A 60756-nucleotide genomic window follows, 5' to 3' on the forward strand; every position below is an offset into this window, starting at 1 on the left:
TCCATCCGATGTTAAAAGTGCCACTACACCAGTCACCGAGAAAAGCTTTTCGAAGAGGTGAGGAGACCTGGAAGGGGACGAAGAGCTGCACAGCTAAATGTGGCCATGGCTGACGGTCACCTGGGTACCAGTCTTACAATAGAGGGTATGCGTGGTATGCTTCTTGGTGCAAATATCTGCAAATTTTGACCCGTACTCGGCACTCAGGGCCATTGAGCAGTGAGGGATCTTTTTTGTGCCAGCAGCTACTGCGACATGGGACCTCGGTTTATACGGTCTCATCCATAGGACAAGTCTCCAAGTCCCACAGTGGGATAGTAAACAAATTAGAAAATGACGACAACCGCTTTATTTGAGACATTTAATTTTTATATTGATTGATTGATTGTTTGTTGTTTTCCGTCCCGTTTGAGATTTTCCACTCATATAGAGAAGTCACCATATACCCCACTATCTACGAGCTTTAAAGACCTCGACTTTTACAAACAACCAATACCACACTATTTTGACTTTGATATCCTTAACGAACATTTTGCTGGACAATAAGTAAAGGACCACTCACTTTTATAGAACGTCATTGTCCACGAATTTAATGGGCAACCCTTGTATCTTTCACATTAAAAAAAAACTCTGATTTCTTTAGTTTAAAACATTTTAGAGTAGAAATGGGTTTACCAAGACAAATAAAAAATATTACCCAATCGTAATCAATCAACGAAGACTACAATCAAGGTATATGGGGACAAAGGAATTCTAAAAATAAAATTCAAGTATTAAGAATATAAATAATTGTTCGGCGGAAAAATGTCTTTAATTATTTTGAATAGAATAAGTATTGAAACCATTTTTTAATACATAAATTTTAATTAATATGGAAGTTTATTGATTTGAATGAGGGAATTGCTTCAAGGACACACAGGCCATTAATATGGACACATTGTGCTCTTACATACTGATCATGATAAATGAATTTTTTTCTCTTAGTGTACTGATTATACAACCCATAAATATCTACTTTGTATTTAATTTTATTGAATCTGTGGTGTGGAATATCTTCAAACTACGCTCGCTTTACGTACATTATGGCACGCGTGCAATATTGACCATGATTCATTACTTAAACTGTCCTCTTGATCCCCTAACATTTAAAAATACAAAAACAAACTATGATTTACAAAATAATCAGGGTATTTATGATAGTAATTCAATTCTTTTTACTATAGTAATGAATTGTGAAAATAACGAACAATAATCATGCTTAAAGGTAATTATAAAAACTAACCCTAACCCCACTATCCCTAACTCTAACCCCCACTAACCCTGACCCTAACCCAAACTATTCCCGACTTTAACCCCTACCAATACTGACTCTTCGTTATTTGCTCCTACCTTTTGACAGACTACTCCGATTTCACCGTTCTTGGTGTCGTTGGAAAGGTCTTGAAAAGATCTATGCTGTCATATTATAATATTATATACGTGTCGTCTCAGAAAGAGGGAATTACAAGCAATTTCGTCATTATGTTGGTAAACAAGCTTTTTCATGTTCGTGGACTCGGGAGAAGGTCTTAATGTATTGCGCAACAACATATTCAAGAAAAAGTGTAAATCAAATGTGGATTCTATAAAACTCAAATGATATCAATAGGACATTTTTATTCTTTATACAACCATCTCTCACGATTTATTACAAATTTAAGATAAGGACGCCCATAGATAAATTGATTTATTGCATGTTGTTTTACATCCGATTCAAGAATTTTTCACTTATATAAAGATGTCACAATACCGGTGAAAGGCTTCATATTTTGGCCTATACTCGGCACTCAGGGCCATTGAGCAGTAAGGGATCTTTCTCCTGCTAACGCCTACTGTGACACGGGACCTCGATTTTTAAGGTCTCATCCGAAGGACACCTGAATTTCACTTCTCATGCCAGGCGCTTGGTGAAGGAACAGTCACTACATATATGATTCGTCTTAGTTTTGACGAGGCGTGGAGGACGAGAATCGAACCCGGGTTTCCCGATCATAGAAAGTTGACCTCAAGATATTACATAAAAATGTATACAATATCAAAAACTTTTTAAACAATATAATTTTTGATAAATGGGAATATTGGTATCTGTAATATATATATATATATATATATATATATATATATATATATATATATATATATATATATATATATATATATATATATATATATATATATATATATATATCCGGTCTCTGCTGAGTTCGACCAAAGCGATGTCATCTTTATCAGCTGTTTCTCAAATATATTTTCCGGAAACGCGAATAAAAAAGCACCCGCTATGAATTAAAAATTGATCAACATGTATATTTTAGGATTAAAAAAACTATAGAGTACCTAGGCTTTTGTATGTTTTTTAAACGGTATTTTAGTTCTTGCATTTATTTTAGTTGTTATATAATACATAGTGTTAAAAGCTTGTGCAATTATTGCAAGAAATCACAGTTAATTTCTAATTTCATACCATGGGAACAAATGTCAACTTTTTATACGACCATTTCTAAGACTTCAAAGAACTTTGAATAATATTGAAATGCATGAAATGAAAATTGATGCGCGAAAAGATTTCTATTTCAAGCTTCATTTTGAGACTTTCTTAATTAAATGATAATTTTAAGAGTTACTGTTCCTGGCTGAGGAGGGGATATCCTAAAAAGACACTACAGAGTCTGCCACATCTGTTCCATGTTTTTGATGTTTTGTTGACTATAAACAATAATGACCAACTAATAATTAAACTGTATTACAAACGAGATGACTTCAGTTTTTATTTATGAATCAATATTCCAACATTACCTTGAGATGGTGTTTATGTTTCCCCACGGATTCAAAACGCAAAACCATGCTCTGAATATGATCCATTTTTAAACCGAGCCAAGCTACTGACAGATAAGTTGATGTTACAAGTATTTCAACAACCCCGTTTAATGACAGCATTTTGAAAATTCTACGGTCGTTATAACATGTATAATGAATTGTTTGTAACAACAACCTATCATTCGGTCGTATTTTATCTGACATGTTTCATACCATTTGTTAGGTATTCACTTTTATAATAAATATGAACACTTCCTGCTAGATAGATGTGGTTTTACTGGAAAGCATTATTTTATGAGACATCTACAAAGATCAATAACCTACAAATATAAAAACATTAAAAACGTATGCCGTCTAAAAAGCAAAAAATAAATAAATAAATAAATAAATAAATAAATAAATAAATAAAATAAAATAAAATTTAAGAAATAATTTAAACATAAATTGTGGTCATAAACCAAATTCAAAGATATTTTAACAATTCAACAACAGTGCAAAGAAATAATGAACTTTTAAATAGTAGACTATGGCCATTGACATAAATGGCTTTTTATGATTATTGTGATTATTTTCAGTCCATGGGTCTTTTGTTAACTAAATAATATGTTGACGGTGCGACCGTTAGAGCGAGCGCAGATACCTTTCAGTTTTAATTTAGATCGGGCTCGTCAAACTGCACGTCATATTTCTATGGAGGGTAATCGTGTTCAAAAATCCAGACTTGTAAGTTTGTAAATCCAAACTTGTAAGTTTGTAAATCCAAACTTGTAATCGTATCAGTTTCATAGTCTACGTATGTAAGTAGGTAATTCCAACATCCTAGCATGTAGTTCCGAACATACAACTGTGTTGACTTTGAATTTATACTATGAATGTGTGTGTTTTTGATGTTGTAAACTTGGTTTTCCGGAATTTATATTTTCGCGCTCTGCATAAAACACAAAGACAATTGACAGGTCTACAAATGTAAAGTCTAAACGATAATGAGAAACTATGGAGGGACGTCAGTACCACAATTATTTTTAAATGTTCTTATTTTCTCTTTTTTATTCTAACTTTTTGTTATCCAAATTAAATTTTTCATTTTTTTTAATTTATTTTAATTCTTACTTCTTGAAGGCGCGGATCTAGAAGGGGGTCCGGAACCCCCCCCCCCCCCTTCTGAAATTTGCAGACTTATTAAATGTTTATATTAAACGAACTAAAAGTGACCTTGGAACTCCTCGAAAACGCTGATCTGTGTTAAGTTGACGACTACCCCCACCCCCTCCCCAAAACACAAACACACGCGCGAAATAGGGTTTTCATGCTTGGGAAAGGAGTTTACTTTTTTTTTTTTGCTTGTCAAGAAATTTCTGGGTTGTTTTTTTTTTTGGACTGGGATGGAACCCCCCCCCCCCGAAAAAATCCTAGATCCGCGTCTGTTCTTGTTTATATTTTCCAGTTTTATTTTATTTTATTATGGCAATTTTGATTCCTTTCGTATTTTGATTCTATCTTAAAATTTCAATTATGTTTTACTTTACCTAACTTAATAATTTTTTTTGGTAACAACTATAAGCAAAATCGAAAGTTTGTTTAAGAAAGTAGAACTTACAGAGTTAAACTAAGAAATCCGAATAAAATTTAAACGAAAAGGGGCGCTACGGCCTTTTATGTACAGGTAGACAGAGATCCTGGCGAACAGTCTAGCTACGAAACGTAGAAACATTTCCCTGGAACATATTTTTTTTATTTTAAAAACAATATGCTATCATTCTTGCATGCGTGCTTTCTCTCGTTTTCTGGCACGTAGGAAACATTTTCATTGGGTGGGGAGTGGGGGTGGAGCAGTGGGCACAAAACAAAAATTTCTTGATAAGCCCCCCCCCCCCCCCAAATGAGACATTCCTGTTGAGGGGGCACAGCGATAAATTAGCCTTATTTTTTTTCTTATGTATTTACCGACAAAATTATTGAGGGGGCACAATTAGAAATTGCTTCTTTTTATTGGTATAGTATATACTGTCACCCTCACCCAGCTCGCTGCATACGGACCTGGTTCGGGGCAATAAAACTTAGATGAGCTCACTTTTGATCCCAGTCTCTCTTTTCTACATACTATTAACTCCTTTGGTAAACGTGAGACTGTGATCAAAATTGAGCCCGTCTAAGTTTTATAGCCCTAGTGCAAGATATTTCAGATATGATAAACATGACCGCCATTTTTGATTGCCCGCTTATGGTACACAAATATCAGGTATTTTTAAATTGATATTGTCATCACATTATTTTTTTAAAGTAGGACAGAGAAATTTTTTCACTAACAAATCTCAGGGCCGAAGTAGGAGGGAGCGAAGGGTTGGGCTCCCAACGTTTTTGTGTGGAGAATAATCTTGCTGTTTTAATATGAAAATTCATTTATAGGCTGCACCCTCCCCACTTTTTTTTGCAGTATCATCAAACTCTGGCAAATTCTTGCGTTGAAAAAAAAGTTACTGAAAAGTTAAAGAAAGATATCCTAAACATTGCCTCCCACGAAGGAGCAGTTTTGGCAGTTTATTCATTTATTTTTTCATCGTCAATTTTTTTGGAACCCTCCCCCCTTCGATAAACATTGATACGATCTGCATCTACTGAGTGGTTGTTTTTTTTATATGATATCATTGCAGTTGCATAAGTTCTTAATAAACTGGGGCACTGATCACAGTAGCCTAGTGGTTAGGCGCTAGCTTCGTAGGCCATGGGAGGGTAAGAGTTTGTTTGTCCTAAGTTCCTAGTGCCTGCCTTCAAAATGTAAGACGTTTAACATGCGTGTTGGTAATGACTATTCCTTCGGCATTGAAAGTCAGATTGAATGATTTTTCAGTTAAGACCTTAAAAAACGAAGCCCCTTTAGATCCGCGCAAGCCGTGAATAAGCGGGTAATGATCCATATGTCACATCGTCAAATAAAATAATATAAAATTAAGAAGATAAAATAAAATTGGAACATATAAACAAAAAGTTAGAATTAAAATTAAATAAGAAATTCAATTGAAAATATTAATATAAAATTGGAAGTCAGAATTAAAAAGAAATAAATCTAAATAATTTATTTCAGTTGGAAAAAGAAGTTAGATAAACAAAAAAAGGGAAAAAATGTGGCACTGATGCCCCTCCATAGTTTCTCATAATCATGTAGACTTGACATTTGTAGACTTGTCAATTGTGTTTTATTCAGAGCGCGAAAATATAAATTCCGGAAAACCAAGTTTACAACATCAAAAATACACACATTCATAGTATAAACTCAAAGTCAACACAGTTGTATGTTCGGAACTACATGCTAGGATGTCGGAATTACCAACTTACATATGTAGACTATGAAACTGATACGATTACAAGTTTGGATTTACAAACTTACATGTTTAGATTTACAAACTTACAAGTCTGGATTTTTGAACACGATTACCCTCCATATTTTTGCTACGTCTAGACTCTGACGTCATATGACGTCGTATGTTTGCTGCATTATCAAAACGAAGTCTGAACAGTGCTAATTTTAATCAAGAACGTTAGATCTACTATTTGTCTGCTATATATATTCATTAAATCAAGGTGAGTTTATTTTTTGTCGAATTGTTGTTGCTACCGCGAGAACGTAGTTTGCGGCGAGATGCAATTCGCTAAGCATTATGGGACCACAGGTAACTGCGGAAAAAAATTCATTTGGATCAATGTGTAAAGTCCGAATTTTCTCTTCGCCCAGGCGTTGCTTTAAGAGCTCGCAGTGACGAGCGGCGCTTCGCGCCGCTCGCTGCGCTCGCTATTAAGTCTCTGAGAATATATCGGATTCTGATTTTAAAATGAGCAGCTTTAACATTCTTAAAAACCAAAGTATTAGATGCATATCTCAATTTCAAACAGCAACTGGATATCATTTTCACAGAATTTTAACGCTGTTGTTTGTTGCTTTAATACACTGTACCTTGTTTTTTTGGAGGGGGGAATGGAGAGTGATGACACCAAGATTACAAGAATAAAAATTAAATAAAGCAATCACTTTATGAAATGGGCTGGAATATATGTGTCCAAGTATACTAAGTATGCTAAGATTTTTCAGAGAGCAAAAAAAAAAAAAAAAAAAAAAAAGAAAGGGGGGTCATATTAAAACTAAAATGCACATGTTACTAGTATTAAATGAATCAAACTACTGAAGTCGAATTGAGGAAGAGTTAAAAAAAATATTTCAAAATGTTTTTTTATATTCGATTTGTAGACTATGTAGACTAGCTATGGACTGTTTGCTTTGAAGACATATGAATAGACATGTTACACGCAACTTTAGGTATAAAAATTATTTGTTCCTCAGTATTTTTTAAGTAACCGAAGATTCATAATACTTCCAAAAATGTCATAATGAATAAATTAGTCAGTAAGTTTAATATACCAGTCTATGCAAAACAATTTAATTAAAACATTAAAATTTTTACATAAATTGTTGAATGGTTTTACCCTGTTGACCACAGATTTCCATTTTTAAATGTATAAAACTTGTTCCTGCACGGGTCTTTTTGAATGAGAAGTAATAAATCATTGTATTGATAAATGTATAGTTTGTAACCCTTCACCTAGTTATATTTTTTACAAATCAAATATTGACATCCGATACCTTATCCCAAACCGTCGAAAACTGCTAAATCATTTTTTATTAATTTTATTCGATTATAATAGCCACGAAGTTCACCTTATTCTATTGAATTAAATGATTAGACACGATATCTACACGATAAGTAAATGTCCTAGATTAAAAAAAAAACCCTAATCCCAAAGACTTTTATCTGCATACGGTTTGTAACAAACGAGATTTGACACGATGTTAAACATATTGCTTTCAACTTAAAAACCCATGTCCTTTTTGCATTCTTTTTGGATTCTTAGGGTGTGTTTACATCTTTGAGAAATTTCCTGGCAACTAATTTCCTTTCAAGTAAATTGATTTTAGTCTCATTAGTTATGAGAAATACACTAGATCGATAATCTATCAGATATTTCAAAATATATAAAGAGTGTACCAAAAGCTCTTCGTCATATTGTAAGTTGTATCAATATACATGCATATTTACTAAATTACATGAATTCTATCATTTATATACCTTAATTAATAACATGCAATATATATATATAATATTTCTACAGTAAATAGAAAAAGAAGACATCCCCCTTGGAAACAGACGAGTACAGTGTAATCACGCATTTTCGTGGGGTCAAATTTTCGAGGTTTGAGGAAAAACAATATTGGTTTTCGGGGTGGGATTTGATTATATGGTAGGAGAAGTGTTATAAATATATATGACATTTTACATTTCGTGGTGGACATAAATTTGTGGGTCTCTTTATACCTCGAATACAACGAAAATTAAACCCCCACGAAAAATAGTGATATCACAGTATATGTTGACAGAAAATCAGACATACTAAAAAAAATGACAATGAAATATCAAAGTAAACATTAATAGCAACCTAAGGTACTTATCGTGAAACATGGTACTAAAATGACTTTGAAAATGATTTTTCTTATTTCTATGTAATAAATTTTCACATCTATCATTCACAAGTTCTACTTGTTAAGCGACCTATATCAAAAATTATAAGAACATATGTAACTCAACACATTCCAAGGAACTTCAGATATTTTAGCGTAAGACCTGAATTGATACCTTGATTGTTGAATATATTGTTCAAGAGAGATTATTTTCATGATTTTTAGAATCAGGAATATCTTACCTTTAAAAGTTTTTTTTTTAGCGTTTGACTGACTCTTTAACCTCCTCTTTAGTTTAAGTAACAAAATATGTTTGTGAAAGACTGATGCCCCCGTATGGCAACTTATAGCGAAGGTTAAAATTTCTCAAATGCAAATCAAATATGTTGGTACCCAAATTAAGTCCATGTCCCGAGGAATATACATGTGAAAAATGAAAGCCCTGGCAGCAACCATTAAAAAGATATGGAAAAGGTTAAAAATTTACAAAGGTAAGTCAAACATTAAGGTCAAGGTCAAATAGTCAAAATAAATGGCCCCCAATGAAAGGCCTTCTCACAAGAAATACACATGTGAAGTATGACAGCCATAGCACCAACTGTTCAAAAGATATGGCCAAGGTTAAAGTTTATCAAAAGTAGGTCAAGGTCAAAGCTGTTGGTATCCAAAGGAAGGTCTTGTCACAAGGATTACATATGTGAAGTATGAAAGCCCTAGCACCAAACGTTCCAAAATTATGGCCAAGGTTAAAGTTTTTCAAATGTAGGTCAAACTCCTAGGTCAAGGTAAAAGGATCTAAGTTGTTGGTATCCAAAGGAAGGTCTTGTCACAAGGATTACACATGTGAAGTATGAAAGCCCTGGTACCAACTGTTCAAAAGTTATGGCAAGGTTAAAGTTTGGTAAAATTTTGTAAAACTGGGTCAAACTCCCAGGCCAAGGTCAAAAGGTCAAATTTGATGGTACCTACAGTAAGGTCTTAACACAAGGAATACACATGTGAAATATGAAAGCCATAAATCTAACCAATCAAAAGTTATGGGCAATGTTAAAATTTTTGCGGACAAGCAGACAAACAGACGAATAGACAGACAGACGGACAGACAGGGTAAAAACTATATACCCCCGAATCTTCGATACTGGGGCATAAAAAGATGTCTTTAAGGTTGTACATTTTTATTTAAATTTGAACTTAACGTGTCAAGGAACAATACCTGCACCTTGCATAAAGAGGGAGAAAAATTAATTTCAAGTAAGTTATTGTCATATCAAAAGGTATTGCTCTTAGCCAAAATCTAACATATGATAAAAGTAATTTTTCTCTAATTTGAAAAATAGAAAATATGTAATTCAGGAGAAAGAGCAAAGCTCTGTTAAAAAGTGCAGATAACAAACAGTGTTTAATTGCACAAATCTGGAAAAGGAAAACACAGACCCCTGGGAAAATTATGGGTAGGATTAAATGCCTAGGAAGAGTACGCATCCCTGTGTAACGGTCACATCTGCGGTGAGCCTTTTGTATTGATGAGGTAAACATCGTAATCTGTCAAATTTATTATGAAAACAACGGCCGATAAATTAATATGCATTCAAAGATTTCTTGTGTTGCAATCAGTAATTTTAACGACCACACTTTTTGCGAAATGCCGACTTAAAGCGAGATTATTGATTGACCTGTAACATCAATAAATTTATCAGCAGGCTACCTCGGTTTGAGAATAGATTGAAGGTAGAACACGCTCTTGCCTACCGATTCCGTTGCAAAACATAAGCAGATGATGATGGTATATTATTATATAAAAAGGGAACTCAACAATAGTAATTCTGATGTTGGAATGTTTGTCGCATTGTTAAGTTATTTTGCAATGAACCTTTATATTCTGAAAGACATCCAATTTGAAACAAAGCAGATTGGTAGACTCTGCGATGTCTGTTGGATAAACTGCAGTTGATATATGAATAAAAATCAATATGCTATTTGATGAAACATCGATAAATTTAAGAGTTGAATTGAAAAAATTAGCAAGAGATTCTTTTTGCATAGGTTTTTTTTTTCAAAAAATAAATTCTGTTTCATAAGAATACATGAACAAGTTGACTAATAAAGAAGCATAATTAGTGCCCATAAAATTTAAATATTTTGTTAGAGGACTTCAAAGAGTAAATATTGCAAAAAAGTATCTCCAACTTATTTTTAATGAAACAACAAAGTACTGTTTGTAGAAAAAGAATGATTTTCAAGAAAAGGATTCTGTGGATAACTAGTCACAAGATATGATCAACATTTCCGAGTTAAAGAAACAGTTGTCGATGATGTCAAAAAACTTCGTATTCGGGGAAATGGGGAAAAATGTCTAACCAAATTACGTGCTGATATAGTGTTTATTTCTATAATGTGTTGAACGTTATACTTTATTGATAATACTTTCAAGCGTGCATCAGGTAATACGTTAATTCTATAATTTTTTCAATATGAAAAAGAAAAGCCAATTCAAAACTGTTTACAAATGTAATCCAACATTTCAGAATTCTACAATGTAAATTACAGGCAATTTAATTTTTACTTAATTTTCTGGTGGTCTTCTTCATTCACTTTCCTTTGAACAGAAACTCCCAATTTTTTTTTTTTTTTTTTTTTTTTTTTGTTTCAAATAAATAAATAAAAATAAATAAATAAATAAAAAAATTTAAAAAATTTAAAAAAAAGAATGAAAACTGAAAATAAAAAATAAAAGAAAAAAATGCTTGTGAGTAAAATTAAATTATAATACGTACAATTCTACCTTACTCATTGGTTTTTATATAATTTACATTAAAGGTATGCCACATAATTAGGCCTACATTAATCATAAATGTTATGAGCCCATATTTCATTGAGTGCTGGAAAACGTGATCCACTCCTTTTTGAAGAGGTGACGTCATATCGACAAAAGTGACGCTGTAAATAAACTCTCCTCTCATGACAGTATGCAGTTATATGTACTCATTATAGCCTATTTATCGTCAATTTATATACATGTAATAATTTATTTTCTTTTTTGATTTTATTCATTAAATTATTTAACAGTATTGAGACACAAATGATAATAAATAAAAGTTGCCCTGAACACAGCGTGTGTTAACCCCACCCCGAAGCCTCTGTCTTTCCCCGTTTCTGTATTTGTGCAGATTTTTACTCTTTTGTAATTACAGTGTCTTACTTTTACTTTTTATTATTATTTTTGCTTGACAAATTTTTTTGGAAGTAAAAAGTTACAATAGTGAGGCGAATCCTTTAATGAAAAGGCGAAGATAACGAACAGTAAAAGAAATATACAAACGATGCAAATCTGTGAACAGGAATAAAATTCAAGATATGGAATCGGGTGCCTAAGAGGAATAAGCATCTCTTGCTGTCCGTCACATCCGCCGTGAACTCTATTTACTGTGCAGGAAACGGAACATTCTGCAGTCACATTCTGTATAAAAAAAGGCCTAACAATTAGTATGAAACACGTATGTCAAAATACAACCAAATGATAGGTTATAGTTGAATGCTAACAAGGTCACTATAACGACCATAGACTTTACGAACTGCTTACTTTAGACAAAGTTGTTAAAATCTCTGTTACATCAACTTAGCTTTCAGTTGCCTGCCTCGGTTTAAAAACTGATCGTACTCAGAGCATGCTCTTGAGTATCGAATAAATTGGGAGACGTAAAACACCATATGCAGGTGATAGCGGAATATTATCACATAAATAAGGAAAGTGTTGATGATAGAAACCTAAAGTCAACTCGTTTGTCATACAATTCACTTATTAGTTAGCCCTTATCCTCTATAGTCAATGAAACATCCAGATATGAAACAGATGTAACAGAATCTGTGGTGCTTTTTTTCAGGTTCACACGGGTACATCGAGTCAACATTTGAATGGAAGTAATTATTGTTAAGTGATAAAACTTTATTTTCTTTCTCTCATTTAGAGGTCTTTGAATAAATTCTGCTTCATAGGAATATGCAAACAGGTCGGCTAATAAAGGAGCACAATTAGTGCCCATCGAAATTCCAACAGTTTGTTGGAAGATATGGTGTCCAAAGACTTCATAAACATTGTCAATGTGGAACTCCAGCATCATTTTAATATCAAGTTCAGAGTAAATTGTGTGTAGAATCAGAGTGATTTTTAACAAAGTAATAAGTTGATAACAAAATATATAAATTTTCGAGTTCTTTTTTTTTTTTTTATTGAAGAAGCAGTTGTTTATGACATCAAAAAGCCTACATTTTAACTTATTGTGAGGAATGGTTGTATAAAGTGCAGAAAAGTTAAACGTTTTGATGTTATTGACTTTTAATATTTTCTAAAAATTCTTTGGAGTTTTTGAGAATCCACATCTGATTTACATCACTTCTAGAATAAACTGTTGCACAGTACATGTACGTCGGAAGCTTCTCCTTTACAGAAGTTTATGTTTTTTCTTACAGTAAAGGTAGGGGTTCGGTAGAGCACTGAGAAGATATTTAGAATTCTAATGCATTTTCACTACAGGTGACTCTCAACCTCTCAAAGTTCAACGGACCTTCAAAATTTCCAAAAGATGGAGGGGTACGAGAGATCGAAAGAGGAATGAAATCCGGAAGTATTTGTTGAAACATTCTGAGAAGTAATCATTTGTATTTTATTGGTAATTCACTTAATTTCAACAAAACAAATTGTATCCAAAATAAATAAAAATCTTTGAGTTTCAATACTTCTTTGTTCTCAATTCCTTCAATTAAATTCTGAATAGCACGCCTGATCCCCCAGGTTGACTAGCTTCTTCTCCAGATTACTCGGTATTGCTTTTCAGTTCATAGGAGACAGGAAATTTTTGCAATGATTGCCATACTGGGATTGCGAAGAAATCGAATAGAGAATTGTTCTTTTTTACGAAAAATATTGTCGTGCCTCGTCGTTAGTCAAATCAAAAACAGTCGTATTTGGCTATCAAAACACCCATTTACACATCCACGCTACCTCCGGGCGTTCGCCGTTATCCAGGTAAGACTAAGCTGAATTAATCAATCGCTTTACTAGTGTGTCTGCATAATCAACACTTTGAGAGGTACAGAATAAAAAAAACCCAATGAAATCTGCGGGACCCAGGTCTCTGTTCAAGAGATAGAGAACTCAGAGAAATCGCAAAATGGGGGTAATTTGGTCTAATTATATAGAAAAAAAATGTTTTTTTTTTTTTTTTTTTTTTTTTTTTTTGAAATTAGAGATTAAGAACCTTGAGAGATCGGAGTTGACAGACGTGTTTCATACTAAGTATTAGGCCTTTGTTTTTATACTAAATGTGAATGCAGAATATTCTGTTAACCTGGTCAATACATAGGGCTCAAGGCGGGTGTGACCGGTCAACAGGTGTAGCTTACTCCACAATGGCACATAATCCCACCAGTGATGCTTTTAAAGTCCGTGTTTGCTATGCTCCCGATTTGTATTGTTTCAATTGACTTTTGAGATTGATTACTGTTCGTTATCTCCATATTTCGTGATCAATAGACCCTAAATGCAGAACCCCTGACCCTTGGGCAATGAATTTTAAAATTTTTGGTAGAGGGCTTTAAACTTATACAATAATTATGCCAACAACTTGACTGCTTGATGACCAGAAGTACAGAAGATTTTTAAAGGCTGCATTCATTTTTATGGTTTTATCCCCGATCCTCAGGCCAAAGACTGCGAGGAAGGACCATGAAATTCACAATTCTCCTTTCACTTTACCCATATATGTTATATGCTAATACTGGTTGAAATTGGAACAGCGGTTCCAGAGAAGACGCTGAAAAAGTTCAAATCTTAAGACTCGACGAAGGAGGCGGACGAAGATTGCAATATAGGTTACCTGAGTGACTCATGTGGCCTAACCAGAAAGTCGCTGATTTTCGTTGCTTCTAAACGTTTTCTAAATCCACTATATTCATCCACTATGTCACCTTAAGTAATGTAATACTCCAGATGCAGTCAGTGTACCATTTTGACGTACTTCCTAGAAGTTTTTTTTCTATTGGAGAGACATAGCAATGTTAAAATTATTCAACAGCAGAGGAGAGTGCTTGTTGCAGAATCCTCCAATAGAAGAATTTGTTATGACTGTATCCTGGTTACTCTTCTGCTGCTAGAGCTCAACTTCATAGATGGAAAACAGAAGAAGGTGAGTGTCTCTTCTCTCAGAAATTCATCTGGTAATTTCTAAAGATATTTCAAACAAGTTTTCTTTTCCGAAAATTGAGGTTATTTTCTAATTCCTTGGTTTTCCTTTCCACTATATTGTTACTTTTAATTTAAGGTTTATCTTGTTTTATAATAAGTATATGGGTCTGTTAACAATATTGTCCCTAAAATGTTAAAAAAATAGATCTGTACAAAATACATACATGAAGTAGAATAAGGATCAGATGCATGAAACCTAATAAAAAGGTAAATAAATAATTATAAGGAAATTAAAAATGGTAATTTTAATTTTGTATAGTACATGATGTTGTTATTTTTTAAATTAATGATACTTTATTTTATTATGACTGAAAGGCAGAGCGGGCTAAATCACTGAGGAGCATTGCCTTACGTGTAAATTTCCAACCATGAAATAGTGTGAACATGTACAGAGTTAAATTTCTAAGAACCTCGTTGATGTCGTATGTCAATTCTATGTTACAAATCGAAAGTTTAAAAACTGTATTATTTTATTATTATACATTATTTTTTGCTATCTCCGTGCGAAAGATAACAACTGAATCTGCTGTTGGAATTTCAAGTGATTTGGGGTTGAATTAGAATTATTCTTATGCAGCGTTCAGTTGTTGAAGTAAGTTAAACAGGGTATCGAAAAGAAGCTAAAAGAGAAGTTGAAAACAAACATAAAGACTAAAAAACAAAACAATATTTCTGTTTTACTATTCTAATGTTATATCAATTCCAATGTATAATCAATTATTTTAATATTCCAATGCACGATGTCGCAATGTATCTACATATAGGCAGGTTTAAAAATGCATATAATCATTAGTGACAAATCTTTGCAAGATTTTTTAATAGCTGTTTTAGTTTCTTACAGTTATCAAACATTCGTCCAGCTTTTCTTGTTTTTAATAAAATAATAAAAAAAAAGTCATGCATCGTGTTGCAATTTTATTAAATCATACCCTATACAATATTCATTCTGAGCAGGTAGTACTTTATTCTGTTCACTCAATTGTAAAATTGACAAAGTCAGTGGATAAATAACCAAACTCATTGGATACATTGACAAAGTCAGCGGATACATTGACAAAGTCAGCGGATACATTGACAAAGTCAGTGAATAAATTGACAAAGTCAGTGGATAAATTGACAAAGTCAGTGGATACCTTTTACAAAGTCAGTGAATAAATTGACAGTCAGTGGATACATTGGCAGTATCGGTGGATACTTTGACAAAGTCAGCAGATACATTGACATAGTCAGTGGATAAACTGACATAGTCAGTGGATACTTTTTACAAAGTCTGACAGTGGATACTTTTTACAAAGTCAGTGGATAAATTGACAAAGTCAGTGGATGAAATGGAGAAGGCTGGTACTTTAAGTTAGCTAGCCAGAGATAGTTTGAGGTGATTATTAAAGGCCTAGGGGACATAAATATCTCAAAACAATAGTCAACATTAAAATCAGAACGTGTTTATAATCTTTAAAAAAAAATCTATCATTTCATCAATTGTTAAATAAGATTTCGAAAAAACTTGCGAATTAGATGTTATTTTAAGGGATGAAAGGGAGCATCAATTGGGGATTTTTTTTTATTTTTTTTTTTTTAAATGCAGTGATTCACAAAATTCATATATTATCACTTGCCTTTGAAGCATAAAATGTGGAGATCACATCTTTATAACTGTTGTTATCCATGTAGATTGCAATAAATGAAACTGATGAATTATGAGCATTTTAAATTCACGCTTTATTGCTTGCTTTTAAACCACGGGGCAAAATTACCCGTATGGGTCATGTTAAATTCACCATGAATATTTATCAATTTTATTTTAAGTCCTTAAAATCTATAATTGACTTATTTCTTTTTAAATATAATTAACTTTCCTTGACAGATTTTGGTTTCGCAATATAAATGATCCAGATTTAAAATATCGTAAAGTTTGTTGAAATTGTGTTCATCTGAAGTCTCCAGTGTAATGTTTGTAAAACTGATACCCTGGGAAGGAATTTTAATTCAAAATGACCACGTTCCACTGCTTCTATCCAAAACACTTTTAAAAAGCATGAGAAGTTTGTTGATTTATAAATTGCAGATGTTATATTGCTCTGTTTAATTTTCTGTGTAACTTAAGAGAAACTTAATTAAAAGAAACTTAAGAAAGAACAATTGTAAGAAATGTCATCTAAATGAGAAAATCTTATTCACCTATATTGTGCAAACCACATGAAGAACATTATTATTTAATGGATTGATTGTTTGTTGTTTTACGTCCCACTCGAGAATTTTCCAGCTATATAGAGACGTCACCATATACCAATGAAGCGTTTTGAATTTAGACCTATACTCGGCACTCAGGGTCATTAAGCAGTGAGGGTTAATTATCGTGCTAACGCCTACCGTCACACGGGATCTCAGTTTTTAAGGTCTCGTCCGAAAGACCCGTGATTTTCACTTCTAAGGCGAAGGAACAGTCACTACCTTTAGGTTTGACGTAGCGCGGCGAACGAGAATCGAACCCCGGCCTCCCGATCACGAAGCGACCGCCATACCACTAGGTTACCGTGACCGTTTATCATTGTTTAAATTGTGAATATTAAAGATAACTCTCTCTCTCTCTCTCTCTCTCTCTCTCTCTCTCTCTCTCTCTCTCTCTCAGTATTTAAAGTTGACATCTGATCCGTAAGCGCATGAAATATTGAAATCTATCCCGTATTTTGTGAATCTAATTTTACAATACCGGAAAAACTTATAACACTTAAGAAATTAAAAAGTGTTAAATAAGTTTGTGAGCAATATTATCAGTACATAAATAGCCCGGTTTTAGTAAATTGTAAACCTACCCATGACAAATTGCTTGTGGTATACACTGTTATGGCAAATTTATTTCAAGCAACATATTACATAATAACCATTATAAACATTAAATAATAAACAATAAACATTATAAACATTAAATAATAAACAATAAACATTATAAACATTAAATAATAAACAATAAACATTATAAACATTAAATAATAAACAATAAACATTATAAACATAACATTAAATAATAAACAATAAACATTATAAACATTAACTAATAAACAATAAACATTATAAACATTAAATGATAAACAATAAACATAATAAACATTAACTAATAAACAATAAACATTATAAGCATTAAATAATGAACAATAAACATAATAAACAGTATTGACCATACAGATTGGGTACATATTACATAATATTAAAAACATGAAATACAGGATTGGGCCTCCGGAAAGAAAAGCAAACTGGCAAATAATTCTACCACAGAATAAGGATAAATAGAGATTGAAACAGAAGGTATGAAATCTGCTATTCAGCCTGGATTGAAGGCAGTCGGAGGAGACACAGTCTAAAATGTAAGTAAGGAATATGAACAAAAAATCCATTAGCGTAACCTAAATGTAAAAAAAAAATCCATTAAAATCATCAGAAAACAAACAAACAAAGCAAAACAAATGAAAACAGTCCAATTTTATTTGACACGGTATTACTCATTATTTACGGCTACGCATTTTATAGTCCATTTAAAGTCAATGTTTAATTATTTAATTGCAAAAGGTTCATAAAACTGCATACCAACCGGATTTGAAGTAGTATTCACCTGAGAGTCAGTGCGCGTACCACGGCGATTGTGACGTCAAAAGCGACACACCAAAGAACGTTGTAAACAATGGTTGCGACGGTTATAGCATACTGTGCACTAGTATCTTAAAAGGAAAAAAATGTTTTGCAACCCCATTGCTGGATTATTATCTATTATTATCTATCATCTATTAATATTATTTTGTCCATGTGTATCGCTTTATTAACAAAAACATTATATTATCGTATGGCCGTTGAATCTTGATTTTTTGTTTTCCCATACAATCATAAAAAGTATTCTGCAAACATGTTCAGAAAGGTCGTATTGTCAAACATCCGTAAATGAACGCCGTTTCAAACACGTGTGATTGGATTTCCGGTACTGGTATACACTTTCAACGAATCTTTTTTAAATGCATTAGATGTATATTCTGATGTAGGCAGATATGTAAAAATTATATATATAATAAAGACATAAGACATAGTTAACAAGCAATGAAAAAATCTATTAAAGTAAGATTTTTATCTTTGAAACTCAAACTTTAAACGTGATACATGTATAAATATTGCATAAAATACGAAGTTAACGAACATTATTCAAGCTCAGAAGTCCATTAAATCAGTACAAATTTGGAGCAGAGCAAACACGGAAAAATCATCAGAGGTGGGATCAGATGCCATGGAGAAGCATCCCCTGCCGATCGGTCACACCCGCTGTGTGTTCCTTGTCGTAATCAGGCAAAAGGAAAAATTCGTAGACAATTCAGTATAAAAATAATAGCCTAACAATTTGTATGAAAGGCCTTTGTTTTTATACTAGATGTTACTACTGAATATTCGGTCCACCTGATACAGTGATAATAATGGGCCTTACAGCCTTACAAGACGCTATTTTTACAATCCTTGCCTGCTGGATTCATAACATATTGTTCATTTCGTCTATCGAATTCCTTAATGACCTCCAAGTAGTGAGTTTGCATACTACCTTTAAACTTTATACAGTTAAACTTCGGTATCTCGAACACTGATATCTCGAATACCATGGATATGTCGAAGTGATCTGGAAGTCCCAACCCCTTATTCTTTAAGTAGTTTACCCTGGATATCTCCAATCCTCGGATAACTCGATGTTTTTCTCGGTCCATTCAGTTCGAGATAACGAGGTTTGACTATATTTCTATAACACTTAATCCATTCTGACAAAGTGTTCCGGTCTTTCCCTTCATATTTAGTCCAACATTTATCATAATCTTTGACAGAATTCATAAAAGAAATGAAGTTCTGTCGCCTATTTAAAGTTAGGGGCTCCCTGTTTTTAGAACCTTCTTAGATGATTGCTTTTAGCATTTTCAACTATATTGACATCACAAGTAATGAAGTGTCCAGCGGGGACTGTATATGAAAGAAGAAGAAGAGCAAGAAAACTTAAAAGGATTTTGTTTTAGATGTTCATTATCTAGGCACCGTAAGGTTAATTTGTTTATAATAGAAAAGTTTGGAAGCAACAGTTTGAGAATATATGTAGGACACTCAGGGTGTAGACCAAATTGAAATAGCCTGAACTTTTTTTTATTATTAACAATGTTACTAATATTCACAGCATCTATTCCTTTGTTAGCAAATTTAAGTTTAAGGAACCGACGGCTTGAATCAGAATAATTATCCTCCGAGACACGTTTTAGCTTAAAGAGCCTGTGCTGGGCAACATCCATAATCACAAACACTAGCTTGTATTCTGCAGTTGAAAAATCCAAGTATGAATTTGTTTTAGCTTCTTCAAATAGTCCATTTAAAAATTTCAAGGTAACCTGCAAAGTGTGAAATTGTAAAAAAAAAAAAAAAAATGGAAAACAAGTAACAGAAACATGTGTATTATCTTTAAATAATGAGCTTCTGACGTAAATATTTCGTGTTGGATTTAATTTCGTTGTTTTTCCCCAGGCACAAAAATAACGAAATGTAATTCAAAACGAAATCAAATACGTCTACAGTATCCAACGAAGCTCTTTCAAGAGATAATTTTATTTAAAGAAAGTTGAATGTATTTTGAAATCCTACCTTAAAAGGCCGATGTTTTCCTTTGTGCAGCTGAAGTCCTCCCGAGCTCTGTTGACTTCTGATATTGCCTAACTCGGCCTAACCATGACTGGGACAAAATACAACATCAAATTTTGCTTTATGGCTGGTGAGTGATATTGCTTCTGTTCCAGTGGATAAGTAAGTCTGTAATGTGTTAATCTAATTTCTAAAACGAGTTAAATTATAGACAAACAAGTTGATGAAACAAGAATATCAGCAGTCTCGTTTAAAGTCATCATTTCGTAAGTTCTATAATCGATACAATAACCTTGTCAGCAAATACAATTTATCATTGTGTCAAATGCTGACTGACGTTTTTCATACTAATTGTTAGACCATTATTTACACACTGAATTGTCGACGGATTTTCCCGTTATTTCCCGATCATGACAAGGAGCACACGGCGGGTGTGACTGGTCGGCAGGGGATGCTCACTCCTCCATGGCACCTGATCCCATGGAGGGATGATGTTTTGGAGGTCCGTGTTTGCTCTGCTCATATTTTGTGTTGTTTAATGGACTTTGAGCTTGAATACTGTTCGTTATCTCCATATATTTCATGTGTTAATCACATCATTTGCATGCTATATTTAACAGTTTAACAGTTTAGAAGCAACTGACATCCTCGGGTAAGGATAAAGCTATGAAAAAATGATCGGGGGAGGGGGGGGGGGGGCAATTGGTACTGGTAAATCAAAATGCATATTTGAAATATATATACATGTTACCCTTCCTGTAATTTGTTAAGTTTTATTATTGATGTTAAACGGATTATATACATGTTGAGAGTCAATTTTTGTCGGCATTAATTAACATTTTTAAAGTGATTCAGGTATGTTAAATTGTTTTGTTATTTTACAGAAGAGTATACATTACAATGATGCTTCTTCCATCCATTTGTTCCATTATTGTTTCACTCTTTGACAGTAAATGACATCAGAAATGTTGATATTTTTGCAATCCAATTAAAATGAGACAAAAAATGTGCATTTTTTTTCATGTTCATCTTATGGAAAACATTGAGCACAGCTTTAAACAAGCAAGCTTTTCTGTCAGTAATTAGTCTTGATTAGATACTTCTTTGGTGTAAATATAATGTTTGTTCTAGCTTGCGCTTAAAATTTCCTTGAACAATAATTGCTTGAGAATTAGCATTATTTTTTATTTTACAAAATATGCTAAAAAGGATGAATTTTGTGATGTCATAATTCTAAATTGAAAGTATTTAGATCAAATTGAACACCATGAAAAAAAAAACTTCACCTGTATAGCTGTGCAAAGTGAACCAATTTAGTAAAATTCAGGTGTTCATTTTAGGGGCTATTTGAGACCTTTATCACATAAAGTAATTTATTAGACATAGAAAAATAATAGATTTAATTTCTGTTTCCTTTGTGAGTATCGCTTTGTGCCGTTTTCTTCAAATCATTCATTTTTCTACAGCACAATTTAATGTATAGTAAATTTTATCAATGAAAAAGAAGTCTGAAGTTTGTTTTTTTTTCATCATCAGGAAATATTACTTCTTTTACGCGAGTCAAATTATCAATTTTAAGTGTCTTGTTCTTCCATAAGGTATCAATTTTATTCCCGTCAAAATAAAAAGTTTGCCTTTTCACAAGATACGAGGGTTGTTCCAAAAAGTCATAAACAATGGTTATGACTTTGTAATCATTCAACCAATATTTAATAATTTTTTTTGACTATCATTTATCAAATGCTCATTAAAATAGTGAATGAAAATCGTTCATAGTAATAAAATATGACTATTTAAAGGTCGATATGGTCTGTCAGACGCTCATAATCCGGGATAATTTACTTATGTTAAAATCGCAATTGCATTTCTTTTTCTGATATGTAAAACATGAAATTCAAATTAATATCAATAAAATCAGAAAAGAAATTTACATTATACATGTACCTAAAAATTTCATGTAGATGGCATCGGAGACAGATGAGTGGTGACGCAATTTTAAAATTTCTGTGTTTATCCTAATCATGGTATCAAAAACCGATAAAAACCAGGTAGTGTCCATATCACCATATAATTGCCGTCAATCTAATAAAAATATAAACTATGGCTACAGCTAGGAGGTACGAAAAATAGGGGACATCTTGCAAACACTGAACACTTTGTGTACATAAACTACAGAATGTAGGGTCAATAATAAAACAGTTTATGCAGTGTGCAGTGAGGTTTTGTAAATACGCTTTTTGATGCTTAAGGGTCAATAATAAAACAAATTTTACATTGTGTAGTGAGGTTTGGTAAGAACGATTTTGATACTTTATTTGGGGCCAATAATAGAACAATTTTTACAGTGTTTAGTGAGGTGTTGTTATATCGATTTTGATACCTTATTTGGGGCCAATAATAGAACAATTTTAACACTCTTCATCTCTGTCTTGTGAGAGGGACTGCAATGCCATGTATATGTCAATAAAATCAATTTCTAATGAAAAAAATATGTGTCATTGCATTTTTCAATTAACATTTACTTTATATGATTTATATAGCTTCAAAAGAAAAATGATTTTTATTACACAAACGCCATTCATTATCAAGGGAACTAACTGTCTAAAGTCTTGTTTATAACATACTGTGGAATCATCATTGTTCGTGGGGGACCAATGTTCATGGATTTCGTCATCCCTACCCACGAATTAACATCCCCACGAATGTTTATTTTGTAAACACATTGATTCATTGAAGTTAACTTATAAACGGGTAACCCACGAAATTACGTCCCCACGAACAAGTACAATTTTGCTTGCCCACGAACATTGACCCCCAAGAATTAAAATGATTCCACAGTACTTGTTTATGAACAGAAGAAGGAATAATGTATTTATGATTTTCAGCTCAAAAATATATGATAATTGAAAGATGTTAATTCATTAATTCGTTTATTTTTTATATGTGTTTTACCAGCTGTGTATTTTTCTGTACATCCGACTAGAGCCGGGGGTAAAAAAAAAAAGTGACGTCACAATGCACCCGACTTTGTAACCAATCAAATCTCGTGTTTCAAGTTACATAGGAAATAATAAATTTTATATGTGTTTTACCAATTGGTCTCCTTTCTTTTCAGCAGTCGCTGTAACTGTCCCGCTAGCAGTGACCTCAAGTTAGTATGTCTCTTAGTATTTTGTTCAAAGAAGCAAATTGTATTCTTTCAGTTTTGATCATTTGATATCAGGCATAAAAGACATGTATTAACAATTTAGTAAAATAATTGTAAAACACACTTGTGGCATTATTATAGCATTAATGTTATTGGGATTAGCATATCTTGAATTTATAAGTATGAATCCAAATCAGCCAGTTAAATCCAAAAAAAAAATTACATTAATGCATGCTGTAACAGGAAAAGATGCCTGAAATATAATGTTTTAAAGGTTGATACAAAAGCCGGCATCTTTAATACATTTGCATACCTGTTAATATTACTATTAAACTACATTGAAATGAATAAATTTATATGAACTTAAATAAATTACTGTAGACCTCATCCATATTACAAAAATGCACTAAAATGTCATTCAGTTGGTATTCTGGCAATGCTGATGCCATTGTTACTTTTAAACGAAATATTGAAAAAAGTTTCTGAGCTATCAAGAAAACTTAAAACCATTGAACATTAGGTTGAAATGTGATAAAACATGCTAAAATTCAATTTTTAGCCACAGAGTCGACAGTAACATCAACTCAAACAGCATTAGACACATCAACTTTAGAAAAAACAATGACTACCACTACTATGGTAGATTCTACAAAATCGACAATGACATCAACTGAAACGGCATTGAAATCATTAACCTCACCAGAATCAACCACTACTATCGTAGATTCTAGAATGTCGACGAAGACATCAACTCAAACAGCATTTGACCCATCAACTTCGAAAGCAACGGCCCCTACCACTGAATCCACCCCTCGCATCGTAGACTCTACAATGTCGACAATGAAATCGACTGAAAGAGCACTTCAATCATCAACTTCACCACAAACAAAACCTGTAACGGAATCCACCCCTACTATGGTAGCGTCTACAAAATCGACAATGACATCAACTCAAAAAGCATTTGACTTATCAACTTCCAAAGCAACGGCCCTTATCACTGAATCCACCCCTCGTATCGTAGACTTTACAATGTCGACAATGAAATCGACTGAAAGAGCAATTCAATTATCAACTTCACCACAAACAAAACCTGTCACGGAATCCACCCCTACTATGGTAGCGTCTACAAAATCGACAATGACATCAACTCAAAAAGCATTTGACCCATCAACTTCCAAAGCAACGGCCCTTATCACGGAATCCACCCCTCGCATCGTAGACTTTACAATGTCGACAATGAAATCGACTGACAGAGCACTTCAATTATCAACTTCACCACAAACAAAAACTGTCACGGAATCCACCCCTACTATGGTAGCGTCTACAAAATCGACAATGACATCAACTCAAAAAGCATTTGACTTATCAACTTCCAAAGCAACGGCCCCTACCACTGAATCCACCCCTCGTATCGTAGACTCTACAATGTCGACAATGAAGTCGACTGAAAGAGCACTTCAATCATCAACTTCACCACAAACAAAACCTGTCACGGAATCCACCCCTACTATGGTAGCGTCTACAAAATCGACAATGACATCAACTCAAAAAGCATTTGACTTATCAACTTCCAAAGCAACGGCCCTTATCACTGAATCCACCCCTCGTATCGTAGACTTTACAATGTCGACAATGAAATCGACTGAAAGAGCACTTCAATTATCAACTTCACCACAGACAAAAACTGTAACGGAATCCACCCCTACTATGGTAGCGTCTACAAAATCGACAATGACATCAACTCAAAAAGCATTTGACTTATCAACTTCCAAAGCAACAACCCCTACCACTGAATCCACCCCTCGCATCGTAGACTCTACAATGTCGACAATGAAATCGACTGAAAGAGCACTTCAATCATCAACTTCACCACAAACAAAAACTGTCACGGAATCCACCCCTACTATGGTAGCGTCTACAAAATCGACAATGACATCAACTCAAAAAGCATTTGACTTATCATCTTCCAAAGCAACAACCCTTACCCCTGAATCCACCACGCCTATGGTAGACTTTACAATGTCGACAATGAAATCGACTGACAGAGCACTTGAGTCATCAACTTCGCCAGAAACAATGACTACCACTGAATCAACCGCCACTATGGTAGATTCTACAATGTCGTCAAAGACATCAACTGAAACAGCAATGGACTCATCAACTTCACCAGAAACAACCACTACTACTGAACCCACCATTACTACGGTAGATTCTACAGCTCCAGGTCTTTCTTCCTCTATAGGAGTAGTTTTGTTCCTTTTTCTTTTAAGCATACCCAAATTTTAGACCCTACTTGTGAGACAATGCTCAATTTTTTTTCCCTCAGACTATAGTTTTTATTATTCAATTCAATGAATCCTTGACTTCACTGCAAAACTTAAATTATTTCATATTCATTTTCCAACAGAATTTGAAAAAAAAAATGAAGCAACTTGTGTTACTTACATGTTATATAGAATTTTTTTTATTGTTTGTATTGTATTTATTATTGGGATGTTGTAGATTTTTTTGTTTTGATTTGTTTTGTTTTTCGATTTTTTTTTTGTCTCTTTATGTATAGACTACACGATAAGTATGTACTGGTCCCAGAGCAGAGCAGGTAACAACATTGTCTTTGGTAAGGCTCATTATTTTAATTGTATTTAAGAAGAACTGGGATTTAATTCTACAAATGGCAATCCAATTTACACCCTAGCTCCCTTTCTAAGGAAGAAATTCTTCAAAATCATATGTCAGTTTGGAATATTTTTAATATTCCCAGCAACCAAAACGAATTTGAGTTACCATATCTATAATGGATTCCAAAACTTCATAAAAATCCTTACAAAGATAAATAGCGGGTTCTAGTTAATGTTCTACCAAGCCTCTTTCTTTCAGTAGTTCTGTGCAACAATATATTCGAGAAGTGGTGTAAATCACATGTGGATACATAAAAATTCCAAGGAACTTTTGAAAAATTTGGAATCACAAAATTTTACCAAAATCAACAACATACGACTTTTCAACTTTATATACAACCATTCCCAACGATAAATTAAAGTCCAGGTTTTTTTAAATCATTGACAGCTGCTTTTTCATTAAAAATTGAACTCGTAAATTTACTAACCTTGTCATTGGTCATTTGCAAAATTATTTTGTTAAAAACATTCTGATTGTACTCACAAGTACTCTGAAGTTGATATTAAAAAGATGCATGAGTTTCTGATTGACAATATCTATGTGGTTTTTGGAGATCAGGTTTTTCAATAATCTGTTGGAATTCCCATGGATACAATTGCACCCCGTCGTTAGCAGACCTATTTTTGTATTGATATGAAGCAGAATTTCTTCAAAATCTTATACATGAGAAAAATAAATCTCTTGCTGTGACCTTCAACTCGACATTAAGATATATCGACAACGTATTATTAATTAACAATAGATATTTCCATTCATATGTCGACACGAGATATCCCAGTGAGTTTGAAATAAAAGATACCACAGAGTCTGACACATCTGTTTCATATTTGGATATTTATCTAGAAAAAGACGTCAATTGTAATCTAACAACCAAGCTTTATGATAAATGTGATGACTTTAACTTTTCAATCGTCAACTTCCTTACTTATGCAGCAATATACTCTCACCACCTGCATATGGGGTGTATAACTCTCAGTTGATTCGATACGTAAGACCATGCTGTACGTATGAACAATTTCTGAAACGAGGTAAGTTATTGACAAACAAGTTGATGAAAGAAAAACATCAACAGTCTCCTTTAAAGTCATCATTTCATAAGTTCTATGGTCGATACAATGACCTTGTAAGCAAATACAATCTATCATTAAGTCCTATGCTGACTGACGTTTTTTCATACTAATTGTTGAGCCATTTTTTACACACTGATTTGTCTACCGATTTTCCGTTATTTACCGATCATGACAAGGAGCACACTGCAGGTGTGACCTGTTGGCAGGGGTTGCTCACTCCTCCATGGCACCTGATCCCACCTCCGTTTTTGGAGGTCCGTCTTTGCTCTGCTTCCTATTTGTATTGTTTTAATGGACTTTGAGCTTGAATACTGTTCGTCATCTCAATATTTCATGTATGTCAGTGAATTGATTGATATTACGTTACGTCAATCGTCAGTATTTCATCTATATTTCGGCTCTATGTCAGTGATAGGTCCGACCAGGTCAAGCACTATGTTAGTTTCTCTCATGTAAAAACTGTCAATATAATTCATATATCTTATTTACCAATTGGGATTTTGGTTAGTCGGTGCAAACAATTCAAATACTTTTTATTAGTAATTAGTATTATCATAATAATGATGCTAAATTTGTAAAATTATCTTGAATTCCAATATACGTCAATGTAAAAAAAAAGTAACTTAAGACTGTGGAATTTGAAATGTCAGTCAAAATTTAAACAATGAAAATTTTGAAATACTGACAACACTTTGTTATGTCACATTGGTAACTTAAAGGTTAACTAACTGACATTGTCATAGAAACAATTTTTTTTGTAGAAATTGGTCATGACAGCTTCCGTTGCAGTTTCTGAATAATAAATTCTGTATACTAAACAACTTGTTTTCCTTTAAGGTTCATATGTTTGATTATATACGAGGGTTGTTCGGAAAGTTCGTGGACAATGCCAATTTTCGTTATACTATCTTCAAGAAATTTAAATGAGCACATTATCATATGTAAAAATATTTATTTTGTTTAAGTGTGAAGTTTCATCCCATGTGTTTTAATAGAATTCCTGTTATTTAATTTTAACATCAACATGTTTTGTAACCACGGAGCAAACTAAACAACACTGTAACGTCAAAAACATACTGAGGATCTCTAAAATACTATCCCTGTACATTTCACACGGTATTGCCCAATACCAGTGCACCCATTAAAAATGTTTATCTTCCACTTTAAATCTATTTTGCTAACAATTGTTTTAGTAGCATCATTTTGTTTATTAATGTTATATTTTTTTTCACTGCACAAGTGCTTTCACAAGATCAGCATCTGTGAAGCGCCAAACTCTTAGCATGACGTTACTAGCTTTTCAATGTTTTTGATAAAATTTTTATGGATAATCCGTTTTCTCACAGATAACCATCGTCTAAGCCGAGTAGTCTATCATTCAAATACCGCTTGTACCATTTACATACACATGCATGGCTCGCTTTTGACGATTTTTTTTTTTTTTTTTTTTTTTTTTTTTTTTTTTTTTTTGAATTTTCTTGAGTACAGCACAAAATTGTATGGTTAACTGCTGCTCCAAGACGTTCAACGACGTCATCTTTTTTGCCTATTTCAATGAGGACTACCTATCTTCTGAAACTGATTTCTTTTCAACGAAACAAAATATTAAGTCATAATTTGGAATCAGAAACGATGAAACAATTCTTAATTTGAACGCATAGAATTTTTCCGTTTTTGTGTCATTTTACGTAAGATATGACTTCAGACATTATTTAGTGTCTTGATTGTAAATTACAAAATTTTGACTTGCTCCGTGGTCCAATTTTTGCATTATTTAAGTCTAAATAAGTTTGAAATAAACCACGATATTTTAAAAAATTTTCATACACATCATTTGAATTTACTGTTGAAATATTTCTTCCATATTTGGATAGAATATGACGTTAAGTAAAAAAGCTATGACGGTAGTCCACGAACTTTCCGAACAACCCTCGTATCTACGAGGGATCATCAAAAAGTTAAACAATATGTGGACTGATGTGATAATATAAATTCTATGTAGCTTGTGCTCACACAATATATAAGGAATATTAACCAACAAAAGTTTAAAAAGTGATGAACATTCTAGCTTGATATGCTCTACTTATGAGCAATTTCTAAAACGAAGTAAGCTATGACAAACAAGTTGAGGAAACAAGGATATCAACAGTCTCGTTTGAAGTCGTTATTTCGCATCTTCATGGTCGATACAATGACCTTGTCAGCAAATACATTCTATCATTAAGTCAAATGCTAACTGACATTTATCAAACTAATTGTTTGGCCATTATTTACACACTAAATTCTCTTCGGATTTTTTCCCTTTTGCCCGTTCATGACAAGGAACACACGGCGGGTGTGAACGGTCGACAGGGGATGCTCACTCCTCCATGGCACCTGATCCCACCTCTGATTTTTCCTGAGGTTCTTGTTTGCTCTGCTCCCGATTTTTATTGTTTAAATGGACTTTGAGCTTGAATACAGTTCGTTATCTACATATTTCATGTTAATAATCCGAGGATTCGAGATACTGAAATATAGTGTCCTGTACATGTGCAATAAGGTTTGGATATTCGATTTTTCACCCTGGGGCCGATGGTGGGGGTCAAAAAATGACGTTTTCTACAAAATCTGGTTCCGTGAGCTTTTCAAACATTTCTTGCAGTAACACACCCATCTTTTGGAATATGATTGGTGGTGTTCTGAAGATGTGCAATACGATTTTGGAATTTTTTATTTTCAAAAAGTGTCGTTATTTTACATAAACCTGGTTCCCTGAACTCCTCTTACATTTGTATGCAATAGCCAAATCGTCTTTTGAATGGTGATTGGTGGTGCCCTCTAAATGTGCAATAAGAATTCTGGGTTTTGAATTGCACTGTGGGTTACGAGTGCACATGAAAAAAATAAGCTGATGCTACGAAACTTGATGAAAAAATATTTCAACATTACCTCAACTAATTTTATCTGTAGATAACGAACAGTTTTCAAGTTCAAAGTCCATTCAAACAATACAAATCAGGAGCAGAGCAAACACGGACCTCTAATAATATCAGAGGTGGGATAAGGTGCCATGGAGGAGTGAGCATCCCCTGCCGAATAGTCACATCCGCAGTGTGCTCCTTGTCACGATCGGGAAATAACGGAAAAAAATCCGTCGACAATTAAGTACGTAAATAATGGCCTAACAATTAGAATGAAAAACGTCAGTAAGCATTTGACTTAATGATAGATTTATTTGCTGACAAGTTCATTGTATCGACCATAGAACTTACAAAATGATGACTTTAAAGGAAACTGTTGATGTTCTTGTTTCATCTACTTGTTTGTCAATAACTTACCTCGTTTTAGAAATTGTTCATACGTAGAGCATGGTCTTGCGTATCAAATCAACTGAGAGATATAAACCCCATATGCAGTTGATGAAGGTATATTGCTGCATAAGTAAGGGACGTTGACGATTGAAAAGTTAAAGATATAAACCCCATATGCAGCTGATGAGGGAATATTGCTGCATAAGTAAGGGAAAGTTGACGATTGAAAAGTTAAAGTCAACACGTTTATCATAAAGCTTTGTTGTTAGATTACCATTAACGTCTTTTGTTTGGTAAGATATACAAATTTGAAACAGATGTGTCAGACTATGTGGGATCAAGCTCACTGGGATATATCGTGTAGACATATGTATCGAAATAACTATTGTTAATTGATAATACACCTTCGATAGATCTAAATTTCGAGTTAAAGGCCACAGCAAGTGTTTTCTTTTTCTCCTGTATAAGATTTGGAAGAAATTCTGCTTCATATCAATACAAAAATAGATCTACTTATAACGGGGTGCAATTGGTACCCATGGAAATTCCAACACATTATTGAAAAACCTGGTCTCCAAAAACCACATAGATATTGTCAATCAGAAACTCATGCATCTTTTTAATATCAACTTCAGAGTACTTGTGAGTACAATCAGAATGTTTTTAACAAAATAATTTTGCAAATGACCAATGACAAGGTTAGTAAATTTACGAGTTCCATTTTTAATGAAAAAGCAGCTGTCAATGATGACAAAAAGCCTGGGGCCCGTTTCACAAAACTATCTTATGACTAAGATCTGTCTTAAGATTGAAAATTATCTTAAGATTGCACCATAGCCGTTTCACAAAACTGTCAAATCTTATGATAATCTTAAGATCTATCTTAATCTTAAGACAACTAGATACCTGTCTTAAGTCTAAAAGAAACTGGAGACAGTATATTTTTTGGCTAAAAACCGAAGGATATTTAAAGAAAACAGTTTTTAGAGATAGAACAATCCTTTGGACTATATCAGGCCAGTCGGAATAATGACCAGACTACCCCCCCCCCTCAAAAAAAAATTAATTTGCCAATAAATATACGATAGAAAACATAAAATAAACGTTCTTTATGTTTGTGCCACTTTATTCATTTCAAGGCATTTTCCTTTTTTTGTTGTTTTGACCCCTCCCAACTGAAATTACACCCCCCGAAATTGCTTCTTAAGGCCATGTATTATATATGTACATGTATGTATGATCCAGATATGATATACATTGTATAACTTTATTCAAAATTGTTTAATTTTGAATTCAATACCCCGCAAGAACATCACAATTTTTATGACCAAGCACTGCTAACTTATGCAATTTTTAAAATGGCTAACGTAATTCGAGATACATGCAGTCTATTTATTGATATGTTAAGTAAATATGTTTTGAATAAATAAAAATACGAAATATAAGCATTTTTATGGATTGGATAAGTCCCGCCCATGAAAGTAAAAAAAAATCGAACTTCTAAGTAGCTACCCTTCATTTTAAGACGTTTTACTTTAATTTATTTTGTTACATTGTTGTGATTTTTTTAAAGGAATTTGAAAGTAAACATTTCCTTCAATCTTACAAAATAAGATGAAAATCAAATAGTTTTAATTCTTGGGGTATCCCTCATTAATCCACCAGAATGTGTATGAAAATTCAATATAATTACTGCTGTAACATTTGATGCTGCTTGTACATGCTTTCTTAATAGCAGCTGAAACTGTAAAATTTTGATTAGAAATTGTTCTTTCGTTTCTCTTCTTCGTATGTTAGCATTGTTATTTTGTTGCAGTAGTTGAAGCGTTTCATACACACCTTCATCGAATTTTATGAACGAACTTTGAAAACGATTTGGTGTTTCAAAAGGATTCATTGCTAAAATCATTCATTACTTGCAAATTTTATTCAATGATTTTTTTGTGATGAAATTCAAATTTAGTTTTTATGACACACTATTATTTCAATATTTCAAAGAAAGTTTTAGAAAGACAACTAAACTTCGTGCAAACATATTTAAAAAAAAAATTCCCTGTAATATTGAAGAATGGAATTTGTCTTAAGACTTGTCTTAAGATTTCTTATACTTAAGATAGTTTTGTGAAACAGCAGTGACAAATCTTATGATTGTCATAAGTCATATCTTAAGATTATTGTAAGATCTATCTTAGGACAAATCTTGCGATAGTTTTGTGAAACCCGGTCCTGGACTTTAATCTATCGAGGGGAATGGAATATAGAGTTGAAAAGTCGTAAGTTTTTATGCTCTTGAATTTGGTAAAATTTTGTGATTTCAAATTTTCCAAAAGTTCCTTGGAATTTTTCAGTATCCCCATCTGATTTACACCACTTCTCGAATATATTGTTGCAGCTATGAAAATAAAACTCATAGATGTAAACGACATCATTCCAATGATGTTTTTACAGCCAAAGTACGTATTTAAGATCAATATCATCAGGAATGAATAACTTCATTGTACATGTAGGTCATATGATCAATAATGTTGGTACATCATCATTCGTATAACAGGAATTGATTTATTCTTATATTTTAAATACCATTTAATTATTAATGTGTTCATATGTATATAAGTACACTACCTCATTCCCCTTAATTGCTTGTTTATTTTTTAGATACTAGCACGTGTTATTTCCATCAAATCTCTCGGGTGATATTTAGGTTTGAGTATCTTAATACTTATTGGCTAGAAATACGGAAATTAACATTTTGGGTGTTACTAATTTCAGTAAAAGTTCATTCCTTTGGGGTGTATTCACTATAGATTTTTTCTTAAAGTTTTTTTCATTCCGAAGTATATTAACCCTTGTAATTGTTAGATACGTGGGGAAGCATTAATTTGCTGTAAGTTTTCTCAATTTAAACTAAAAAAAAAAGGTTTATTAGGTATTTAATAGGTTGCACCACTAGAAATCATGATATTAGAAATTTTGACTAAGTTGTCGTCTATTGCTCCTCTTCAATCTATTAGGCCTTAATTCTAAAAGTTTATAGGAATTAAGTTTCATGATATTCCTAAATGATAAGGGGTTTTACGAAATTAACCTAGGCCTTTTCCCACAGCTAGGTTGGACTAGCGTTTCTGAACGCTAATTTAGGGGTGATTTTTTAGCGTTAGGTAGGTTAGGATTTTTCTACAAGGCAGGAACTAACCGCTATTATATTTTATATTTTTGTCTATACAAGGTTAATTCACTTTATTTGTTGTTGAAACTGGTGTTTTCATTACAATTGATTTGAGGTGCTTAAATAAAGTAAAAATAAGCTCGGAAATAAGACCTGTGACACAGGATATCAAATCAAAATAAGAACCTGGGAAAAAATAAACATAAAAATATAGGAGAGTGTTGGAAATATTCTAAAACCACTGAAGAAAAATGGTGTTTTAAGGTTTATTCCTACTACAGTCGTCAGTAATCGCGTTTTCTGTGATTTATATATCATTAGCAAGGATAAAGATCATTATGTGATGGCGACGTTACATTGAATTATTAACCTTGTATCCATTCTTTTTATGAACATGCATTACACAAAAACATGCTCAGTGTATATTGTTGATCAAAAATGGTTCAATGCATAGTCTGTCCTGTAAGCGTAACTTACATCTATTACTTACATGTATCTTTGTAATTACATGTATCTAAACTAATACCTTTTACTTTAACCTAAACATACGTTTTTTATTTAGGTGTTGTTTGTCATAGCATCCCAAAGCAATGCAAATACGCACAAGTTGTCGGAGGTTGGTGAACATGTGAATTTTTATAGATACTATACATTAAATACCTAAAAAAAAATATCTCAATAATCATTATATTTAGAAGGTACATGTATACAAATTTGTATTCGGTGATAAAATACTAATCAGTACGATGTGATTTAACTTATTTCGGTGATAAAATACTAATCAGTACGATGTGATTTAACTTAGTTCGGTGATAAAATACTAATCAGTACGATGTGATTTAACTTAGTTTTTCTATCATCTGAGTGAAATTTTGGATTTAAGAAATTGCATCAAAATTTATCCAAGTGAAACAATACCGTCTAGAGAAGACAGTTACATGTAATTTCTTATTCATCTGGTTTGACATTATTATTGATAAGAATCTTTGATAAAACTTCCAGATTAGGCATGGTACAATTCCCAATTGCATAAAACAAATGTAAAAACAAACAAAATTCAAAGCACCTTTATGAAAAGAGATTCTAACCAATAACAGATGTATATATTAAATACCTATAAGGTTGGAGAGACATTACTTACCAGATTAGAGTACACATAGTTAAAACATAAATATACTGAAACCTTCTGTAATACAAGTTATTATATAACCACTACCACTCTCCAAAGTTTACAAACACAGCAACACCCTTTTGGAAAATATATGATTTATCTTGACCTGTTGTGTTTATATTACAGAGCTTTCATGAAGCCTTAACACTTTTGTCAAAGCAATATCATCCTTTAAAATTCAATCAAATTATTTGGAAATGAGTTATGCTTTCAAATAGTTTTTATGAAAGAAACGATTTCTAGTAATCTTCTAAAAAAAAAAAAAAAATCTTATTCTTAAAAAAAATCTAATTACAATGCACTAAGTCCACCTTGCTTATAAAACTATGAAGAAAAGAAAATTACAATGATGTGTGTGTCTGTATAATGAATTTAAAAAAAAAGCAAAACAACAAAATAAAATAAACAGTACAATCAGATCAAAACAAGGAAAGTTCATAGCATCAAATCAGTATAAGTGGTAAGGAAAATATATTACTATAATAACAATGTACTTAATTGGCAAAAGTCTATTACAGTTACAATATCAATCAATATTTTAGAGAAAATATAAAAAAAATCACAAAAATCATTTAATTTTAAAGATAAGAAAAGCTAAAAAACAAACAACAAACAAACAAACAAACAAACAAAACAAAAGTAAATAAGTAAATAAATGACTCAAAAGTATATGTGATAGTATGGAGATCTTCATGAACAATGAGCAAAAAGTAGTGATTGCATTTTTGGTTCCAGATTATTAATTGTACAGCGCCGAGCTAAAAACTGTCAAGCATCTTCACAGGTTAAAGTAATCACTGCAAAATGTTATAGATACTCTTTTGTATACATATAAAAAAAATAACCATGTAACAAAACAACATCAATACCTTGAGTGGTAAAAAATCAGTTTGCTATTATAAATGTATTCTTGGTTTAATAACAGAAGCAATGCCCAAACATTAGAAATATATAAGTTGAAAAATATATTTATTAATATAATAATATATTGTATAAAAATATTGCTATAAATATCATAATATCAAGCACCATTGTCAACAATATCTTTATAGTTTTTGGAATGTGAGATTACTTTCAACATCAGAATTCGTTTTTGTTTCACATCAATATAATCTTAAATCATAAGGGTTCTTTGCAAATATTGCTTCCGTTTACTGTTAAATCGTTTTAAATTATAGGGTAAATTTTTCACTTTCAATATTTATTTCAGTTGTTATTCGAAATCCACAAAATGTTAGACTCTTTGAATTATAATGTTTCCTCGAGTAATGTGGTTGATTTCTGCTTATAAAGGTTAGAAAAAAACATTCAGCTAAGCAGGACTTTAAAAAACCCTAAAAGCCGCAAAACACAATGCATTTGGCTTTCATAGAGAAGAGGAGCTGTAAGAATGTATAACAACGTATCCTATATTTCAATGTTAACACCACCACCAATCTACCATCTTTTATGCAACATTTGGCATATATACCACCCTCATTTTTATCCTGTATGGATTTAGATAGCTATATTTGGATTAACATATACATGTATATCCAAAGTCAGCATCAATGACATAGGTGTAACAAATAACCATTATGGTTATGAATATTTTCTCCTTATAATACAATATTATAGAATCTAATCGATTCAATATTTAGGTCAAACAAATAAAATTAGATTTACAGATTAATATGTACCTGTAATTCAATGCTGAAGACATACTTCTTTCCGCATCAGATTAAGTCTCACTATGTATGAAGTTACAAATTTTCCATTAAAATTTGTCACAGCGGACTAAAGTACATTGAAGACATACAATGGTAATCCAAGAAATCTGCGTAATTTTCTACCTGCATATTGAACAGAAATTGGGATTCTATGGAAATATGACCCCATGGAAAAAATTTTTTTTACAGCCTGGTAGGTTTCAATTTCATCAATACCTCAGCTGTCTCAAAAAATCTTACACCTCAAAATATTTGATACATAAAATTATATTTGTATCTTCTAATAATTTTTTTTCAAATTCAGATTTTCAAACATTCAATAAATACTTTTAATTTAAAAAAAAAAATTCTCATTTACTCTAAGCAGATTCTAACATCCTGTCAAAGATAATAAATAAGAATTGATAGTTATATTACATTTCCTATAAACAGATATTTAACCCCCTGTCAAAAATAATTAATAAGAACTAATAATTATCCTAATAAATTCAACATATTAATTGTTCTATAAATCAGCACCCACATGAGGTCACAATAGAAATACAGATCTGCAAAAATAATTTTTTCCTTAAATAAAGATGATCTTCATTCCAAGTTTCCAAGTAAACAGATCAACAATTGATTCTTCTCATCACTGGCAGTGGAAAAAAATGGAGTCAAGTTTGTGTGATATTGTTTGATAGCATTGGTTGAAAGCTGAGGCAGAATCTGTATGATCTTCTTGGGTTAAATTTAATTTAAATCATTGAAGGCAGTGGTTGAAATTAAGCCAGAGTGTGGAATATCTTTCTTGGTTAATTTTAATCATTGATGGCAGTGATTAAAATTAAGATAAAATTCTGGAAGAACTTTCTTGATTAACTTTGACTTTAACCATTGATGGCAGTCGTTGAAGGTGAGCTTATATCTAGATGTTGTTCCTGGGTTAGTATTCATCATTGAAGTGGAGCAAAAATCTGGAAGATCTTCCTTCAAGTGGTTAACTTTAATCATTGACCGTAGTAATTGATGTGGAGCCAAAGTCTGGAAGATCTTCCTGCAAGTCTAATCTAGTGCCAGAAACACTCTCAGAGAGCACATAGGAAGTGTCTATTGGTTTGAGGCAGGAGAAACACTGAAAAGAAAATGTTGATACTTTCTTTAAGCAGTCAGTTGTAGCAGGTGCTTGAAGCTCTTCAGAATTTATACAAATGAAATAAATATTTTGTATAGATTCAGATATTTGACAATTGTTAAATATTACCACTCATGAAGAAATTGGTTCTTTAAACTTTGATACAGGTAAAATTATCAGAAATACCGTACATGTAAAATAATGAGAAATAATTTTAATAGTTTCTATTATTTACAAGGTATTACTTCAACAACATTAAATTCATTCATGGAAATTCTGTTAATTTAACAGTCAGATCAAATGCATTCAGAAACAAGTGAGTATTAAATGCTGTCATTTAATTAAAAAATATGAAATATTTTCTCTGGGGTAGGGGTCATTTTCTATAATTAGAAGTGAATCCAAATGTTCATAACAATGGTGGTGGCAAAAGGGTGTACACAATTTTCCTCTTACTGACTCTATTTTCCTCCTGCCTACCCAATAAACAATAACAACCCTAAATCTTAAGGATTTCATCAATTATATACATTTATGTCTTCCTGGCTAAATAATAACAAAAATATTCTACAAGGTCACAGTTTGTGCAAGGTACTTTTTCTATGAGTTTCGAGGAGAATTGGTCCATGGGTGAATCTGACCAGTTTAATGAAAATTTCCTTTTGCTGTTCGGAGACATAAAACAAATGGTTGACATGTACATTCCCTTCAATGTTCTTTCCTAGATACATGTATGTAAGACTTGGGCAGAATTTTATTATTTCTTTTCATTTAGAGTAAACTTCTCATATTTATTTGTCATTTTATCCTCACCAAAACAAGAATATAGTACCTATCTTTCTACGTAACCATAGACATAACCTGGTCTCATAGCTGTGATCTTGTAAAATTGTTGTATTAGACTCCCTTAGTCCTAAGCAACCTCTGTACTAAGTGGGGGCATACGTTTTCTCCGTTTCTTAGTTTTCAGTCGGTAAACGTTCCTGACAATAAGGACAAACATAGTGCTTCATACAAATACATTGCTCTTGTTTCATATTTGAAGGGAGTTGCATATAAGTTTAAGCATACACAATAATACAACTAACTTCCTAAAGTTAAACATCTGTCATTCGTTTGTGATCGATTATGACACATCACAGTTGATTGTATCTGAAGAAACTGGCAAATGTACATGTATGAATTATAATGTTATAAATATCAGTTTGCTTTGGAAAATACTTGTTGATTTTTCAAACACGTATTAATATTCTATAGAGACGCTTCCTGTAAATGCATTTTAAATGTGTGTTATACATCTGCAAGAAGTTAGAGAGCAAATGTAAACAGTTTGGCTATTTGGTATCTTCTTTCATGTTATTGATATTAGTAAATAGAGAAACAAACCAAATTTGTATGAACCAAAATAACAAATCTCTACTGTGATTTTTTTTTTCAACTATAATCATTAAGATATTTATCCTTCTATATTCATCCATAAATGAAAAATACATGTACTTGTATATCCTATATCAATAAATCCTCAAAATTGTAAAGCTTTACTATACACAACAAACAACTGTAAGACAGAAATCGATGTTTGTGTATACTAATAGAAATACTGATGACTGCAACATGCAAAAAAGAAAAGAGAAAAGAAAAAAAAAACTTAGTAATACATGAATAAATCAAGAAATAATCCAGAAATAAAAGCATGCAAATCACAAAACAAACTAAACAAAAAGAAACCTTTGAAATCACAGAAGTGGAGTTGTTTCATCCACGGCAGAATTTCCTGTCTATCAAATAAACAAAGTTAGAGTTCAAGGACAATTAAATAGATGGAGAAAATAATATTACAGTGTCCTTTTACCCTAAAGAAACTCAAGACAGGTGTGACGGGTTGACAGGGGATGCTTAGTCCTCCTAAGCACCTGATCCCATCTATGGAATTTTAGGAAGTCCGTGTTTTATGCCCTGCTCACAGATTTGTATAATTGTATGTAGGTTTTTTGAGAACGATCACTGTTCATTATTTTCACTTTATTTTCATTCTTCGGTCATCTAAATTTTGTTACTATTAAATTAAACCTTTAAAGACAAATATGCCAACATACACAGTGTGACAACAAACTAAAACAAGAGGCCCAAGGTCCTTAACGGTCACCTGAGTATAATACAACAATTTAGAAGTTAAATACACTGACAGATGAAGCTTTGTTGCCCTAAAGCAAGAGAAGTACGAAGATCAGGATCAACAAAATAATTAGTCTAGTATTCAGTATCAACTCATAACTTAAGTTCTAATCTGTCCCCCACTTAATATTATCACCATGCAGACTATTAACAAACTATTAGTGCTTCTGTACTTTTTTTAAACCCATATTAAGACCTCTAGCATTGACCTCTCTTATGGTCTTTGAAGAACTTTTAATAAGATAAGTTATTTTTGTCTCATTTTTATTTATCTATTACTTACAGGTCTGCCTGATTATTAAAACTAAGAAAGTACTTTTTGAATTATACGATAAACATTCTTGCATAATTATCTTATTCTATTAATCTTTCAAATACATTATTTACAGTGATTAATTAACAAAGGTGAATGGAAAAGGGGAATAACTTCTCTCAGTAGAATATAAATTAATAGAGCCCTGTCCAGGACCAGAATGCTTAGACAAATTGTCCAGATGTTCAAAAATCTGGTAGAAATACGCTTACTTATATCATTTAAACTTTTACTCAGTTTGCTTTCGATATGCCCAGAAGCAGAGAAGAATTTCACAGGTACAATGCATTTTCACTACAGATTCAACAAAGCCTTACCCTAACACCAGAACCCAAGACCAAAGGTCAAGAAATTTACAAATTTGGAAGAGTTACCTTCATCATCATAACTATGGACTTCAAAGAATTAACACTTTTCCACTATATTATCAAAAGCCCCCCTCCCCTTCCTCGTTATGCCAGAACCCCTGTCCCTAGGACAACAAGATTTAAAAATTCTGTTCAAAGCTCCCATCTTCATCATAGCTAAGCAATTTATTTATCAGCTCAACACTAAGGAACAGACAGGATTAGTTAATGATTAATTAATAGAATTCATGCATTTTCACTATAATCAATAGAACCCCCCTCCCCCCCCTCCTCAAGAACCCCAAAAACTGAGGCCATATATTTAAAAATTTTGGAAGAGGCATCCTTGCCTATCATAATAATGCACTTAGTTTGTTTAAATAATCTCCAGTAGCAAAGAAGAAGATTTTCATAGAATCAATGCATTTTCACTATATAATCAATAGAGCCCCACCCTAACACCGGAACCCCTGACCCTGGGGCCATGAAATTCACAATTTTTAAAAAAGGCATCCTTATGCATCATAACCATGCACTTAGTTTGTTTAAATAATACCCAGGAGCAGAGAAGAAGATTTTCAAAGAATTAATGCATTTTCACTATATAGTCGATAGAGCCCCGCCCTAACACCAGAACCCCTGACCCTGGGGCCATGAAATTCACAATGTGGGAAGAGGCTCTCTTGCTCATCATAACTGTACTTAGTTACTTAATTTAATACCCAGGAGCAGAGAAGATTTTCAAAAAATTAATGCATTTTCACTAGATAGTCGATAGAGCCCCGCCCTAACACCAGAACCCCTGACCCTGGGGCCATGAAATTCACAATGTGGGAAGAGGCTCTCTTGCTCATCATAACTGTACTTAGTTACTTAATTTAATACCCAGGAGCAGAGAAGATTTTCAAAAAATTAATGCATTTTCACTAGATAGTTGATAGAGCCCCGCCCTAACACCAGAACCCCTGACCCTGGGGCCATGACATTCACAATTTTGGAAGAGGCACTCTTGCTCATCATAACTATGTACTTAGTTACTTTACTTAATACCCAGGGGCAGAGAAGAAGATTTTCAAAGAATTAATGCATTTTCACTATATAATCTATAGAGCCCCGCCCTAACACCAGAACCCCGACCCTGGGGCCAAGAATTTCACAATTTTGAAAGAGGCACTCTTGCTCATCATAACTACGTACTTAGTTACTTAATTTAATACCCAGGAGCAGAGAAGAAGATTTTCAAAGAATTAATGCATTTTCACTATATAATCAATAGAGCCCCGCCCTTACACCAGAACCCCTAACCCCGGGGCCATGAATTTCACAATTTTGGAAGAGGTACTCTTGCTCATCATAACTATGTACTTAGTTACCTTATTTAATACCCAGGAGCAGAGAAGAAGATTTTCAAAGAAATAATGCACTTTCACTATATGATCTATATAGCCCCACCCTGGGGCCAGAACCCCTGACCCTGGAGCCATGAATTTCACGATTTTGGAAGAGGCACTCTTGCTCATCATAACTATGTACTTAGTTACTTTATTTAATACCCAGGAGCAGAGAAGAAGATTTTCAAAGAATTAATGCATTTTCACTATATAATCAATAGAGCCCCGCCCTTACACCAGAACCCCTGACCCTGGGGCCATGAATTTCACAATTTTGGAAGAGGCACTCTTGCTCATCATAACTATGTACTTAGTTACCTTATTTAATACCCAGGAGCAGAGAAGAAGATTTTCAAAGAAATAATGCACTTTCACTATATGATCTATATAGCCCCACCCTGGGGCCAGAACCCCTGACCCTTGGGCCATGATTTTCACAATTTTGGTAGAGGGCTCAATGCTTATTACAATGATGCCAACAGTTTGACTGCTTGATGTCCAGGAGTAAAGAAGAAGATTTTTAAAGATTGCATTATTTTTGGTGGTTTTAGCCCCACCCCTCAGGCCCCAGGGGGGCAGGGACCATGAAATTCACAATTTTTGTTCCCCTTCACCCATAGATGCTATATGCCAAATTTGGTTGAAATTGGTTAAGCGGTTTCAGAGAAGAAGCTAAAAATGTTCAAATGTTAACGCACGACGCACGCCGACGGACGAGAACGGATAGCAATAGGTCACCTGAGTGAATCAGGTGACCTAACAAAGGAAATTGAAAAGGAATTACAAAAAAATCACTGTATTTCAATAAATATGGACAAACTATGAAGTATTTAGTTTAATAAAACGCAAGCTTGATTGTCGTAATGAGTTGTAAGTTACCCATTCATTATACAAGGCACTAAGATCCTGCAAATCAAATGGTAATTATATACCATTTACAATTTGTAACAGCCTACATCAACTCACATTTCCAAACATAGGGTCAAATAAAAGTCAAATGTACTTAAACTGAAATTTTTTTTTTCATTTTACGAGGGTTGTTCAATAAATAATGCAATAGGTCAGCTCACAGTACGAAAAGTGCGTAATACATAGTCTAAACATTTTCAATCCCTCAAAGCATTCCCTGTTATCCTTTACACATGTCTTAAGCCTTCGTACCTATGACCAGAAAACCTCAGCATACCCATCTTGAGGAATGTCCCAAAGACACTGATGAATATCACTTTCCATGACATATCTAATATTGTACAAACTTCCTGGATTGTTTTCATGAATTTTTAGAATAAAAAAAATCTCACAATGGCTGAGGTCTAGCAAATATATGGGGGGATGGTAAAGCTCTGTTAACTTTCTTTTCTTCAGAATTTCATTTATTTCTTTGTGCTTATTTGCAACAGCATTGCCAGGTGCAAGAAAATTACCCTGGGCACGGTATTTGAACTTCATTTGCAGGAAATTTGTTTATCTTTCCTCAGTGCAATTTGAACATAAAAGTTACCATTGATGGTCCTTCCTTTGCGTGTATCTAATGTTTTACTGGACCTCTTGAATAAAATAAAAACTAATAAACGATACTTGGAGCCCCTTGTTTCTCTTTACAATAATAAGAACAATAGCTTTTTCTTTGATTCCACATTTTATTATTATTCTTCCTTTTTTGGCTATAAAATGCGCACCCATGTTTCGTTATCCATCACGCAAATTTAACAATTCTTCTATTTTGTTAAAATATTTGTTTTTAAGTAGACCGTTGGCACATTTAATGCGTATATTTCTCTTAGACAATTTTAAAAAAGTAAGGAACATATCTGATAGAAATATTATTATATTCATTTCCGTTGTCAGAATTCTATAAAATGTTATGAGGATGAAATGCTTATGTGTTCTATCAATTTCTTTGGATGTAAATCTGACATTTTCAGATATCATGTTGCACATTGCATCGATAATTTTTGGTGTCCCTACAAATTTCAATCGACCAGTTTGACTTTTATATTTTAACTCCCCTTTTTTACTTTTGAATTTCTGAATCAATCTGAAAACTATATACCGTTCAAGACTTTTCTTTCCACATATAAAATTCATATCTTTAATATGAGTTCTTCGGCGGTTTATGTAAAGAAGCACAGTATTCACATACGCTCTAATTTTCATCTTCTTGGCGGAGATCATTTTAAACAGTTTTCAACTCAGTGTGGTGACCATGCATACTTTTAAAAGTGAATTTCTTTGCGAGGACAATAGGAAAAATCAAGGAGTTTTCTGTGATTAGAAGCCCGTTTAATTGAACGTTTTAACTGTGAAAAAATAAAATTAAATTGATCTATATTTACTATGATATACTGTTTGTTGCATTATTTATTGAACGACCCTCGTATAATCTCATCTGCTGCTTTACCTAAAGTGAAGTCAGATGAAGTAATCAAATAAACATATCAGTAACAGATATAAACATGTTTCATAGTTAGAGGTCAAAGATGACTGCAGTATCAGTAAAAAAAAAAAGACTTACTGACTGACCAATGTGTTAACATAATTTGTACATATTAACAACAATAAATTTAACCTTCTTACACCAACAAAAGGTAAATTTAAAACATTAACCTCATCTTCTCATCTATAAAATTAGAAGAGATAATCAAAACAGCAAATCATGAATAGATATAAACTTGTTTTATTTATCTATTTCAAGGACAAAGGTTAAGGTCCATCAGTTCTAATAGTGTTATTTTAAACATTTTTTTTTCTTATTTGAAAAGGTGAGGGTGATGATCAAAATGTCTTTCTCAACAGATAAACTTATATTTTATATCTATCGATGAAAGGGTGAAAGTTAAAGACCAAGTTTAGTTTGTGATTACTTAAAAAATAATCATGCTGATTTAACAAATATATGTTCTTTATGATTACGAACAGGTCTTACTTGACTGAGAGATTTCTCTTTTTTTCCATTTAACTTGTGTTTGAAATCAAATTTAATCAATTTGTCTTGATGGTTTTATCATTTGTGAAGCAAGAAGATTCTACATGGATTAGAAAAATACAACAAACCTAGATGTAACAAATAACAAGTATGTGTATGGTAGATACTATAGACATCAACAAGAGATTGAAAAGAAAAGTGGTGGTGGTGGTGGTGGTGGGTAAAAACCTTGAGTTAAATTTGATTTCACTGGGTTCCAATGGGTTCAGTACGGTTCACTACCTATCTACTTTACCTAAAGAAATATACATGTTTATCATATTTTTAACCATGAAATACTGAAAATAATTTTTTTTAATAAAAGTGATATTTTGTCACAGTGTGAAAGAATATCAAAATGATATTTTGTCACAGTGTGAAAGAATTTCAGAAGTGTAGCAATACTCTCAATTTTCCTCCCTTCACAAAAAGTTTTGTAAAGAAAAAAAACTCTAGCCTGTTATAAGAGAGAGTAAATAAACCATCCTGACAGAGAATAAAACTGTCATAGTTTCTTCAAACATGTTGAAGTCCATGTTTACATTTTTCCCATCTCACACTCACTATTAAAGCTGCGATGTCACAACCGTTCAACTATGACCTCAGCCTATGACACTGTATTACAAGAAGACAATGGCAAAGGAAAAAACAAAGAAATGTAAAGAACACAAAATTCAATGTTTTCTAGTTGAATATGGAATTTATTTTACTCAATTATAGACAGGGCTTAATTTTTTTTTATACATTTATTTTCACTCTTGCTTCGCTCTTGTTAAAATATAAAGAAAATCCTGTCTCACTTGTGAAATAAAATATCCAAATCCAAAACATTAAATATCCTCTAAATATTTATTCTATGTAATTAAGAGTTATAAGCCTTCATTCTGATCTCTTTAAATTGTTTTAATAAATAAGGTTTCATTTGTTTAATCTTTTATCAGGATGTAAATACAGGTTGGTCATGTGATCAAATCCCATAGAGCCAAATACCTTGTTGAAATAGTGTTTAACTTATTTAAAAGAAAACATTTACAAATAAATATGTAAATATAATATATTGAGACTTTTCTCAGGAGAAACCCATTCTGTTTGAGGAAAAATCTGTCTGCATATTACTCTATCACGTCATAGCCTTTTCTTTCTCTACATTAAAGACTGGAATTCATGTATATAAATTTATTACAAAAGTATCTAAGTAATCTGATATCAATTTAGGCCTTTCCAACAGACTTGGAATTGGAGGGGGGGTCTCTAATGTCCTTATATGATAGTGTTAAAAGTGAATAAAACTCTAAAAATAATTTAACATTTTTGAAAATAGACATTTCATTTCTTTCTGTTTTTCTTTTAATTTAAGTGAAAGGAGGGTAATGGATGATCTGCCAATCTTACATAGAAAATGCATTTACTCATTTTTTCCCCCTGCAGTTGAAAGGGCCCTAGATGTTGCATTTACTCTAGCAGTATTTTATACTTAAAGTTTTATCATAAAAGCAAAAGAAAAATAATTTTGATTACTTACAGGTATTCTTTGAAGGAATTGGATTCCATTGGTTATTAAACAAAACCAAATCTACAATTAAAATTAAAAAGACCACTTAGCTATATATAATTCACTTGAACTAAATTGCTCACCTAAGTGACAAGTGATTATGATTCAGAAATGTTGTTATTATGTGGCTCAAAATAACACAACAAACATAACAAAAGAAGTAAGAGTGCTTACATTTCGAGAGTTTTGCATTTTAAAATAACATTTCTTTTTATTTAATGAAGGGAAAAGGGGGTAGGGAAGAATAAAACAACATAACATTCAATCATCAAACACAGTTCTACAGTTACAAATGGATTTTCATATAGATAACAAACAAAAATCTGGTCCCTACACTGTAAATGTTCTTTTTTCACGGGGTCATAATTCATTGGAGTGACAATCTTGATTTGATCTTTGGATATAAAATAAGATTGGATTGCCAATGTATATCAGAGTTGTGGAAAACTTTTTCAGATAGCCAGTCATTTGGACTGGCAAGAAGACAAAATAAGCCGGTCCGAAGTGATTGTTGCTGGTCCGAAATAGTAGATTGCAAAATTTTAAAAAAGCATAACATTTATTTACTTCATTACACATCTATTTACTTAATAATAATATATAACATTCAGTCTCCACAAGTCCTCTTCCGTTTTCGTTTTTTTTTTAATCATGTTTATAACAATACTAGATTTCACCGCTTTGGGGCTGGTGACAATGCTAATTCAGCATAGTAAACATATTTTTTAAAACAATTATGCACTTGAGAATTATATTAACCTAGAAAAATTGAAGAAATTCTGTGCATCGATAATAAAGATATCAATACGATCGATGAAAAAACGAAATCCGGGACAGTCAGAAGTATTAGATTTACTGCTTTCCCCAACTGTGTTTGAATTCTTTCTATCGAAATTTTTCATATTTAGCTTGTCTTTATTATGTTTTCTACCTAATTCTGTCCCAGTTGTAAATTTAATAGGTCACGACACCATGCTGCTTTCGCTTTCATCAATAGCCTCGATCTCGTGTTAAGAAAAGTATTACGCAATCGCATATAAGTAATTATGCTGGGAAGTGCGCCGATAATAAATGGAAAAAAAAAATTAACCAAAAAAGGTGCCGGTCATTTGGACCAACATCGATAGCATTTTTACCGGTCATATGCATTTTTTGCCGCTTTTGCCAGCATGACGGACAGTTTTCCACAACTCTGGTATATCTTACATGCATTTTAAAATACACTGTGACAATTTTAGTGGAAATTTATTCCACAAAGAAAGAAGAAAATCAATAGCATATTTCCTACATAAATCCTGTGAAATGAAAAAAAAAATGGAAAACTTACCAGATACAGAAGAATAATAATGTAAATAAGGACTAGAATGGCCACTACTAAATAGACTGCCCAATGGTCAGGCAGGCCCTGAATGTACTCTATTATAAAGAAAAGGTTTATTCCGATCACAACAATGGCCAGCACACCAGTAAAGATGGACATAAACCTACAAAAAAGAGAAGTGGTCTTTATTTATAGTTCCATGTCTAACCCAAAAAAAGAAAAACTAAATTTACATAGTTTTTATCAAGAACCCTCCCCTCCCTAAAAACTAAATGTGAGGAATGTTGATTAAAATTGATTATCAAGTACTATCATAATAGAAAGAAACATTTTATTAATTAAATTCGAATAGCAAAAAGTCTCACATACTATATGTAATTCTTTGTGTAATTATCCATGTCAGACAATAAGATTGAACAAACTTTAGAAGTCTTCATCCTCCTCCCCCTAACTTTCTGAATTTAGTTTTTTTATCCAACATGGATCTTTTGACCCCCCCCCCCCCCCCCCCCCGCAACATTTCAAGGTCACCATTTTTTTTTTTGCACTCTGTTGCCACAAGCTATTTAAGGCCCCACTCCACTTACTCACATCTCCTTCCTTCTTTCTATCCATTCATTCACCATTCATTCTTTATTTGCTGACCTATCATTCTTGTATATTAATGATGTTTAAAGTGTTCTTAATAAATTACATTTTATAAAATAAAAATCCAGTCAATTTTAAGCATTTCTTTATATCCTATTACTCGTAAATTTTTATCTATTGAGAATCAACATTAACAATAAAATTATGGAATCTTTTCTTTATTTTACGCAGACATAAGACAAGCATACCTTCCATTCTTGAACTCCCCCATGATGTTTTCGGAACTTGTGAATGTGAGTATAGGAATAAGGGCGAAAGGCAGCTGTAGACTCATTAAAACATTCAACATGTCATTCATAACCGTTAAATCCTGAATCCCCGAGAATGTGGCCACAAAGATCGTAGGAAGTATGGCAATACTCCGCGTGAATAACACACGCATCCAGCGCTTCCATTTAAGATTCAGAAAACCCTGCGAAAAAAGAACTCAAATCATCAAGTAAACAAAATGGTTACATAAAGTAATCAAGGGATGTAAAGGTCACCTCAGCAAATATGATTTAATAAGTGAGGCTAAGTCCTATATCAAGTGAATATTCAAGAGAGTACATTAATCTAGTAATTTCATAATTATGAGAATGTTTAAATGGTCTGGGTAACCCTTATACTTTTTTGATCCTGCTCAAAAACATTTAACTCATTCCCTCATCCTGAAAACATAATTCAGATTTAGGATCTGAAGCATGATTGGAAAAAAAGCATCTATAGATGCATTATCCATGCAAGTTTGGACCATGGTCCAAGTAGGGTTTACTGTTTCCCAGAAATGGATTGGATTCAAAAACCATTTGTAAACATGTACATGGCTAAACATCTGAAAATCATAACTCACATGTTGCATACAAAGCAAGTCTGATAAAATGTATCCATTGATTACTGTATCCATGCAAGGCTGCTCAAGGTAAGGCTTCAAATGCAAATAACTAGGAAAATTTTAACCTGGCACACTGGTACTGAGTGTACACCTTCTTTATTCATCAATCAGGTTTCAAATACACGCATTATAATTTTCTTTGAAACTGAAGCTATTGAAGAATACCTCCATCACAAATTGTCCTGTGTATGTTCCAGTCATCGTTGAACTTTGACCTGCTGCCAGAATTCCAACTGCCCAAATATACATAGCTGCCAACCCAAACTGACAACCAAGGAACACACCCTGTAATTTTAAATTCATTTCATTATTAAAGTTAAAGTTCAGGTTTCTTTAGTTTGACAGAAATTTAGTTTACATAGTACAAGGTTTCTAAACTGTAACAGCTTCCTCAATATGACAAATCCCAGAGACTGAATACATGTAAGAGTCTTGCAAGTTCACTGATTGAGATTGATTCACAGTTTATTGTTTTAAATCGCTTTGACAGTATTTAAGCCATATTTTGGAAAATCACTGATCAAAATGTCAATCATTATTCCTTCTTTGATGACAATTTCAGTAACATGCTTATATTGCATGAAATGTTGATTTTTTTTAAAGTATTTAAAAATGTGATCATTTTAGTAAATGTTAATTATTACAAAGATTGACTGATTTTGTACTGCCAATTACTGGGCAGGTACAAGTATTTCAACTAATTACCACAGAGTAGAGAGCTATAAATTTTGATATAACAAAAAAAAATAACATTCAAACACTATAAAGATTCACTGACTGAATTTTAATTTCTGGCTACCCATATTCATGCATAATACTGTATACTTACCCCTCGAAAGATATCAACCTCCAGTTTAGTGGTCTGAAATTAAATTGTAAGAAAAATGTCAAAACATCATGTTACTGAAATTTTTTACATGCCCCTATCTCTTACATGCTCTGCCTCAGTTAATATATTTAGAGCAAATGACAATATCTTCAGTTCAATTTTTTTTCTTCTCTTTTTTTTTTTACTTGTAAATTTATTGTAAATTAACTAATTGGTTACTTTTAAAACAAAAAATCCAGTGCAAAACTGTAGGATTTCTCTTGTGTAACAGAAATAGAAATGCTCATCAACATTCCATAATGGATGGATGAGGATGGGGTTAGGTTCTCAAATATTTATGTTATGTTCTTAAAATGAAATTCAAATTATTATTCTTTATACATCCTCAAATTTAATCAACACAAAGGATAAGAAAACTTTTGTCCCTCTTTCTACTTGCGACAGTTTTAGAAAGTTTGAATGAAATAAAAGCAAGACAGCTGACAGATAAAATCTCAATCATTGAATCATTCAAGTTTTCATATGATAAGATTAGTAACATGGAGGACTGTCAACTTACAAAGTGATGAAGACATTCTGCAATACTTACATTGAAAATGGATGCATGAGGGTTACCAACTTTTAAACAGTTATCATACTGAAAACAAAAGTAAAATAACATTCATTAGCTGATTCTTCCATTAATTAATCAGAAAACTATACACCCAGAATCCCTCAATTGTGTAAAATAATAAATCTTTGAAATTACCACTTCTGTGACATTTTTCCCGTAGAATCCCTCGGCAAATACTGCAGTCACAAACACATTGATAAGGAATGATACAAACAAAGCAATAGCTGCCTCAATGAAGAAGTACTTATTGGCTTCCCGGACGTGATCCCTCCGAGATCGATCTACATCTCGAGACTAAAAAAAGATGAGATACTTAAGTGACATACTATTTGAAGAGAAACAGGCATAAATGACAAAAAATATAGATTTCATAATTAAGTGTTGTACACAGGGACAGGGGCCAGACTAGCTAAGCAATATATCCCTCTGCATGGTTAAAGTCACTGATGCAAAGTGGAATACTATAAATGTATTATATTAAGCGTGTACAGTATTTGACAGAAATTGCTTTTTGATTGAGTTAGCTTAGATTTGATTTAGCTCAGTTCTCAATGTTCTTATTTATGTGTAAGACATTAAACACTGTACTTGAATTAGCCGAATATGCTTTCTGCCAAAGGTGCTAAAAAAATACACAACCAAATGTAATACGTTTACACTATTGCAAAATCAAAGTGGCCCCTTATATATGCAACTGGATCATTACATTTCTATGGCTTAGCCTTGCAAAGGATAACAAATTACTGACAGATATAAAATTAAAAAAAATCTAAAATAGAAGTACATAAATTAACAAAAAAAAATGCCTGATCTTAATGTGGAAAAGTATTAATTCAAGATTTTAATGAAAGATTCACACCTTGACAAGTGCGAATTGTAGGTAGATGTTATGTGGCTTAATGTGGAAAAGTATTTATTCAAGATTTTAATGTAAAGATTCACACCTTGACAAGAGCAGAATGGAGGTAGATGTTATGTGGCATGATGATTGCTCCTATAATGCCCACAGCCTGTAGAACCTGTTCTGGGCCACAATCTTCACAGTAAGGTATAAACATCCCCTTTAGTAGGGATGGCTGGTCAGGCTTAACTATTACATACTACAAACAGACAAAAACATTTAAAGATCACAGGGAAAAATAAATACACTTTAATGTAAACAACAAACGTCACTTTGTTTTACATTAGAAAGACAAAGGATAAACTGATGAAGCTGTAGAATAAATATCTAAAGATGATGTGTGGAAAAGTGCTTTATCAAATGTTTAATATGTTAAGTTATGACTTCTTCAGTAGTGACCATAACATTTAATTCAGAGACTATAGGAACATCAGGCACTTTTATACCTTATTTCTCATCTGGAAAAAGCAAAGGTTTCATTTGGATGTACAGTAAACTTTATACATCTATTACCTAATTTCTGTATTCCATTCAGCTTAATAATCCACAAGTTTTCAAGATACTTAAAATATCACCAAAATGTGCCATTCTGTAGATTCCTTATTTTAGAATATGAATTCATGATTTAACTGTTGATCTAGAGTTTTTACATGTATTTAAGGAACATAAAATTCAAAGCGCATTATTTTATGTAATTTTTGATATTATGCAATAATTAAATATTAAGGAATACAATGTAGCAGTATTATGCATTCAGTGCACTAACATGTATTTTTCAATAATAAGTGCAAATCTTCAAAAATATTACACTAGATTTTATTCTAGTTTTACAACATCAATTATGATTAAATCATTCATATTTCATACCTCATATCCAAATGTGACAGCCATGATAAAGATAAGGAATGCAAAGAAAGCCTCCAGTTTACGTAGACCGTACTTGTCCAGGAGGAGAAAAGTAAACGTGTCTGCGATAGTAATCAGTACACCTCCGTACAGGGGTATCCTGGAGACAAAATTAACAGGGAAATTACATATATATCATATAAGTGAACCCTGTGTGGTGGGAAAATTACAAATACATGTATTTCATACAGGGAAATTCCAGTGGGATGATTACAAATATTTCATACTGAGGAATTCTGGTGGAAAGATTACAAAATTAATTAAATATTTAATACAGGGGAGTTCCAATGGAAAATTTACAAATATTGAATACAGGGAAGTCCTGGTGATAAAATACGATTTGATATCATAATGGAAGAATCCCAGGAGTAAAAATAAGTATACTACATACATAAGATTCCCCGTGGGATAGTTACATGTATATTTCAGAAGAAAAATCCTGGATAGCAAACTATAAATGTAATTATATTTCACCATGTTCACATGGGGGGGTGTCAAGGTGTCAACATTATATATAATATTTCATACTGGGGAATTCACAGGTTGGTATGCTTGAATCAGAGTTGCATTCAGTAGTATATAGGTTTGTATACATGTAATTGAAACTTACTTTCCATCTGATAACAGGTAAAATGCTATAGCTGTCCCAATCACTTCCTGCATATCTGATCCTATAAAAAAATAAATAACATGCTATACTGTCCCAATCACTTTCTGCATATCTGATTCTGTGAAAATAAATAAAATGCTAGAGCAATCCCAGTCACTTTCTGCATATCTGATCCTGTAAAAAACATTAAAAACACAATATTTCTATGACTGTCCCAATAATTTCCTGCCTATCTTAAATGTTGAGTCTAAAAATTCTTTTAATATGATTTTTCTTTCTTTTTTTGTTGTTGAAAAAATAAAAAACACCTTTGACTGCTAGTTGTAAAAGTCCAGTCACAACAAGACTGTTTTCACAACTGAAGCGGGGATACTCACTCCTCCATGGCACCTGATCCCATCTCTGATGTTTTTGGAAGTCAGTGTTTGTATTGTTTTAATGGACTTTGAGCTTGAATACAGTGTTCGTTATCTCCATATTTCAAGTATATACATGTACGGATGTACACATTTGTCTTGTTTGGTTTGTCTGTATTGGGACATGTAAAGCACAAACTATATGACAAAAAACAGCACACTGAATAATTAACTGATGCTTTCAAAATAAAATTAAAGTAAAGTAAAAAAAAAAGTTTCGCCTGCCTACCTACCTACCTACCTACCTTTTTTTTGGCATGTTACCAGAAACACACATATTTTTTTTTATTTGGCCTTATAATTTTTACAACAGACAGTTGAATTTCATGACATATCTCTTAAGTATGTAGTAAAATACTGACTATGAACCTCAGGCACTTGACATTTTAGATATTTTTCTTTATTGCTAAAAGAATTCCACAGCGTAATAATATAATAGTATGGAATTTTTTTATCAGAATAAAAGAAAAAATATCTAAAATGTCAAGTGCCTGTGTTATGAATGTACAGACATGACAGAAACTGTCCATTTGAAATAAATTAAAGTCTTTCAGAAATGCACCCTCAAAGTGACCTTGCCCCCCCCCCCATCAAAGTTATATTAACAGCACCTCACCAATGATAGCTATTTCTACCATGAACCACAGCACAAAGCGTGGAACCCTGGGATAGCTTCTGTAGCAGACCTCTGCCAGGTGCATCCCAGTCACTACCCCCAGGCGGGCCGCAAGCCTCTGCATCAGGAGGCCGAGAAATGTGGCCGACATCAGTATCCATAGCAACTATAACAGAAAATCCTGATCTTCAAAACATGTGAAGATGAAGGTAACATTCCGTCATCTATTAATTAACTATTGATAAGTCATCAATTAGTATCCCAGTATACTCTGCTATACACATGTCACTCTATCTGGGATTACTTATCATGCTTATTTTGGTGGTACTTGTGATTTACAAATATCAATCTAATAACAACATCAATAGCACTAAAAGTTGACTCCTGCTTAAGGTTCATTGATACTCTGATAAGAGAGATAACTCTTCAAGAGGTAGATGTCTTTTATTCCTTTATAAATTTATCAAGTTAAAATGTCTTTTTTGTACAATTTTGCCCTACAAACTATGCTAAAATTGTTTGGATTTTACTTATAAAATGCATTTCTTTTTGAAAATCACAAAGATTAAATCAACATTTCATATGAGTGAGCAGAGGATTTATGAACCTTAAGCATTTCCAAGACCTGGAGTTTCCCTGAAAATAACTTGATAAACCAGTTTTGAATAATCATGATTTATTAATTGCTTATAATCAATTCAATTTTAAAATATGTGTTTAATGTTAAAACATTTTTAAATCTGATTAATCCATTATAAATAAAACCAATTTAGAAGCTTGTGGATAATCAAAAGATACTTACCTTGAACTGAGCCACAGATCCAGACCGGAGATCAGACTCAATATTTCCTGGATCCAGGTATGCAATACTCATAAGGAACCCTGGCCCAGTGAAGGCCCATAGTTTTTTAAAACTGAAAACTGGATGCTGAAAATCAGATAGAATATTATCAGACTCAAATATCTCAGTGTTGATAATCCTGTCTGAGCAGGGCATGCTTATCTTTTACTTGGATTAAAAATTTGCTCATTAACATAATCTGAGATTAAAGAAAAGAATTGGAAAGATCTGTCATGGACAACTGTGGGGGGGGGGGGGGGGGGGGCACCCTTTCAATTAAAATCTGACTTTCAGGTCATTTATAAATTTATTATATACCCCAATATAATTAGCAAAATATAATAAAAGAAAACTTCTTGGATCAATTATACAACTGTTATCCATTAAACAAAACGTTTTTTAAATTAACTTTTGGAAAAAAAAAAACAAAAAAAAACATCATGCATATGGTGTATTATGTCATCATTTTCAGAGAGGGATTATATGAATTCCAAAAACCACACTCTGGTGATATGGAAAGTCGGATCACACCGTCAATTGGGTTTATACATGTAATAATGTAACTTATAGTGAAGTGCCAGGGACAAACATTTTTAATTCATTACAGACATAATAATTTTGTTAATATCCATTAAGTTTACAGTTATGTTTTAAATCTACAGGGAATAAAAATCACATTCACTGACCACTGTGTGAATTCACTATAAGTGTGTTACCTGTAGCCATGTTTTACTGTATTACATGTAAATATTGTTCCCTATAAATTGTGTCTAGAAGGTGAAGCATATGGATTACTGATGTCTGTATCTGTATGAGAAATAATTTTGTATTCTAATATATATTTATTACATCGTTTCTTTAATTTGACAAAATATAAATTAGAGAAAACATGAATCAGTATGTAATGATATAATTTACAGCAGGGCTTTTACACAGTTCTTTGGTGATGGGGTCAGGGTTGTTAAAATTGAGAAAATTAGCAACATTTTGGGGAATATCAGGAAAATTAACCCATATGTATATTAAAATGCATCATGTTTGGGATTTATGATGTTTTGTTATGTATATCTGTTTTGCAATACACAGGTATACACATGTAAATAGAAAGTTTAGTATTTATATAATTATCCAAATATATATTTTGTAATTTTGGGTGGTAATGGAGAATCAATGAATACAATCAGCTGGTAAACATGTACCTCTTATGAAATGGGACCCAGGGCCTTTCTGAGTGGGCTCCAACTATACATAATGGATTTTACAGGAGACTGAAGATATGCACACTGAATTGGGAAAAGCTCTAATAATGACAAACTGTGGCAGCAAAAATAAAATTCAAGACAATTTAGTAATTAAAACAAAACAATCATGTTGAATTTCTTATGAAGGAATCACAGACATTTCTCAATTTCAGATTTATCCCCCTTAGCAAAGGGACACACAGCCCTAATACAGGTAAAATAAATGAAGACAACAGAATTAATTAGCCTTAGAAAAGTGGAGTCAGTGTAAACATATCCTATGCTTATCAATTTAATTTCAAAACAGATTTGAATTGATGCATCTATACTATACAGTTTGTTTCATAAATTTTTAAATTAATTTACAGAGCCCTATAGTGAAGAAAGTAAGACCAAAAAAATTCCTTTATCCTGTTTATTCTGCATTTCTGTGTGACCCATACATAACAATAAAACCAGCTAGTTCTGTAAAACCATGTAAAAATAAATGGCAAAAATCCTTAAAAATCCTAAATAAACTGAAACTTGTTTAATTTAGGAAAACATACCCTAAGAGATGATGAAAAATTCTATAAAATGTTAAAATAACAGACACTGAACATGATAAATCTTCATCTCTAGCGGCTTAATACAATATGTATAGATTTTTTATACACATTCAAAACTTTTTTGTGTTCAATCTCCCTAAGCCATCCACACTGTGTGAGCCAATTTACTCAGTAATGAACCCTCATCAATCAATCTTAAACAGGTATCCACTGAGCAAATTACACATTACATATTTTTTTGTTTTAATTCAACATTTTAAATAAAAAATGTCAATAAGATAGTTGTATGTATATATGCATGTACTCTAAGTTAAAGTTTTTTTCAACTAAATGTTAATGAGCATTAATTATCAAACTGTTTTTTAAGCTAATAATAATAATACCTGATGATGCTGGGCACTGGATGGACAAGAGATCCAAATTGGGTTAAAGGTTCTGACTGGGTAACCCCCCCCCCCCCCCTTCTCAATAGAATACACTTTTAAATGTTTCAGAAACTCCAAAATATCTGTGTGTGAGCTTTATATAATATATGACTAAAATGGTGTCTATGTAGCATTGATTGGAGTAAATTTTGAACATAATGTTAACTGTATAATTTTTGTAAAGAGAGAAAGTCTCAGAGGGAGAGACAGTGGAATTTTTTTTTATAATTATTTTTTTATGTAAATGTCTGAAAACTTTGACTGCCATGTGTCTATTCTGTATATTGATTAAAGATTTCTTACTTCTACATCCTCTGGTATGTTAATCTTGTTATTGAAGTAACTAGAAGTATATGATTACTTACTTCTGGTGATCTTCTTATTGAAGTAACTAGAAGCTATATGTTACTTACTTCTGGTGATCTTGTTATTGAAGTAACTAGAAGCTATATGTTACTTACTTCTGGTGATCCTCTTATTGAAGTAACTAGAAGTATATGATTACTTACTTCTGGTGATCTTGTTATTGAAGTAACTAGAAGCTATATGATTACTTACTTCTGGTGACCTTGTTATTGAAGTAACTAGAAGCTATATGATTACTTACTTCTGGTGACCTTGTTATTGAAGTAACTAGAAGCTATATGATTACTTACTTCTGGTGATCTTGTTATTGAAGTAACTAGAAGTATATGATTACTTACTTCTGGTGATCTTCTTATTGAAGTAACTAGAAGTATATGATTACTTACTTCTGGTGATCTTGTTATTGAAGTAACTAGAAGCTATATGATTACTTACTTCTGGTGACCTTGTTATTGAAGTAACTAGAAGCTATATGATTACTTACTTCTGGTGACCTTGTTATTGAAGTAACTAGAAGCTATATGATTACTTACTTCTGGTGATCTTCTTATTGAAGTAACTAGAAGCTATATGATTACTTACTTCTAGTGACCTTGTTATTGAAGTAACTAGAAGCTATATGATTACTTACTTCTGGTGACCTTGTTATTGAAGTAACTAGAAGCTATATGATTACTTACTTCTGGTGATATTGTTATTGAAGTAACTAGAAGTATATGATTACTTACTTCTGGTGATCTTGTTATTGAAGTAACTAGAAGCTATATGATTACTTACTTCTGGTGATCTTGTTAGTGAAGTAACTAGAAGTATATGATTACTTACTTCTGGTGATCTTGTTAGTGAAGTAACTAGAAGTATATGATTACTTACTTCTGGTGATCTTGTTATTGAAGTAACTAGAAGCTATATGTTACTTACTTCTGGTGATCTTGTTATTGAAGTAACTAGAAGCTATATGTTACTTACTTCTGGTGATCTTGTTATTGAAGTAACTAGAAGTATATGATTACTTACTTCTGGTGATCTTGTTAGTGAAGTAACTAGAAGCTATATGATTACTTACTTCTGGTGATCTTGTTAGTGAAGTAACTAGAAGTATATGATTACTTACTTCTGGTGACCTTGTTATTGAAGTAACTAGAAGCTATATGATTACTTACTTCTGGTGATCTTGTTATTGAAGTAACTAGAAGTATATGATTACTTACTTCTGGTGATCTTCTTATTGAAGTAACTAGAAGTATATGATTACTTACTTCTGGTGATCTTCTTATTGAAGTAACTAGAAGCTATATGATTACTTACTTCTGGTGACCTTGTTATTGAAGTAACTAGAAGCTATATGATTACTTACTTCTGGTGACCTTGTTATTGAAGTAACTAGAAGCTATATGATTACTTACTTCTGGTGATCTTGTTATTGAAGTAACTAGAAGCTATATGATTACTTACTTCTGGTGATCTTGTTAGTGAAGTAACTAGAAGTATATGATTACTTACTTCTGGTGACCTTGTTATTGAAGTAACTAGAAGCTATATGATTACTTACTTCTGGTGATATTCTTATTGAAGTAACTAGAAGTATATGATTACTTACTTCTGGTGACCTTGTTATTGAAGTAACTAGAAGCTATATGATTACTTACTTCTGGTGATATTGTTATTGAAGTAACTAGAAGCTATATGATTACTTACTTCTGGTGACCTTGTTATTGAAGTAACTAGAAGCTATATGATTACTTACTTCTGGTGACCTTGTTATTGAAGTAACTAGAAGCTATATGATTACTTACTTCTGGTGACCTTGTTATTGAAGTAACTAGAAGCTATATGATTACTTACTTCTGGTGATCTTGTTATTGAAGTAACTAGAAGCTATATGATTACTTACTTCTGGTGATCTTCTTATTGAAGTAACTAGAAGTATATGATTACTTACTTCTGGTGATCTTCTTATTGAAGTAACTAGAAGCTATATGATTACTTACTTCTGGTGACCTTGTTATTGAAGTAACTAGAAGCTATATGATTACTTACTTCTGGTGATCTTGTTAGTGAAGTAACTAGAAGTATATGATTACTTACTTCTGGTGATCTTGTTAGTGAAGTAACTAGAAGTATATGATTACTTACTTCTGGTGATCTTGTTATTGAAGTAACTAGAAGCTATATGTTACTTACTTCTGGTGATCTTGTTATTGAAGTAACTAGAAGTATATGATTACTTACTTCTGGTGATCTTGTTATTGAAGTAACTAGAAGCTATATGATTACTTACTTCTGGTGACCTTGTTATTGAAGTAACTAGAAGCTATATGATTACTTACTTCTGGTGATCTTGTTATTGAAGTAACTAGAAGCTATATGATTACTTACTTCTGGTGACCTTGTTACTGAAGTAACTAGAAGCTATATGATATTGAAGTAACTAGAAGCTATATGATTACTTACTTCTGGTGACCTTGTTACTGAAGTAACTAGAAGCTATATGATATTGAAGTAACTAGAAGCTATATGATTACTTACTTCTGGTGACCTTGTTACTGAAGTAACTAGAAGCTATATGATATTGAAGTAACTAGAAGCTATATGATTTCTTACTTCTACATCCTCTGGTATGGTGATCTTGTTATTGAAGTAACTAGAAGCTATATAATTACTTACTTCTACATCCTCTGGTATGGTGATCTTGTTATTGAAGTAACTAGAAGCTTTATAATTACTTACTTCTCCATCCTCTGGTATGGTGATCTTGTTATTGAAGTAACTAGAAGCTATATGATATTGAAGTAACTAGAAGCTATATAATTACTTACTTCTACATCCTCTGGTATGGTAATCTTGTTATTGAAGTAACTAGAAGCTATGCTAGTACTGCTGGCACTGCTGGGTTTTATTGGCAGGACCTCTGACCCCTCAACTTCACTAGGCCTGACCTCTGACCTCTCAACTTCACTGGACCTGAAATCTCCCTCTTCATTTCTTCTCCTCTCCATTTCTCTTGCCACTTCATTCATGAATATTTTTTTCTGTGACATATATATATATATATTAGGGATGTCAACGAATTAATAGTCGACTATTCGACTATCAGTTGAATGGACCAACGATCGAATAATGAAAAGACATTCGAATATTATTTTAACTAAATAAATGCAATAAATGAATGATAGATGAGATGGAATTCTCATCAAAAAATTGAGAAACAGTCTTTCCTCACAGACAGTCGATAATTTTCCTCAACAAAAAAACTGTAGAT

The 60756-nt window shown here is 32.5% G+C and overlaps 2 protein-coding genes across 3 annotated transcripts; one reads left to right on the plus strand and one right to left on the minus strand.

Annotated features, from left to right (window-relative positions):
* The first annotated feature begins 24054 nt into the window (after positions 1-24054).
* On the plus strand, positions 24055-25680 carry LOC133201987 (mucin-2-like). Its single transcript, XM_061337773.1, has one exon. It carries the CDS (start codon positions 24055-24057, stop codon positions 25678-25680), a length of 1626 nt encoding a protein of 541 aa, XP_061193757.1.
* A 9405-nt stretch (positions 25681-35085) lies between these two features.
* LOC133202053 (natural resistance-associated macrophage protein 2-like) lies at positions 35086-60522 on the minus strand. Of its 2 annotated transcripts, XM_061337831.1 has the most exons (15): positions 60314-60522; positions 54876-55001; positions 54074-54239; positions 53042-53102; positions 52393-52531; positions 51569-51724; positions 50760-50918; positions 50601-50648; positions 50012-50044; positions 49348-49467; positions 48497-48720; positions 47667-47823; positions 46310-46360; positions 39325-39374; positions 37493-37596 (listed from the first exon to the last, which is right to left on the minus strand). In XM_061337831.1, the coding sequence occupies exons 1-14, from the start codon at positions 60512-60514 to the stop codon at positions 39333-39335; spliced, it is 1683 nt and encodes a 560-aa protein (XP_061193815.1). In that variant the 5' UTR covers positions 60515-60522; the 3' UTR covers positions 37493-37596; positions 39325-39332. The 2 variants fall into 2 exon arrangements, with proteins under 2 accessions (XP_061193813.1, XP_061193815.1); XM_061337829.1 differs by lacking the exon at positions 39325-39374 and having other exon boundaries at positions 35086-37596.
* Positions 60523-60756: the final 234 nt, after the last annotated feature.

This window comes from Saccostrea echinata, unplaced genomic scaffold (genome assembly GCF_033153115.1).
Source record: "Saccostrea echinata isolate AGI-Se365-2 ecotype Australia unplaced genomic scaffold, CSIRO_AGI_Sech_v1 ptg000046l, whole genome shotgun sequence".
NCBI lineage: Eukaryota > Metazoa > Mollusca > Bivalvia > Ostreida > Ostreidae > Saccostrea > Saccostrea echinata.

Bases quoted from the DNA above. Each gene is read 5' to 3' on its own strand.
- LOC133201987 (XM_061337773.1), top strand. From the start codon at position 24,055: ATGACATCAACTGAAACGGCATTGAAATCATTAACCTCACCAGAATCA.
- LOC133202053 (XM_061337829.1), bottom strand. From the start codon at position 60,514: ATGAATGAAGTGGCAAGAGAAATGGAGAGGAGAAGAAATGAAGAGGGA. The intron at 51,725-52,392 runs GTATGAAATATG...GTCTGTTTGTAG, and splicing joins CTGTCACATTTGGATATGAG to TATGTAATAGTTAAGCCTGA. The intron at 46,361-47,666 runs GTAAGTTTTCCA...TTTTAATTGTAG, and splicing joins TTATTATTCTTCTGTATCTG to ATTTGGTTTTGTTTAATAAC.